At 33.4% G+C, this 53,821-nt stretch overlaps 1 protein-coding gene across 3 annotated transcripts; it reads right to left on the reverse strand.

Annotated features, from left to right (window-relative positions):
- Positions 1-31,175: 31,175 nt before the first annotated feature.
- Positions 31,176-52,536, reverse strand: LOC111989619 (uncharacterized). Of its 3 annotated transcripts, none has more exons than XR_010628121.1 (15): positions 49,732-52,536; positions 48,720-48,773; positions 48,483-48,567; positions 47,545-47,717; positions 46,000-46,153; positions 44,767-44,905; positions 43,179-43,252; positions 42,089-42,167; positions 41,705-41,785; positions 41,377-41,458; positions 38,414-38,472; positions 37,719-37,875; positions 36,774-36,836; positions 36,547-36,606; positions 31,176-32,328 (listed from the first exon to the last, which is right to left on the reverse strand). XR_010628121.1 is itself a non-coding variant. In XM_065771217.1 (15 exons), the coding sequence occupies exons 9-15, from the start codon at positions 42,130-42,132 to the stop codon at positions 35,721-35,723; spliced, it is 510 nt and encodes a 169-aa protein (XP_065627289.1). In that variant the 5' UTR covers positions 42,133-42,167; positions 42,292-42,399; positions 43,179-43,252; positions 44,767-44,905; positions 46,000-46,153; positions 47,545-47,717; positions 48,483-48,567; positions 48,720-48,773; positions 49,732-52,536; the 3' UTR covers positions 34,858-35,720. The 3 variants fall into 3 exon arrangements, 2 of the variants coding, with proteins under 2 accessions (XP_065627289.1, XP_065627290.1); XM_065771217.1 differs by lacking the exons at positions 31,176-32,328; positions 36,774-36,836 and adding exons at positions 34,858-35,747; positions 42,292-42,399; XM_065771218.1 differs by lacking the exons at positions 31,176-32,328; positions 36,547-36,606; positions 36,774-36,836 and having other exon boundaries at positions 37,609-37,875.
- Between the last annotated feature and the right edge of the window lie 1,285 nt (positions 52,537-53,821).

Here is a 53,821-nt window from a genome sequence, read left to right on the forward strand (position 1 = left end):
GATTTGATTGAATAAGATCTTAAACATCACTGGAAAGAATGGAATATAATCCTAGATAGCTATTCCTCCAAGCGTATATGGAAAACAGACTAAAAAAGTGTTCCTATTTGTTTTGGTTGGTAAAACTAATGTTGTGCCTGAATGAGGAATTTTGAAATCGAATTTTACTCAAAGCTCTAATTTGGGAATTTCTAATGTTCATTTACTCTTTGGGTTAACAAGAGAGTTTATTCAAAAATATCCATGGAATTTTCAAGCATCTATATCCAAAGCCTAAAATCCATGCAGAGAAGTACCCTTAAAAAATTTATAATTTAAATTGTGGTGGCCATGTGTGAAGTAGTTGGCTAATTGTGAGTTTTGTTGTGTCTAGCTTTATTGAATTTCTTAATGCTATACAAATAAATAAGACCATCCAATTTCTATGGAACAAAAAGAAGTTACTGAAGCTTGGACTATGATTAGACTTGAAAATTGAAAGCAAAATAAAGGGAAGATGAGACAATGAGCACTCTCAATGACTCAAACACAATTTCATTTCAAATTTCACGGTATCTCAACCATTTGCTCATTATTAAGTACATATATACTTTCTAATAACAATACAAGTACAAAACAATGATATTTGTATATACCATGAAGAGGCATTAAAAGACCATTGTAAAATTTAACTACTTTTATAGTGAACCTTGGAGTTCTACTTGTGCTTATTGAAACAACAAAGAAGTTACTCAACTCATATCACCATGATCCAAACCACAAAATACTCGTGTAGTTTAGTTTCTGGTATAAAGAGACAGTAAACTAATTGAAATGAGAAACAGCAAAGAAACCTATTCCATTCCTAAAAGGGGCACACAAAGGAAGAAGAAGAAGAAAAAAAACTGGTCATACCCAGTTCACATGCTTCCAAATATATTATACATAAAATAAATAAATATATATATATATATATTTTTGATAAATACAAAGCTTCCATATATTTATCAAAGATGTAAACCAATACCGGGTATATATGTTTATGTCAACAAAATATACATATTTCCAGAATCACACTTGTGCATGATTAGATAATAAAGCCACCATTTGTTGAACATACAAAGCAAACAAAGAAACATGCCAACCAAAAAATATATTATATTTGTCTGTGAGACTCACAAGAGAATCCTTAGCAACAAGAAATGATGAAGCACTTGTGAGTGTGCTGCTAGCATCCCACAAATAATATGTAAGGAGTCACGGTCATAAGATTAAAATTCTGCATCCAACTTCTGGTGGTTATGAAAATAAATAAATGCTCTAACTCTTTAGGATGTTGATACAAAGGTCTCTATACTGCATAGAAACCATTTACGAGCATCTCTCTTAGCCACAGACCACTTGGGTTTTTCCTGTGTTTTCAGCTCAAAATTTGCTTTCACAGCAGTTTAAGGAATGCAGTAAAAGCTAAAGAAAGTATTGAATAATGACTATCATCACTGTCTTAAATTTATTCGGAAAAAATAAATAAATGAAGTATTCAATCGCAAAAAAAGTTTTGCTAACAATAGCAAAAGTTACATGTCACATACAGTGAATCGATTAGCAGGATAAATTTATAATAATAACAGTTGGAAATACAAATTTGAAGCCAGAACCCTCCACCATATCATGTTTTCTATCAAGTCCAAAACATGCACACAGAATCAATTATTCACTGGGGGAACGGGGCGCAGAGAAGAATCAACTATTCATTGGAACACATAAAAGCAATAGAAAATTGAATTTTAAGGGTCAGTAAAAGACCCAAAATAAGATTATCCAATAAGCTAAAGCTAGAAGTTGATATCCCTAATACCGTGCAGATGCCCTTACATGATCACATTCTAGAAGCCTAGATCTACATATTAAAAGTAGACAAAAAAAAGTTCTCAACTTGATCAAACTTTAAGTGCGAAACATTACTGCCAGACTTACAAAATGTTGTTTTGTAATAATGAAGCATCTGACTGTCAAAGAAAGATGCAAGAAAATCATTATTGGTTCATTTCATTAGACGAGAATGTTACCTGAGGGTTCTGCAAGTTGAAAACTATCAGATTGTGATCTACAGTGCACAACCATCAGGGGATGCACGACTGTAAAAGAATAACAGCGTCAGGAGATTGTTGAGTATGCACAGGATTAACTGCCTTGTATCCCAGTACCTAATAGTAATTTGAAGAAACCAATAGAACAATTAGCAGTCAAGGGCACAAAAGCATCAAGTTGCAAACATAATAGATCGTGAGCATGCAAAACGAGATATAGTGCAAAAGAACCATATGTTGGATAATTATGTCATAACTAGTAAGTGCCAAAATATGTTCAAATGTATAGAATAAAAAAAAAAATCACAATTAGCAAAAATCAGTAAAAAACACACCTATGAAAGCACAAAAAAAAAAAAAACTCATTAGTCTAAACCATATGAAAGCACAAAAAAAACCCATCACTCTAAATCATCAGCCTCGGCTTCCATACCAGCGGCGGCATGGAAAACCCCCTTGCCGGGAAAAATCTTGTTGTTGTTCAAATCTGGCAGTCACTTTCACAAGAAAATCTTCAAACCCTTTTCTTGAATTCCATGAAAAGTGTTTTTTTCAGTTGTTGGAGAACCACTTTCTATGTAAGGATAAATTAGAGCATTCAAGAAGAGAGAGAGAGGATCAGATTTTAGAACAATCATATTAATCCATAAACTATAATTCAGTAAGGCATAACTTACTTATAAAAATAATAAAAGTACACAAACAAACAAACAAACAAAAAAGAAGAGTCAAGCTGGGTAAAAATTTAAGGTGCTCAAAGAAAAACAAGTTGAAGAAATATACAAGAACTCAAACCCAGAAAAGGATGCCTGGATACCCACCAGTTTCAATCTGTACAATAAGGCAAGAAAAAACATAAATGCAATGAGGAAAAAGTGTAATGTCGACCACTGCCTGTTCACATAATGCGCCAAAAACAGATTGTTAAAACAGATAGCAACAAACACAACATTACAAATTAACATCCGGAAAGAAAATTCAACTATAGAAGTTTCAAAAATTAACATCTGTACCACCACCATTGCTCGTTCCCTTTTCATCACCCATCACTTCAGCACTTAAAAAAACCCCAACTTTCCAAAAATTAGGGTTTTTAAAGTAACACCTACATTCCAAGATTCAAAATTTTCCGTGAATTATCCCATAAAAACTTCACAAACACCAACAATAATAACCACAAACTAACCCACAAAAGCAAAAACCCACTGTTTGTTAGCCAAGAAAACGAAGGAAAATAAACGCAAATGCGGTTGTCAAATCCCACGTTTTCTCTGACTCTTGGTTTCTCTGGAAATGAAAAAATTCAACAAAACCAAACCCAAAATTTGCTAATTTGCTATCTAAAGTCACCAAGAAAGAAAATAACACATTTTATTTCTCGCCTTATTTTCTCAGCAACCAAACAGAGCATTATAAAAATAAACAAAAGAACGAAAAATTAAAAGAGAGAGAAATGGTTACCTGAGTGAAAATTTTGAAGCCCTAAAAAGAATCGAAACCATTCTGAAGTTCACTCTGATGTAATTTCTCTGGGTTCTACCCAAGTTTAATGATATTGCAGACTTTCAATCAAAAAAAAAATTTCTTCTCTTTTCATGACTCGGTGAGAGAGAGAGAGAGAGAGAGAGAGAGAGCGTGAGTGCGTGTGTGTGTAAGAGGAGGAGGGAGGAATTAATTTATATTATAAGGGGTGTGGAGAGAGAGAGAGAGAGAGAGAGAGAGAGAGAAGTTTTTGGGAAAAGAGCCGTTGGAAATTGGGAGATTTTTGAAATTTGAGCGAAAAGAAAAAGAAAGAAATGAGGTTGTTGTCGTGTCTTGGGGAAACTCCTAAAGCCATGTATTGTAATTACTAGTAATTTATAAAAGAAAGAAACCAATTAACAAATAATCAAATAATAGCCATGTTTTAAACATTTGCTTTGCTGAAAAAGATAGTCATGTTATAGTGCAAAATTTGCCAAACAGTACATTTCTAAAAAAAAATTAGGCGCATGCTATACGTTTAAAATTATTTAGTAAGTTGGACCATTTTTGAAAGTCGAGTTTGCTAAAATCAACTACCAAAAACAGTTTAACTAACTAATTAAGTTTGAACGCATGTCATTCGTCTAATTTTTTTTGGAAAATGTACTGTTTGGCAAATTTTGCCCATGTTATAGTGATACAACATTACAAACATTAAATATAAATATAATAGATTTCTTTATTTTATTCTTAATTTTTGATTGAAAAGTTTGAAATTTTATTATATTTGGGCTAAACCTTTTAGTTTTAAGTTAAAAAATACAAAAAAACATAAGAGATTATAAACTCGAAATATGAATCCTAAAATGGGTTCTAACTAGTTTAACTGGTAAAGTCTCTGATGGTTGAATAAGAGATCTAGAGTTCAATCCCCACCTACACCAAAAACTTATTGGTGTCTTGGTCCGATGAAACTCTCTCTCTCTCTCTCTCTCTCTCTCTATATATATATATATATGAATCCTAAAAATGCAATAAAAATTATATATATTCAAAAGTCCTATTTGGTCCACTTCGGTCCTATTAGGTCCATTTTGTCTTCTTCGGTCCACTTTGGTTCTATTTGTTCTACACTAGTCCTATTGGGTCCATTCGGTCCAAATTGGTCCTACTCTATTCTCTTCGGTCCTATTTGGTTCACATTGGTTATATTCAGTCCACTTTGGTTCTATTCAATCCACGTTAGTTCTATTGGTCCATTCTATCCACTTCGGTTGACATTGGTCCTATTCGATCCACTATGATCCTATTTGGTCCATATGTCCACTTTGGTCCTAATCTATCCATTGGTTCTTATTCGGTCATATTCAATTCACCTTGTTCTCATTATGTCATATTATGTCCATTCGGTCCACTTCATTCTATTTGGTCCATTTGTGTTCACTTTGGTCCATTTTTATGCACTTACTACAAGGAAAAGTTATGTTTGGGTTGAGAGTACCTGTTTTAAATCCAAATTTATTACAAAAATTATAAATCTCAAACTCGTAATATCTAAAATCTTAAGCATAATATTTATTATTGCTATACTTTTGTTGAGCCACATTAACATAGCATTTTAATTCACTTGTTCAGCTAAATTTAAGTGAAAATATTTCTAAGCCTGAAAAGGCAACCTAAAAAAAGAATCAATTTAAGACATAATTAGTCCAAAATGGACTGAGATAGATCAAATTGACCGAGTGGACATGGTCTAAGTTCATGGCCAATTACTTCACAAAAACAAGATGCTTAGCATCTATCTTCAACATTTCTTAACTCCTTTTTTTAATGGTAAGTTACATACCAGGTGAGTCTTGAACCCACAATCTCACCCTTACTCTTACAAGAAGATGTGTCATTTGAGCTTAGAGCTCATTGGCAACATTTCTCAATTTTTTATTTACACCAATATAAAAATAATAATATATTAATATAGACTAGGAAGCTTGGATATTTCATTTGGAATGCCATACCTGTGTCAGACACGGGACATGTTTGGGACACTTCTGCACACGTGAACCTGCCACATCCTTTTTTGTTTTTGTTTGAAACATTGCGGGATACAACGGACATGGGAGGGACACTTATCTTTTATTTATTTTTAGTTTCAAAAAAAAAAAAAAAAAAAATTTTGAGAAACCAGACTATAAAGCCTGGGCTTTTATTCAAAAGAAAGGGAAACATCAATGAATATCAAAAGAAACTAATGGGGCAATGTCCTCTGGTAAGGATTCTAACCAGACCTGGGTACCCCGAATAATTCTAGCTTTTTTGGCTAAAGAATCAGCCACAACATTGCACTTTCTAGACACATGAGTGAATAGAGAAAATTGAAAAGATTCTGCAAGCATACGAATATCATCTATAATGTGACCAAACGCTGACGAGTCCGCATTTTCTTCCGAAATGGCTTGAATTATGTTGCTGAGTCTCCTTCAAAGATAACCTCCACAAGACCTATCTCCATGGCGAACTGCACTGCTCGTCGGCATGCAAGTGCTTCCAACTCGACCACCGTCTGTGCAAGTCGGACCGTCATGGATAATGCTCCAATAGCCTCACCACGCCAGTCCCTGATCACCACGCCTAAGCCTGCCACGTTGTCTGACTTGAAAACCGCTGCATCAAAGTTGGCTTTGAAAGTTTGTGCTTCTGGTGGACACCACTGCTGGGTCGAAACTGGTGCTTGGATGACTGGGGTCGGGTCTTGAGCAGCGAGGAACTCTTGGAGTAAGCTTCCAGCCATTGGTAAAATTCTATTCAGGGGTTGCGCGGGTAGGCCAAGCCTGGATGCATTGCGTCGATTCCACAAAAGCCAAGCTGTGATGATGAATATTTCCTTCCTATAGTCTTCGCTGAACTGCATGAATGTTTCCAAAAGATCTTGAAATTTGGCTGCTTAAACATTGACCGCTTGATGAGCCCAGGATAGGTTATTCCAAACTTCTTCAAGCTTTGGACAAGACCACAAAGCATGTAAAGTATCTTCTGGATTGATCTGACACGCTTCACATGTATCCGATGAAGTTATGCTCCGGTGTTGCAAGTTGATCATTGTTGGCAGTGACTCCAAACTGGCCCTCCATGCAAAGTGCCTTATTTTGTTAGGAACTCGCAACTGCCAGAGGTTTCTCCAGAACATTTTTGGCGCACCAAAGATGAAGAACCTGCATTATTAGTTGAATCACAAGATACTAACATCTTATATGCACTCTTAGTTGTGAACATACCAGAGGGGGTAAGTCCCCAGATTACACGATCAGGAGGGAGTCTAATGCTCAGTGGGATGCCGCAAATGATGGCTGCTTCGTGAGGTAGAAATATTTGCTGCACTTCAGGCAACTTCCACTCCCCCGTTTCGGTATTAATGAGAGAGTTCACTCTAACACCAGGTTCCAAGGTGGAGATAGGAGAAATAACAGTCCTACTAGCAGACACCGGCAGCCACCTATCCTCCTTGATTCTCACTGAAGAGCCATTACCTATCCTCCATACCATCCCTTTTCTAATGACATCTCTTGCCCCCAAAATGCTCCTCCACGCATACGAGCCACTAGTAGACTCTTTGGCTTCAAGAATCGAGCAATCGGGAAAAAATCTAGCTTTGAATACTCTATGACAAAGGGAATCCGGATTGTGAATCATGCGCCAAACTTGTTTAGCCAACAAAGAATCATTGAACTTCTCAATGTCTTTGAAACCCATGCCTCCTTTCTCCTTCCCCTCGCACATTTTCTCCCATTTCACCCAATGAACCTTCCTTGTGTCTCCCTTGTACCCCCACCAAAACTTCCTAATAAGGGATTCCAACTCCTTCACCAACCCCTTTGGAAGTTTGAAGCAACTCATAGTATAGGTAGGAATAGCCTGAATAACAAATTTTATTAAAACTTCCCTACCTGCCTGTGAGAGGAGTTTCTCTTTCCACCCTTGTAATTTCCTCCACACCCTTTCCTTTATATAGACGAAACTTTGTTTTTTGGCTCGACCCACTAAAGCTGGTAATCCCAAATACTTTTCATACTGGCGGATAGCTGGCACTCCTAGAATACGTCGAATTTGGGTTTGCAAGTGTTGTTGGGTATTGGTGCTGAAGAAAATGTTGGTCTTGTCCCTGTTTATTTTTTGGCCTAAACCTCTCTCATATACCGACAGTAAATCCATAATTTTCACACACTCCTCTTCCTTTGCCCGGCAGAAAAGTACACTATCATCAGCAAAGAATAAATGAGAAACTCTTGGGCCATTTCTACAAATGGGACTACAGGGTTTACTGAAAAAGGCAGAATCAAATGGTATTTATTTTTAGTTTCAATCTTCAACACTTATCTAGTTATCTTTTATTTACTCTTATGGATCTTATTCTTGACTTGTATTCTAATTTCTAAACATCATTTACTAGTCATGAATTTACTTTATTATCCAATATTTCTCTTAAATTAATATGTATTTAATATTATATGAAAAATAAATGCTTAACAATATCTAAAAATATATTTAATAAATAATTAATATGCATATTCCCACCGTGTCATATCCTAATATTTCAAAATTGGCCATGTCGTACCCATATTCATGTCTGTGCTTCCTAGTCTATAGTTAACATATACTTAAATCTCTTGATGCCAAAGTAGCTAACAAAGGTATGCCACCGCAACCAAAAACAAAGTCAACATAGAAAATAGACCATGCAACTTAGACCACTGTCCACAATCCCATTCAATGGCAAATAGGCCCAACAGGTGTCTATAGACCATACTACATAAGTTCGTTCCTGACGAATATTTGCTTTGCTGAAAAAGATAGTCATGCAAGTTACAGTGATACAACAAACATTACAAACATTAAATATAAATATAATAGATGCATAATTCTTTTAATATATAACATTACATCTTTGTATTTTTTTTTGAAAATATACACGGAGTTTTCTTGTTTTCGTGTGTTTTTTTTTTTTTTTTTTTTTATTNAAGTGGGGGTTTAATTTAAGACATTAAAATATATATATGTGTGTGTGTATATATATATATATATGTAATTGGCTTATATCAATACTATTGAGTTTTGCATATCAAAAACAAATATTATGAGTTTTCAATGCACGTATTTGTTCTTTATAAGATTGTGTTAGGATTCAAAAAAAATTTATTTTAATAAGTTTAATTTAGAGATGAGTTCTTTGGCATTCTTTTTTTATGGTGAAAATGACACCATTTTTGCCTCATATTTTGACATTGTAACACCCAATGACCTCATGAGGCTTAGCAAAGAAAATCAAAGACAAAATTATAAAGACTGTGACAATACTGAAAAGGTTTTTCCTCCAAAAATACATGCCACATAGTATTTGTTGTGAAAGTATTGTAAAAATATTGTGAACAGAGAGCATTTCTTTAAAACAAAAGGCTCCGAAGGACTAACTTGTAAGAAGGACCCTGTATATTAATATGTCTAAGGCTCCCATGCGTGACGGCGTGAATACTCCTACATGTTCTCAATGTTTTGATATGTTAGGAGAAAAATAAATATTTTTTTAAATATACTTTATAATTTTTGACACTATTAATTTTGAAAACTTTAAATAATTATGAAATGTGAAATAACTAAATAAAAACATTCCTAAAACTTTTAAAAAAAATTTTGAGGTAATAAAATTTATTTTAATTAATCGTGATATCCACACTTTGTGGTGGTCTAATTTTTTAGAAATATAGTATATAATTACATGTTTGTATCAATATCTGTGTCAATGCTTCTTAAACCAAAATTAATTACGTAGATACAATATAGGGTGGAACTAAAGAAGCTAAGGGATAAGATTAATGCATGAGTCATGTATTTATGCCATAAAAGGGAAAATTCCCTTTTAAAAAAAAGAAAAAAAAAGGGATCATTTTAATTTTGTGCAATTTTCATTGTTTTACTCCACATCTCTCTCTTGCTGGGAGCATACAAATTTGACATTGTAAAACTTTAAGGGTTATGCAAATTACATTAGATTTTCAATGAAACTATGGTAAAGGCTTTGCATTTGTTAAATGGGCAAGAGACCAAATCAATTATATCAGCCAAAGTTAACTTGATAAGTTAGACACCTAATACCCCTAGACAAGTCAAAATGGCTCTAGGGCTAAGACAAAAAAACAAGACAAGTGATAAACAATCCTAAGCAATATGAATATAGGCCTATGACCCCCAAAATAATATAAAAGTATGCTCAAAACCTAGATAGAATAAAGATAGACTTAAGACTTATATAGAGAGAACATGGACCTAAGGCCTCTAAACAAAATAAAGATGGGCCTAAGACCTAAACAAATGACATGACGTAGTTAAAGCCCAAGACAAACAAGGATGGGCGTAATGCCCAAATAGAGAACAAGGTGGGCCTAAAGGCTCCTAGACAAACAAGGATAGGCCTAAGGCAAAACAAGATGGACCTAAGTTCCAATCAGAGAACAATGATAGACATAATTCCCCCATACAAAATCAAAGATAGGCCTAATGCCCTATTACAAAACAAGATGGGTATAACACCCCCAGACAAATAAGGATGGGCCTAAGGTCCAAACAAAGAACTAGATGAGACTAAAACCCCTAGATGAAGGACAAAAAATAGACTTAATACTCCTAGACAAGGTAAATATGGATTTAAGTCCCAAACAAAACTATAAAACAAGATGGGTATTTAAGGGTATCTGTGTGTATTAGTTCAAAATTTAGCTCTTGTGATGTGTACATATGAATTATTTCTAAACTAGCTTTATCTTTTATTGATTCTTTTTGTTTCAACTCCAACAATCTACCCCCGCTCTTAAGGCTTGCTTGTATGGCAAATTATCTGTCTGTTTCTTCTTCTTTTTAATAAAATTGCAGATTATGAAAAAAAAGAAAAAAAAAAAAACTAACTGTATAAAGTACACACACACACACACACACACACACACCACACACACTTTGACTAAGTAATCTTAGGGATATAAAAATTTTGACACACTTTTTTCATATTTGTTACATGATTTCTAGTATTAGGGTAACTTATTTTCAATTAATTCCACCATTGACACCAATATTTACACACGCACACGCACACGCGACACACACACACACACACACCAATGACCAAGTAATCTTAGGGATATAAAATTTTGACAATTTTTTTCATATTTGTTAATGATTTCTAGTTTAGGGTACATTATTTTCAATTAATTCCACCATTGACACAATATTTCTATTTTTTTACAATAGAAAGGAATGATTTCAATTTTTATACGTCTCTATTGAAAATATTAAAGATATCAATTGAATTATAAGGCTTTTGGCCATTGACATTCAATATTATTTGCATTAATCAGGATACTTTATATATATATATATATATTGTTTTCAAAAAAATTAATATGTCAATAATTGCGCTGACAATTATGTAGGCAATTATGAAAAATATATAAATAAATTATGTTTTTCAATCTTCGTTGTTTTGGCCTAACACTTCATGTTAAAAGCAAGGCTTTAAAAATCGGATCGGTTAATAGAACCGGAAAAAGAAGTGGTTACTGGTTTTCTGGTCTGACCAAGGTCGGACTGATTATATCATTTATAGATTAATTAATAATTTTAAATTATAAAAAAAAGAATATACTAGTAATTATTAGTTTAAGATATATTTAAAAATTTTAATACTTTAATTCACACAATATAAGAAACAAGTTATTTGAAGTTCTTATTATTTTATTTATATATTAGCTTTGTTTGGTTAAATACAATTTATACGTAGTATTATATATATACAAATTAAGCATCTATTATATTTATGTCAAATGTTTGTCTTGTATCACTATATGGCAATGTAAAATATGGTTATAGGAATACAGAGAGGCGAGCCCAAAAAAAAAAAAAATACAAGAGAAAGACAGACCAAAAAATAAAAGAAAAAAAATGTTAACTTTTTTTTTGAGAAAAAAAAAAAAAAAGAAAAAAGTTAGCCAAACAAACACTAAATTTAACTTAAGCATACACACACATATAAGCTGAATAGTAAAATAAGCTAGTCAAACAGACACTAAATTTCGAATTTGCTTCTTCAGTTCTTCTTTATCCATCTCTCATTAGACACTCTTTCTCCCCTGAATATTTCAAGAATCACTAATGTTGAAAACAGTTAGGTAAAGCTAATCCGCCTTAAAAAATTATCAAGATCAACCTCTAATCTTTACGTCTACCTCTTTGTAAACCTATGTGGTTTTTTTGTTTGTTTATATTTGATTTTTTTTTTTTTTTTGGTTGAGAAAATATTGTATTTTTTACATTTAACTGAATAGTTTCAAAATTGGTCCAACCATACTGTTTCCGATATATCCAATTAAATGGTCGGTTTCTAATTATTTCTTCTTTTTATGTAATTTTTGGTTTGTAGGCATAACCAGACCGGATTGCTACCCAATTCCAAGTTCAACCGGCCGGTACGAATTTTAAAGCCATGGCTAAAATGACAATTGAGGTTTTAGATAAGTTTTAAGTTAAAAACGTTTGTGCGAAGTACACATTAAAATGTCTAGTTAACAGTTGCTTTTAAGATATTTGTTAAGCAACTATTTTAGACAATTTTGGATACCATTTTTGAGAAGCTTCATTTGGGTAGATTTTTGTTCTAAAATCTTAATTCTGGCTTAAAAAAAAAAACTAATTTAATGGAGAGAGACATAAATTCTAATTCATTGTTTGATTAGAAGTACAAGTACAAACATTAATCAAATTTACTTGTTTGGCTAGCATAGCACAATTGAGGCATGCCACCAAAAAGCATTCATATATCTCCGACAATGCAATAAACCTTTTTTAACAAGAAAATTCATAACAGCCAGGACAAAATTGTAAATACAAAACCCATTTAATGCCAAACTTAATGAAATTAGGTATGTCAAGTCAAGGAGAAAATACACCGTGTTTCAGAGTATGTTTCTCTCCCCTCACAGCTAGTGGAACCCATAGTTAATGGGTTCCACCAGCTTGTGAGAGAAAGGAATCATACATCCAAAACAATGTATACTTCCTCCAAGTTAAGACTCACTTGGAAGGATATATATGTGCAAGTTGGTGTGTTTAACAGGTTTTTAACATTAAAAAAAACAAATTTTAACATTTCAAACAGTTAATTCAACCAAACACTTCATAACACTTATTTTGGAAAAGGATAACCCATTTATAAGCAACATTTGTTGCCAAATTGGTTTGTCTCATGATCTCCTCCTCCTTCTCCTCCTCCTCCTCTTCCTCCTCTATATTCTTACTACAACTTTCCAGCTACATTGTCAACTTCTAATTATAAAGCCCAAAGTAGGAAGTGCTGGGCCATGCTCACATTGCTTATAGGAAAGTGTGAAGCACATTTGTAGTGCTCACTACTAAAGTAGGAAATCTTTATGTTCAACAAAACGCATTTGTAGTGCTCAAAACTTTAATCCGCAAATGCATTTGCAATGCTCACAAATCACAACTTTAAGTTCGATGAGAAAGAAAACTTTTCCTTTTGATACCATTATTGGCTTAATTAATGATATTTCCACCCTTATAAATCTAGGAGGTGTAGTCTGCTCAAAAGATAGTTCTTTCAACTATGAGAATAAGTGAATAACGAGGTTGCGTATTCTAAATCTCCTAGAAGAATGAACAAGCATTTTTAAAATTTAGCCTTTATTTTTATTTGCTAAGTACAGGGAAGGATGGAGACTAGTGGGTTTTGAATTGAGTACTTTGGTGTATATGTTGAAATTATATTCTATTTTATAAAAAATAAAGAGTGTATGAGTAATGAGTGTGTGCGATTGGAGACTGAAGCCCCATTGACTGTGAGAATTATGTTGGTCTATCTTTAATGGGCCAGATTATGAAAGATGCTAGAAATGTAGTACAGTTTTTATTAGGGTTGAGAAGGGATCCGACTTGTCCAACCCAACCTGACCCAACTTAACATGTTTTGGGTGGGTTTGATTATGTCTAGGTTGGGTGTCATGCAGCTTCTATTTCTTTGGTTTGGATAAGTACCACTAGATATTGTATTTTTTATTAGCATTGATTTAACACTAGTGAAATAAAATTTCAGTATTGATTTTAATAAAGGATTCTATTAGTAGAGAAAAATAAAAGCCTAGAATTTAGGATTTTCAAAAAATAATAATTGATTTTACTTAATTGACCCTATTATTTGAACCTCTTTAATACTAGTTGATAAAGTTAGTACAAGATAATTTAATGAATTACAAATTACTCTTTTTTATTTTGCCAAAAGTTTCAATTCAATCCTCTAACTTTATTTTTGCTCAATCAAATCTTTTAAGTTTTAAAGTTATTCAATTAAGTCCTCCATTAGTCTTCCTCATAAAAGCTCCATTAGAGACTTTTTTTAAAAAAAAATAAAAAATACAAGATAGAAATTCTACTCTAGTATAATTTAAGTGTATATGTGTGTAAGACTTCCTGCTAGAGACTTGAACCCCGGTCCTTACCCCCCATACCCCATAAGCACTTAATAATTATGAAGTGATCGTCACACCAATGGTGGGCGGTGGTCTGTTAGAGACCTTCTAAACAACGTAGTTTAGACATTTTAATCGAAAAATATGAAAATTAATAAAAATATTTTTTAAAGCAATTATAAAAAATAGTTTGATTATTTTTTAAGAATACATATAAGAATAACCTAAATTTTTTTTTTTTTTTTTTAGTTTACTACTGCTTCTTTTTGTATCAATATAAACTCAATTAAAACACTCAATTTGCTTGAGAAGGAATGAAGATCTAGGACTTTCCTTTACTGATTTCCACCCATTGACAATGAAGTCCACATCCATTTCACTTATTCGAAAATCTTAATCAATTTTTGTGCAATAAGTATTGTGGTTTTATTTTTTAATTAAATTGTTACGGGGTTGGTATTTCAAAATCTGAGTCTTGTTTGAGAACTAGTGTTAGTGGCACGTGCAAGGCACATGCATGGTTTATTTGATGATTTATTCTGATTAACATCACTAAACATTAATTACAATGAAATTCATCAGTTTTCCAAAAACATCTAAGATTCACCAAATTGCAAAACATTTATATAGTTCTTTAGTACGTACATATAACATTCCAAAACAAATTACATTGAATATATTAAAGAACAAAATGAAAAACTAATTTTACAAAACCATCCTCATCGCCTATGACCATGCCCTCTCTTGCAAAGGTCTTAGGCCTGCTAACAACCAAGAAAGCATGAAACAACCCACAATCAAAAAACAATAAAAAACATAAAACCTAATCAATTCCTTTCAAATCACAAAAACTTGCCCACCCTTATCAAAACCCGAGGGAATCATCCAAAACTCAACTCTAAATCTTTATCATCATAACTTCTCTTCTATAAGTGAGTGTCATGATATCTTAGTGCAAATTACTTTCAAGTTAGATTAAATAACAATAACACGAGCAAGAGAAACAACATGACTATATATAACAAATTAAAACAAAGCCAAAAGAAAGAAAGTAATAATCCACATGCAAGATGAACCCATGTGGTAAATGAGATAAATATAATTTGGTGTTCATGAATGAGCTAAACCAAAACAAAATCTCCATCTTTCTTTCTCTCCAACCTTCTTCTTTTCCTTCTTTCTTCTCTTTCTCGTTATTGTGATGGAAGCAATTGACTTATGGATGACTTTTTTTTTTCTTTCTTTGTTCTTATCTCTCTCTGTTTCTCTCCCTTACCATGTTGTGTCCTCGGTTTGTGTCTATTAGTAGAGTATATGACTGTCAAACACATTAGACAGAGAGATAAGATATGAAAGATAGAGCCAAATGATGAAACTATCACATGCTTTTTCACTTTTCAAATTAAAAGTATTTAAGGATAGAAGCGTAAATCTATCTGTACACAACAAACAAACTGGAAAGGGGACCTCCACTTCTGCCATTCTAACCCTTGCAATGTCGATTTGTCAAACACAAGCAGCTCAATTGTCCTTTTTTTATATAGAGTATAGATATAGATAATGTCATCTAGGTTATGGGCATTGTCAATTTTGTCCTTTTTAGCCTAAATATTTGTTAAGAAATGATATTGAATGGTTGTTCATTGTGTTCATTGCAATATGCACTTACATATAAGGAAAAGATATGTTTGGGTTGAGAGCACCTGTTTTAAATCCAAATTTATTACTAAAAATATAGATCTCAAACTCGTAATATTTAAAATCTTAAGCATAATATTTATTATTGCTATACTTTTGTAGAGCCATATTAACAAAGCATTTCAGTTCACTTTTCTGGCTAAATTTAAGTGAGTTTTTGTAAGCCTTAAGATTATAAATATACAAATCTAATATTTAGGGCAGTTACTTATTTGTTTTAACCTCGTTACTTTTAAATGAATTGCATAAGGTTGATTATACTTTCAAGCAATATATTTATGTGTGTGTGTGTGTATGTATAATTTTAATTAAATAAATTATTCAAATTCTTGATTTTCTTATAAGATATTATTATGATAATCAAAACTCATAACAAACTTATACAAAATATGTATAATTTATTTTCTAAATTTTATTATAGATAATTTTCTCTCCCTAAATGTTAAAAAATTTCAAAAAGTATTTTCCATCACTCTTTTTTTACAAATGTATAATTTTATTATTTTTTATGTTTTTGATTGAGATTGTGCTTTTATGAAATAGTCATATTCTTCTAATTATTTTTATTATGCATTATATTTTCTCAATTTCTTTGGTACAATTAAAATTTTTAAGTTTCAAAGTTATATTCAAATTCTCGTTCTCTTGTGGAGATTGTTGGAATTTGCAATGAATGCACCTAGTTGGCAACAATTTGAAGTGAAATGGTTATTGTTAGTGTAGGCAAAATGATTATTGCATTCAAACACAATTGGTCAGTTAGACACAATTGACTAATAATATGTGGCGGTGTAGAAGTATACAAGATGGCAGGAAAAATACACAATTTGAATATTGTACTCATTTAAGATTCACAATTAAACAAAGGCACACAATTTGAACAACAATATTGGCTAGCCATAGAACAATATTCATTAACCTTAACAACTATATTAATGCACCACGCACACACAAAATACCAACTTTAGTATACTATATGAACTGTCCAGTTGGGACAATATTGATTTGTAACTTACACATGTACCTAATAGATTTTAAATCCATAACCTTAGTCTTCATCCCATTAAGTATCAGTTGAGCTCAAGGTTGTCAAAACTCTGATTTGGATCTTACGATTCTACGATTTTACGATTCCACTTGTCCAAAACGATCCTGATCTTTCAAGAATCTTTGCGATTGTTTAGGATTGGTAAGATCGTATAATTCTGACGATCTCAAATGATTCTAGTATATTGTAGTCTTCTTTAACTTAACAAAAGACTTAGTTGGACCTAAATAAAAAATAATATTCCAATAAACTAAGTTTTGCTATTTTAATGTAAATAGATAAAAGTGTCAGTTGGACCCAAATGAAAAATAACATCCTAATAGGGTGTCATGTTTTAAGATTTTTGGTCTCTTTAAATGATGCTTACAAATTAATGTAATAATGTACAGTAATTATATCAAATGGATGCAATTTTTTTGGTTTTTTTATGAATGAATGTATAATTTATGTGATTATTTAACATACTAATGTGTTTTTTTCTCAAATAATGTAGAATTTTACGATTCATGATCCTACGATTTATGATCCCACTTACCTCCCATGATCCTACGTATGATTCTGATTTTGACAACCTTGGTTGAACTATTGGTTATTGGTAATCCATATAGTTTAGGGTGGTTTTTTTGCAATTAACCATTTGTTTAAATTATAAATTTATACAATAATTTTAAAAATAAAAAATAAATGTAACTTAAATTAGATGAAATAAACTTAATAGCATGCCATTGGAGATGTAAATGATTCTCATATTCTCTTAATTAGATTTGTAGGGTTACCTTGATTTGGTGTATTTCTTAACTCGTAAACTAAGAGACAAGAGTATTGTTTATAGCCTTGGTATTGTGTGGTGAAATTTTTAAATTTGGCTCTCAAGTATTGTGAAGATAAGACAGATGCTATACCTTTAATGACAGAGGTGGATCGAGAACTTGGAAGTATATGGCATATGATGCTTAATTCCGACACTAGATCAACAGGTACTATGGTCACTAATGCTTAAAAAGTCGCGACTCCACCATCATCATCCTCTATGGTTAAGGATCCTTATGTGTCATTTGAGATATCTAGCATTGAACTTGTTAATGGAGTCATTCCATCCATCATGCCTAGATAGAAGGCCAAAATGGCCATATACCATTGTTTGAGAAAATATGTATGAATCTACTATTGTTTGTGAAATATTTAGCAATATACCATTTTTTTAAAACTCGATTTTGTGGAAATCGAGTTTTCCATGGTACTCGAGTTCATGGAACTCGAACTCGAGTACCATAAGCTCGAGTTTCATCAAAAAATTTCAAAATTTTTTCATGGTACTCGAGTTCCACGAACTTGAGTGCCATGGGAAATTCAATTTCCATAAAATTGAGTTTCAAAAAAAATAGTAGATTGCTAAATATTTCGCAAATAGGTAGATTGCAAAATATTTTCAAAAAAAGTGGTATTTGGCCATTTTTTCCCTAGATAGAAAACATTTCTAAAATAGGTTGTATTAGAACCTGAGATGCTATGATCTTGAAATTTTGAACTGGGAAATGCCATTTACGATCATCTTGGTTGTTGATGTTGTGTAAAGTCTCACTCTTTGGCCTTCATTATATATATATGGACAAGATTTGCTGCAAACATGTTTGTAAGAGTTACTAACTTGCTACAAACAGTATTAGGTGTTAACTTATGAAGCCAACATGTGTCTTGGGTCAAATGCTTGTCACATGACTAGCCAAAGTCCCCAAATTTCCTTAACCATAGGTAGCTTTAACCATCAGACATCAGCTCCCCTCTCTCTCTCTCTCTCTCTTAACCAACCCAGGCAAAATATAACCCAACCATCTCTCTCTTTGCCGGTCCCTCTCTCTCACTCCACCACCTTTCACTACCATCTCTTGGCGGAGAGAGGTTCTGTTACTCATTTCCTCTACTATGTCTCTCATGATCCCAGTCTCCGACCAAAGCAAAATATCCCAACTCTCCAAGCAATGCAAAAGAGCTATTAAATTGATCTCATGATTTTAATTTGCCCAACTCTCTGAGCAAAGCAAAATATCCCTCTCACACATCCACTTGAACCAACTCTCCACCTACAGCTTCACACTCTCACCACCAAGAAAAGACCCAAAACATAACATTTTGAAGAATATATTCTTTATTGGTTGGCTTTGCTTTGATCTAAAGTTCTAAATCTTTTGTGGATTTGCAAATATAAAAAATTTGGCTATATTTTTTATGTGGTCCACTAAGTAATCAGATCTAAGGGTTTGTTTGGGATCCACTTATTTTACTAAAAATGAAAACTTTTTGCTGAAAATACTATAGATAAAGGTAAAAGTCAGCTAAACAAATAGTAATAAAAAGTGCAGTGGGACCCATGAATAGTAGCAAAAATTAGCTGAATAGTAAAATAAGTTGGCAAAATTAATCATACCAAACCAACACTAAGTCTTTTTTTTTTTGCTGAGCAATCGGATCTAAGCCTTGTGCATACATATTGTGTCACATTTGTAACAAATCTACTCATCTACCTCAGGTTCTCACCAGAGTGAAAATATTTTTTCATCTTTTTTTTTTTTTCCTTTTTTTGATTTTTTTTTTTTTTTTTTTTTTTTTTTCATTTTTGAAAGAGAGTAAGACTAAATGAGAGAGAAAGAAGTGTTTTGGCTCAGTTGAGTTGAGCTGATCGAGGTGTCTCCAAGTGGAGGCGGTGGTGGTGTCGAATAGTGGTGTTGTGAGAGACATGAGACTGGTGAAGAAATAGATGGATGGGCTTTGTTTTACCTGGGTTTAAGTTAAGTGCAATCTGCGGTTAAGAGAATTTTTTGGACTTTGGCTGGTTATGTGACAATCACATGACCTAGGACACATGTTGGCTTCATAAGTTGACACCTAGTACTATTTGTAGCAACTCCTATAAACTTGTTTGCAGCAAATCATTGTTATATATATATATATATATAGTGAACTAATTAGTTAAGAGCAGTAGATGGTGTAACTTTACATATCAAATGTTCATTTCCCCAAGTTAGGAGTGATTCGTGCCAGATATCTCGTTACTAAAATTATAGAAACATAAGGACTAGAAAAGCTTACAAAACAATGATTAACATTTGTATTAATTTGCAGTGAAGGCATTGCTGGGTGCTGGCCATCAAGAGCAGTTTGGACTAAAGTTGTATGCTAAAATACAACATTAGACAATGGATATTTACATGTTCAACAATTGTTTGATTTAAGCATTTCTTGATTTTATTTCTATCATTGACATGAATAATATTGCATATTTGTTTCGAATAGAAACATTTTTTATACTATAATTCTTTTGTCCACCTTGCATGTTGATATATATCTCTTCACGGTCCACATTAAACATATATAATTTTTCAAAAAATATATACTATTTTATACATTCAGCATACACAATTCTAAAAAGCATATATATATATATATATATAACAATTTTGTACAATAAACGTACACAAATTTTCAAAGTATATATACAATTCTGTAAATTCAATGTATAGAATTTTTTTAAAGTGTACACTATTCTGTTAATTCAATGCACAATATTTTTCCAAAAATCTACACAATTCTTTAAATTTAATGTACTAATTATTTAAAAAAAAAAATCACACAATTCTGAACATTTAACATACACTATTTTATAAAGATTGTATGAAATTCTGTTCATTCAACAAACATGATTTTTTTAAAAAATATACACAATTCTATACACAAATTTTCAAAGAATGTATATAATTATGCACATTCAATGTACTTAATTTTTTTCAAAAAAAAAAAAAAAAAACTGCACACTATTCTTCTCAATCAAGTACACAAAAAGGTATCTCTGTTGTTTAGAGAAGTGAGATTTTCCTCATTCTCTTCAACAGTAAAAGTTGTTTGTCCCTTCTACACGAAGGAGAGTTCTGTTTTGGGTTTGTCTTGTTTTGTTTTTGTCTCTCTATGGAGATCAAGCGTATTCGTGGAGCTTGCGGGGTTTACTTGTTGTGTTGCTGGGGAAACATTTTTCTTTTTGTGAGGAGTTTACTACATTTTCTACGTCGACTAATATGGAGGAATTCAGCCATGCAGTTGGATACGGCTTTTACGCCTGAAATTATTGTGCCAAGTTTTTATGAAAGGAATTTTCCACTCACACGAAAAGCCTTTCGTGATGCAAGGTGGAAATCGGCAACAAGGGAACCAGGTATGGAGGTCGGTTAGGTAGCAGAGTTTCATGCAGACATTTGCAAGCTATGGATACAGAGCAAAGGCACTCTGACTTCGAAACACCAGCAATTCAACTCCTCATTGAAGGCAACTCCAGCCTCAGCGCATGAAAAAGCAGTTATTAATGTGCTAGGATTCTATGAGAATAAGCAACATTGGACAAGGAAAGTGTTTCGCACGGCAAGAATGGCCTCAGAAGTGACGGGCGAAGAAGTAGTGGACGGCGGACCGGAGAAGGTTTAAGCGAGCAAGGAAACTGCAAGAAACCGTGCATGAAAAAGCAGTTATTAATGTGCTAGGATTCTATGAGAATAAGCAACATTGGACAAGGAAAGTGTTTCGCACGGCAAGAATGGCCTCAGAAGTGACGGGCGAAGAAGTAGTGGACGGCGGACCGGAGAAGGTTTAAGCGAGCAAGGAAACTGCAAGAAACCGTGCAATTAATGTAACCGTTGGGAACGTTACAACAATTAGTGAATTGAGAGAGGTGTTACACATGGTTCCAGTCATTTATTCGAATCAAAATTATTTATTGAACCAGCTGCCTCCAGTTGAGTCCTATACTCCTATAATTCATGGAAATTGTGTATTAATGAGGGTGTAATGGATTTGGTGGAGGATTTATTTCCTATTCAGATACCAACGGAAAATTTATTTGATATTCAAATAAATGAGATTGACGCTGACCTCAACCGATTTAATGGGCTTCCATCTATGAAAGGAAATACAACTAATGCTCTTAATGAGTATTTTGATTCAGCCCAAAAACAGAATGCTCATCATAATACCGGGAGCACGTGCAAGACAGCTGAGTCACCCATCATGGAATTTACTCACATAGCCCCGAAAATTTCAACTTTACAATACACACGCAACCCAACTCTCATGAGAATCAAAAGAAATAGGAAAAAACAAACACGAACCAGAGGCACGGGTAGTAAGACTGTGAGTAAACTCTTGGATGTGAAGAGAGGTTGTATTGATCATTTGGAATTACCGAAAAAGCGGAGAATGGTTTCAAAAGAAGATGAAAGCTCATCAAATTTAATGGTGGAGGCTGTGCATTAGCCCCGCTAATCGCCATAAGTTGCCTAGTGAGGAACTGTTGTGGGCTTGAGAACCCATGTACAGAGAATGAGCTTGCAGATTTGGTGCGGGCAAAATATCTCTCTATCGTGTTTTTAGCTGAAATATGAGTAGATAAACTAGGCTAAAAAATGTGTTGAGGGGTGAGAATTTATTCATTGACCCAAGATTGAATATGGGAGGTGGATTAGTGTTGTTTTGGAGATCGACTATTGATGCAAGTGTGGAAGGTTGGAGCACAAATTATATCGATACAATGTTTCAAGAAGAAGATAGGGCAGTGATTGAGGTGATCATCTGAGATTGCCAAGGAAAGGGCTTGGCACACATGGTCGGAATCATTTCTCTCCTCCTAACTGTCATGGAGTTTGAAATTTTGGCTACATCAAAGGCTTTATAGTTTGATGCTAACCTGAGTTTGAAAGATGTCATCCCAGAGGGAGTTCCAGAGATTGTTGTAAACACTTTGAATGCAAATCCACGCTCTTTAGAATCCTTTGGTCTACTTAGTTGAGATGTTAAATGTTTTGCAAGTTTATTTCATTATATTAGGTTTTCACATGTTCGTAGAGAAGAAAATAGTGTAGCTCACAACCTAAGTTGACATGCATGACATGTCACTGGTTTTCCAGTGTGGATGGAAGATATCCCATCGTACACCATTGTTACTTATCAGGCAGATTTGCCTACTATTTAATAAATTCAAAGTCTTGTTTCTCAAATAAATAAATAAATAAATAAATAGTACATAAAATATATCTTACTCAAAAAAACAAGTACACAATATATACAATTTTGAACAATTTGCATACACATTTTTTTTTTTTTTTTTTGAGAATGTATACAATTTTATAAATTTAATGTTCACAATTCTAAAGATTTAACGTACACAAAATTTACAAAACACATGATTTCTCAAAGAATGTACACAACTTTTTAACATTGAATTGAATGTTTATTATGTTTTTAAAACACATGTCAAATTCATGCCAATTAGATGTTAACTATTCGATCCATAAATGTATTTTTTATGTATAATTTTAAACTATAAAAGATGGTCCACAGTGTCCTTATCACAACAATATAAGCAACACCAATTAACAAGAGACATGTTTATCTATTGTAAGAATCCATCCCTAGCAGCTATCTATGAAAAGATAGACACTATTTTAGATATTTTAACTTTCACAACTCAACTGTATGAGTTGAATATAATTGGAGCAACCTAAAGAGTCTCATATACCACCATTTAAAGCAATTTGTAAAGCAAGGACATGCCTAAATGGGCAAAATGTTGGTGTCCAACACATGCTTACACAGACATTACTACATGTTGAAGGGAATGGATTCAAATTCCCAAAAACAATAAGAAGCAAAAATAGAGAAAAACACATAACAATCACATAACACAACAAATTATATGGTACACCACTATGGCTACATCCATGAGTTGCATCGATGATTTTTACCATTTCAGAAGCTAAAGAATGGACCTATTGGCCCGAGCCTCCGCTCCATGGACTATGTCTCACAAAAAACACTTCAAAAAAACCATGACGCTTCTAAGTCAAGTCTTGTCTAGTGTTTTGCACAATTGACTTTGTGAATGCATTTATATGTGTGTGTGTGTAAGACAAAGAAAATAAGGACTGGCTCAACATTCCTAACACCCCACTTGGCTGAACCAGACTACGTAATGACCTATAGAAACTTTGACAGCTTATGATTGACGAATAAAAATTTGTTTGTCTTATGACAATTAATTTACACAACCAAATAAGAAAAGTCTTGCCGCTTCAAAGGCAATGTAAACTAAGTAATGACCTATAGAAACTTTAACAGCATATGATTGACGGGAAAGAAATTTGTTTGTCTTATGACAATTAAATTTACACACAACCAAATAAAAAATGCCTCATCGCTTCAAAGGCAATGTAAAGACCAAAATCGGGAAACATTGTCCCAACTTTCTATAATTATTTTCCTTAAACCCATTTCTCAACAATCATAGCATCAACCCCAAAAAAAAAAAAAAATGCAACAATTGAAAAGACCTTTTTTGAATTTTCTTTCTCCTTCATATATTTCTGATAACCCAAAGAAAATTTAATAAATAAAGCTATACATATTTAGCACAAACAAATGCATCACATGGTCATGAACTAAGTGGGAATTAATGGATGTAGTCTTAGAGGACAATATTTAATTTTTTTACTGAATTTGTAATTTAACAATTTGAGAAAGTCTAAGAACTCAAAAGAGCATCAAATACAATTAACTCAAGTATAATTTAACATATTCAACTTAGAACTTTCCCTCTTTGATGGCTGAGTAGATCTTTCCATGACATGACTTTATTGGAGTTCATTAAGGGCATTCAAGAAAACTTGAATTGATTTGATCAACTTATTAGACTCTGAATATATGTTCCTGCCCCTGCAAGTGAAACCACATTAAAAAGCTACTTTGTGAGAGCAACAACACAAAAGATATAGCAAAATGGCACACATCAGACACTAACTACTTTAAGCTTTATTGTAAGGATGATGATACACATTCGTCAGTGAACAACTTAATCAAAACTACTTTAAGCCATTACCCTGCTTGTAATGATGCTGATTACTTTTAAGCTTTAAGCCAATACCCTACTACTTGCAAACATTTACAAGGGCCAGTGCAACCTAGTGCAATGTACCTTTGTTTCTCATGCATAAAGTGCTTAAACATTGTCCAAAATCATTCCATATCCAATATACTTGGATTGTGTTAAATTCTTAATCTTTTATCTCTTCTTGGTTATCACTTGTTTTTGTCAAAATCCTCCTTTCAGTATGTTTGCTGCTTCCCAGAATTATAGAGCATTGTCAAAATCCTCCTTTCAGTATGTCTGCTGCTTCCCAGAATTATAGAGCATGGCTGACCTTATACTCACCACATGATATCTTCCCATTGTATTTAAGAACAAGAAAAGGCATAGCCCACCAACAAGCAACAAGTGAGACAATTCTTTCCACAGACACTCCCTCTGAGGTATTGCCTCCCAAAGAGTGATCAGTTTTAAACAGAAAATGACCAAAAAAAAGAATGTCTAAACATTCTACTGATTTTAAAAGTAAAATAAACTTTGAAAAATTATAACCAACCAAAACAGCTCAAGAATACAACCCACAAGGAGACAGATTTTTGAAGACCAACTTCCTAATCTTTCCTACCGGCTAGATGGACAATAACACTTCGCAATAGAAGCTCAGCAACCTCATCACACTATTTCTAGACATAATCTGTAAACAAAAATTGAACCTAATTAACCAAAACACGAGAAAACATGATGAATACAATTAAACAAAACTTGATTTAGGAACTCTCAGGATATCTCTAGGAAGTAAAAATACAATAACTTAAAATCACATCATTGCAATATCCAAGTAGCGCGTACACAAGCGGACAAATCCACGTCTCGAAGTTTTTACCTTGTGTCACCCATAAAGAAGATTTCTCCAACGAAAATGCTTTAGTTGATAATATAAATGCAATCATAACAGTGCATATCCAATGCACTAATCATTAAATAAAAGAAAAACTAAAAAGAGAAGAATGGGAGATCTAAACTCCAGAGGATAAACTGAAATGTACCAAGGAAATAAAATCAAAAATGGGAATTATACCAAACTGAAGGCATAAATTAGCCTAGTTCCAGGTTTGATCCGGATGATAGATGTGAAATACTGAGGCAGTTACAATTCCAATAAAAAAACATGGCGGAATTATGAGAATTAAAGAAGGGCCAGCAAAGTTGGGCTCCTTTGGACCACCAATGTTATGAATACCGGTTCAGACCCCTTTTTTGTCCATTTGATCAGGATATTTCGGTACCGGTAAATACCGGTGTGCTGTTTCGAGGTTATAGTCATAATATATATACGTACCATTTTGATATATATTTTTGGTCAAACCTATATAAATTACCATGATTCAAAAAGTTAAAAAGGCCATATTTCATTTTAATAATTATTATTATAATAACCATAACAAGTTTTTAAAAATATAATAACAATAATATCTACTAGACTGAAAAAAATTTATAAAAATCACATGGAGAGGCTAGAAAAGACACAAAGCCTGCAACCAATTAACTCTCCTTTCGAATTGTATTATAATAAGAGAGTTGCTACGTCCACAACATTTTTACAACAAATCATAGGCAGTTAGCTGTTATCTGTTCAAATTTGAACCTAACACTAAGATTATTTTTTTGCCCCAACAATAACAACTAGTAACAACCTGCCACTTATGATTTGTTGTGAAAATGTTGTAAAAATGTTGTGAATATATCATTCCTTTTATTATAATGCCAGTCACATGGAGTTGCTCACAAAACTAAAAAATTGGAACAAAAATGTCAAAATACAAAGCTCAATGAAAAAAAGTGGAGGGTAATAGAGTAAACAAATGGGAGGACAACTAAGAAAATGTATAAAGTAAAGAAGAAAATGATTCAAGGCTGCTCCTAAATATGGACTCCACATATGAATAGTACAGATTAATGTGTGTATATTTTGATAGGAAAATACAGGAAATGCAAGTTTTAAAACAATGATTCAATGCCAAAATAAAGGATTAAGGAACAATCATTTTATGTTAGTCTCAATAAAGAGACCATAATGAGGAGTTAAAATAGCGTAGAAAGGAGATGTAGGCACTGCATAATCCCTAATAAGTGGAAAAAGAAAGTGAAAACAAGGTATGAACAATATCGAATTACTTGAACACCAATGTAAACCTTTTAAAAGCTTAATGCATTCTTGATGCAGGAGACGCAAGAAGATTTTTATTTAGTATTATTTATGTTTGCAAGTCAATTATATTTTTATGTTTTAGGTCCTATTAGTTTATTGGACTATTAGTATTTTAATTTAGAGGCAAAGTTATTTTTGTAATAAGGCGATTAGGGTTCTAGCCAATTAGAACTAAGGTTTAGAAATCATTTATAAGCAACCTATTATACTTCTTGAAGAGATAGTTAATATTTTGATGAATGAAAACAATGACCGTTTGGTCTTTCTTTGGTCTGCCGCTGACTTCAGGTCTACCCTAGGTGCTGACTCCTAATGGTCCCGCTTGGTGCTGACTCCAAGCAAAGCCTAGTTGTTGACTCTTAGGTCACATCTTTTATTTTTCCGTTATTTCAGTTTCGTTCTGGTTGCCCTGCGTTAGTTTTGGTATCAGAGCAAATATCAATCTGTCTGAAGCATCCCACAATCAATCTCGAACTAGAAAAAATTCACCACAAAAACCAAAAAAATAAAAACCCATGCAAGACCCATCACTCACCAATCGCCAAAACCCATAAAATCAACACCCACCGCTGCAGAACCCAACAACCACCAGCCACAAGACTAGAAACAGAGGAGTTTAAAGTTAGTGAGAGCCGCCGAGAACCACCTATGCCAACTCGCCGTCGATGCCGCTCCCACCATGCCGCTTCATGCTTCACAAGTTCCATCGAGCTCCGATTTGCACTATTGAGCACTGCCGACAGCAAACGGCGGTGAGCCCATACAGCCTCTCAGCCGTTGACTCCAACGCCGCTTGTGACTGCTCTGTCGTTTCTTTTCTCTTTTAGTTTCTTCAGCTCCGGTGCTTTTAATGTTTGGCCATAGAAAACTTTAGTTTTAAATTGTAGTTATTTCTTTATTGTATTTTAGAGAAAAAAAATAAAAAAGAAAAAGAAAAAGAAAAAGAAATAAAGTGTTGTTGCTGCTAACCCATTGCACGTATGGGCCCTTAAGTTGTTTTATTTCACAGGTCTATTAGACCCACTCAATTGAGGAGCCAAGCCCGTGACTATCAAGTGCAGTAAGTTGACCTCTGACAAGGTGAGCTATGGTAATATCTAAAGCACCTTATTTTGATGGCGATAATACTTATCCACAAGATTTTGTCAACTGGATGAATGGGATGGAGCAATTATTTGAGCAAACAAATTTTGCAGATAACAAAAAGATTAGGTATGCCAAGTTAAAGTTAAGAGGTAAGGCACAAAGGTTTTGGGAGAAGCTTGAATATTTCCGCTATATGGATTATGAACCTGCTATCAGTGTGTGGGAAGATATGAAAGAAAAGCTTTGTGATGAGTATTTGTCATCATATTATTGAGCTAAGTATCTACCCCAATTTCAGTGTAGTACTTTTCAAGTTGAAGCAAATACGATGAATCCTCATCCTCATCCCATTTCATATTCTCAGTGCATTTTTGAACAATCTACCAAGGAATTAAAGGAGCTCACAAAAAATGTTCAAGACAGGATTGCTCAGATGAAGCAAAAGAAGACTCAAACCGATTCAATTGGAAAACCAAGGATACTAGATCATAATAAACTTATTGCTGCCACAATAGAAGACAACATTGATGATGATATCTTAGTTGTGGAGAATCCTCCAGCAACACCAAAACCTAATGTTGACACAGACGTACATGCTTCAAAAATTGTTGCTTTCAAATACGTGCAAGGAAATGAATCTATTGAAGAGCAGCAAGGTGAAGAGATGGTGCCTAAAGAGAGTATTATGTTTGAGGGCGCACATGATATGAAATTTGAAATTGTTGAACGTGCTTCTGATCAACCCTCCCCAGTCCTTGAAGATCTACATCTTGGTGAAGTCGAAGAGGTTAAAATCATAGTACTTCCTATGGTTCATAAGGTTCAAGATAAGATTATGTTGATTCCACATATTGATTTTGTTATTCCAGAAGAGTTTGATGCGGTGGAATTCAAGGTTTTTCTTTTCCCTGTGCTCCCTAAGGTGATTTCAGACTTGAAGCAAGTGTTAATTGTCAGCATCCTAATCCTTTCAATGCTTTAAAACTCGAGGTCGAGTTTTCTCCAACTAGAGGAGAATGATACAGAAGACACAAAAAGATTTTTATTTAATATTATTTATGTTTGCAAGTTAATTGTATTTTTATATTTTAGATCCTTTTAGTTTATTGGGCTATTAGTATTTTAATTTAGAAGCAACGTTATTTTTGTAATAAGGCGATTAGGATTTCGTAGCCAATTAGAATTAGGGTTTAGTAATCCCTTATAAGCAACCTATTGTACTCCTTGAGCAGATAATTGATATTTTGATGAATGAAAACAATGGCCGTTCGGTCTTTTTTTGGTCTGGTGCTCACTCCAAGTCTACCCTAGGTACTGACTCCTAGTGGTTTCCTTGCTTGGTGCTGACTCCAAGCAAGGCCTAGGTGCTGACTCCTAGGTCATATCTTTTATTTTTTCCGTTATTTCAGTTTTGTTCTGATTGTCCTGCGTCAATTCTACCTTCAATAAGTGGTCTCTTAGAGATTAGGCATGGCATAATTGTAATCATAAAAAGCTGGATCAGAATCCTTAGTTAGCAGGAGTAACAAAGACAAAACTTGAGACAATCTAGTTCTAGAATTCTCCCCATTAGCTTCAGATGGAATACAATAAGCCATCAACTTTGACACCAAAAATTGCAGCAACTCACAATCAGAAGAGAGCAATAAATGTTGACCAAGAAAAAGGCAAAATGCTTGAGATTTTATGATCAATAAATGACATATACTTGAAGTTGTTCACCTAGCACACAAATCATTTCCTTGGATGGGTTACTTTTAAGAGTCCTCAGCAATGCGAAAATGAGAGGGATTTTGCAGACTAGCATAGTAAGGGAGGGTAATATAGTTAGTTAACACACATTTGAAATGTTTTAAGAAACTAGCATCTTGAGTTTCTAAAACTCGAGTCTCAAAGACTCGTTTTGTACTTGATGACTTGGACAGGAAATGCTGCATAGATCTCGAGTCTTAAGGACTCGAGTTCTACCAATGAAAATCGAGTCTCGATTTTCTTAGGCAAAAACATTTTTGACACAGCTTTCGGATGATGAGGTTCTAAAGCAAATTCCAGACAAGGAACCTAGAGAAAAAGCATCATCAAAGAAAGAACCCAGAGAATTCATCAAACAACGAATTCATCAACAAACCCAGAGAATAAAAACATCATCAAACAACGAAAATTCATCAAACCAAAGACCCAACGAAGAAAAACCTTCGCCTGGAGTTTCGTCGCCGCTACCTCCATCGCTCCTGGGTTAGGGAGATCTGGGTTCGTCGATTTTGGTACTTGAAGAAGAACAGGAAGAACGATTTGATGAAGAACAGAGACAAAGAACAGAGGAAGAATCGGAGGGATCATTCTGCGTCGCTTGCGGCAGCAACATTGGCGACGGAACTGAGGAGTGGCTCGGATCGTGGCTAATGCTCACATGCTTTCAGACGTCGGTGATTTCGTCGGTGATGTTCTTGACGGCCATGGCGGCAAATCTGACTTTGAACACAATCAAGAACGCTGGGTCAGAACTCAGAAGAATGCGAGGGAGAAGAAGTTAAATTGGTAAAACTCGAGTCTTAAAAGTGAAACTCGAGTTTTATAAACTTGAGTTTCACGTGGATTTTCATCCGCATAAGCTCCCACCACTTACAAATCGAGACTTAAAAACTCGAGTTTTATCTTGGAACTCGAATTTTAGATACTCGAGATGCTAGTTTACAACATTATTTTGAAACATGACAACTAACTAAATTTTTTTATATTTAATGTCATTTGGAAAAAAATTCCGAAAATGATACCACAGTATAGAGCTTGTAAAGCGTGAGAACCAATGAATTGTCCAATTAAGTTGAAAAGATAACTGCATAAATTTGAAAGTAGACAATCTCAATGAGAAGTCATATTGACTGCAATGTGACATAATTGAATAAAATTGGCCCTGTATAACTTGTAAACTAATTAATAGCCTAATTTTCAAACAACAGTATAGTAAAAATTCATAGCATTAAGTGAAAATATAATATCCACCAATGATTAAGAAAGAAAGAAAAAAGTGAAGCACCCCCAGAGCCAATCAGAAAGCAACCATCACAAATTACATTAAGAACATCCAACAAAGTGATCATATACCCTCACTAATCATTGAAACTTGGAGAACAACTTCAAAAATAAAAAAAGAAGAGATTTGGGGGGGGGGGGGGGAGGAGTTTCACAGATTGGTGTAAACGCTTTGAATGTAGATTCGCAGTCTTTGGAATCCTTTGGTCTACTTAGTCGAGATGTTAAATGTTTTGCAAGTTTATTTCATTATATTAGGTTTTCACATGTTTGTAGAGAAGAAAATAATGTAGCTCACAACCTAGCTCGACATACACGACATGTCACTGGTTTTTAAGTGTGGATAGAAGATGTCCCATCATACACCATTGCTACTTATTAGGCAGATTTGCCTATTATTTAATAAAATTCAAAGTCTTGTTTCTCCAAAAAAAAAAAAAAAAAGTACACAAAATACATTTTACTCAAAAAAACAAGTCCACAATATATACAATTTTGAACAATTTGTATACAATTTTTTTAAGAATGTATACAATTTTATAAATTTAATGTACACAATTCTAAAGATTTAACATCCGCAAAATTTACAAAACACATGATTTCTCAAAGAATGTACACAACTTTTTAACATTGAATTGAATGTTCTTTATGTTTTTAAAACACGTTTCAAATTCATGCCAATTAGATGTTTACTATTCGATCCATAAACGTATTTTTTATGTACAATTTTAAACCATAAAAGATGGTCTACAGTTTCCTTATCACAATGACATAAGCAACACCAATTAACAAGAGACAAGTTTATCTATTGTAAGAATCCATCCCTAGCAGCTATCTATGAAAAGATAGACACTATTTTAGATATTTTAACTTTCACAACTCAACTGTATAAGTTGAAAATAATTGGAGCAACCTAAAGAATCTAATATACCACCATTTAAAGCAATTTGTAGAGCAAGGACATGCCTAAATGGGCAAAATGTTGGTGTCCAACACATGCTTACACAAACATCACTACATGTTGAAGGGAATGGATTCAAATTCCCAAAAACTATAAGAAGCAAAAATAGAGAAAAACACAACAATCACATAACACAAAAAATTATATGGTTCACCACTATGGCTACATACATGAGTTGCGTCGACGATTTTTACTATTTCAGAATCCAAAGAATGGACCTATTTGCCCGAGCCTCCGCTCCATGGACTATGTCTCACAAAAAACACTTCACAAAAATCATGACGCTTCTAAGTTGAGTCTTGTCTAGTGTTTTGCACAATTGACTTTGTGAATGCATTTATATCTGTGTGTGTAAGACAAAGAAAATAAGGACTGGCTCAGCATTCCTAACACCCCACTTGGCTGAACCAGCACTACGTAATGACCTATAGAAACTTTGACAGCTTATGATTGACAAAAAAAATTTGTTTGTCTCATGACAATTAATTTACACAACCAAATAAGAAAAGTCTCGCCGCTTCAAAGGCAATGAAAACTAAGTAATGACCTATAGAAACTTTAACAGCATATGATTGACGGGAAAAAAATTTGTTTGTCTTATGACAATTAAATTTACACACAAACAAATAAAAAAAGCCTCATCGCTTCAAAGCCAATGTAAAGACCAAAATCGGGAAACATTGTCCCAACTTTCTATAATTATTTTCCTTAAAACCATTTCTCAACAATCATAGCATCAACCCCAAAAAAAAAAAAATGCAACACTTGAAAAGACCTTTTCTCCTTCATATATTTCTGACAACCCAAAGAAAATTTAATAAATAAAGCTATACATATTTAGCACAAACAAATGCATCACATAGTCATGAACTAAGTGGGAATAAATGGATGTAGTCTTAAAGGACAATATTTAATTTTTTTACTGAATTTGAAATTTAACAATCTGTGAAAATCTAAGAACTCAAAGAGCATCAAATACAATTAACTCAAGTATAATTTAACATATTCAACTTAGAACTTTCCCTCTTTGATGGTTGAGTAGATATTTCCATGACATGACTTTATCGGAGTTCATTAATGTAACACCCGCCTCACTTTAATTTAATTTTATTGCTTCTAAAGTGAAATTGAGGAATTATTCAACTTTGAAGGTGATATTATTTTATATCATGATATCTACAAAGAAAATAAATAAAAGAAGATGTAATGTGAGAGTTATTTTTGTGGATTATTCATATTCAGCTTTTAGTCTCCTTATTAGTTAAGGAAAAGGATAAGAGATTTCCTATTTGTATTAGGAGTTTAAGTGTTATTGAAATTCTTTAGAGTTTTAGCCTATCTAAACAACCTTAATATGAGTTTTAGTGGGAATTAAAGTCTTGAAAGCTTATTTAAGTCTAGTAGGTTTTAATTTCAGCCCTAGTGGAAACAGTTTTAACGTGTAAAGCTGAAAAATAAGCTAGAGTTTCCTGTGTGAAAGTTTAAGAAGAGAGTATTAGGGTTTCTCAAAATTGAAGGGATAGAAGACCATGGCAATACTAGGGGCAGCCAGAAAATTTGTTGTATTGAGGTAAGCATCTATTTTATGCAAGCCTTATTGATATCGTTGGACACATATTTGATGAAGGAACCTTCACCTCTAGGTTGCTTGAAATATTAGAATCATAATATCAGTTCCTTAGGAATAGAAGTTATTATGGAATTGTATTTTAGACTTTCATTTGTTTTACTTGATTGTGAAACAAATCGTCATATATGTACGTGGAGTAGCATTCATCATCCTATATAGGTGAATCACTTGAAGATGTCCTACGGTGGTGTTTAAAAGGTCTATGTGCACTTAGATATAGGTATCATAGATTTTAGCTTTTAAAGGGATTTGTTATTTGGGTTTTACACAGCTTAATTACTAGTGGTGTTGACATATTGAACCTGGTATAATTTATAACATGGTTTGGAGTTCCTAAATTGTTGTCAATATATGCTATAGAATATTAAGTCCTACGGTTAGAGATTTTATGGATGCTATATATTTATTTTGGGTTAATATGATCTACCAGCATGTGATTATTTGGAAGCCAACTTGTACTGGGAGAATTGAATAGCATAGAGATTTACATATTCGGCTCATTAGAATTGTTTACTAGGCATCGATTTTGGAGTACTTGATAAAGCAATTGAATACTAGATTAGCTATAGTTTCAGAATAAGTAGTGAGATACGAAATTTAAGAGTGAAATTTATATTTCGTTGCTGCCTTAGTGTATCCCTTCTTATTGAGTTGTCTTGTGTTTATTTATAGGTTCTAGTTAATACTATTTCAGACAGTTGAGGTGAAGCTTTGTTTAACAACTAGAGGTAAGTGGACTACAGAACATGACGTCTCTCAAGATGTGTATATTTATATATATATATATATATTTGGTAAACATATATTTATATATACATAATTGTAAAAGTGAAGTTTCAAAAACTTATACCATTGTAAATGCATAATATATACCAGAATTTTATTATTTATTGTATATTATTATGAAACTGTACATGTCAAGAATGTTTTCAAACAGTCAGTTAGACAGTCTGCAACCTTTGCCAACACAGGGTTAAGTGTTGGCCTTCGGCCGATGTAGGGTCCGTTTGGATTGAACTTATTGTTGCTGAAACTGAAAACTGAAAATACTGTAGCAAAAATTTTTAAATGTGTAAATAGTACCGTGGGACCCATTTTTAATATTTTTTAGTACGTGAACAGTGCCAAACAATTCATGAACAGTGTTTTTTGTCTCTTGCACAGTAAAATCATGTGATTTTACTGTTCACTTTCCGGGGGGGGGAAAAAAAAAAAAAAAAGGAAAAATGCAAAACGCAAAACGTGAACTCAGCTTTCAGCTGAGTCCAAACGCCCTCGTAGTGTTATTGTGATGTGGTGCAATGTTATTGCTTGCTCCTTGGAGCCAGTGTTGCCTCTTTGAGGTTAGTGTTATTGTTCCCCATGGGAATCACCTACCGAGTGTTTAGCAGCTTATGTCTTTGTCTGACTAATGTTTTCCATATCGAACTACTGATTTATTGTTACTGATCCTTATAAGTGGAAAAATTGTTTATCGTTATAATATATTGTTTTTACCCATTTAGCGTAATTTTTACTAACTAAAGTGATTATTATTTTATTGAATGATTTCAGCGTTATAGTTAAATGTTTTATTTTTGATAGTTTTACAAAGTGTATTATATTACTGTTAAAACTATTTGTGAATGTTTTGTAAAGCTTATATTTCATCATTGATACTAATGTTTTGTTTTGAAAGACATCCTCATGTTATGTAGTCTCTTATTGGGCTTCTACCTCACCCTCCTTTTTCCACCCTTTCAGATTAGAGCAGTGGTATGTCTTTTGGTGGTAGATCAGTGGAGCCTTAGATTGACAACTTCTTTTGGAGCTATGTTAGTTGGTGAACTATTTTTAATATTTTTTGGATAGTGAGTTTGGCATTTGTGAAACTATTTGAGATTGTATTCGGAGACTTTGTTGTTAAGGTTTTTGTTTTTATGGATCTTAAGGGAAAGATTTTTTTGATGGGTTGAAGTTTATTTGTGGATATTTAATTACGCTCTATTCCATTATATTATTGTTGATTATTTCTAAGATAGGTTGTGCATCTAAAACCTTGGTATGGGTTTGGGGCGTTACAATTAAGGGCATTCAGGAAAACTTGAATTGATTTGATCAACTTATTAGACTCTGAATATATGTTCCTGCCCCTGCAAGTGAGCCACATTAAAAAGCTACTTTGTGAGAGCAACAACACAAAAGATATAGCGAAATGGCACACATCAAACTCTAACTTGCTCCAATACCATGATAAACTACCACTTGTCCCAAAAGCTTAATCTAATGGGAAGGGTAAATTTAATCATTTATCCAATCACATTTAAGAATGAGGCAGATTATTGAGAACTGACAGCTTAGAGCTACATTTGACTTCCTAGCATCTCTCTTATCATTCTGTTTCTTTCTCATTCATCTTCCACTTGCCCTATAATGTACTCTTGTTATTTCTCTACTTTAAGTGATAGATCTAAAAATTAGATCAATCAAATCTGCAAAGTGCAAACACCCCTAGAAGCCTATTAAATCCTAAATCTTACTCCTGATAAATTTCACTATCAAACCCTAATTGGCCCTACCCGTTTCTACATCAACCCTAAGTGTCAATCCCAGATGTTCTTCCCTTTGTCTGGTTTAAGAAGATAAAGCGGGAAAGTCTTAAAAGTACAACCAACCCCCCCCCACCCCCCCCCCCCCCCACCCCCCCAAAAAAAAAATCACAAAGCTAAGTACAAAGTTATAACTGAATTTTCGCGATGTATTTCAAGACATAAAATTTCGTCTCCCTATCTCTACAAACCTTGTCCTCACATAAACTAAGGTGCAACCTATGCCATATATGATAGCAGTTTCCCTACCTATGTTAGAGAAAAACTATATTAACAATGAGGGTTGTTCACACACAGTAAAACAAATTAAAAGGGTTCTTTGTGGAAAAAATGAGCACATTACCTCCACAAGTGCAACTAAGCTTACCCCACAAGTAACCCATCCCCTTAGTTCCTCCAAACACTGCCAAAGAACACAAGACATTCAAGAATATCAGAGAAGTACTTCAAATTTCAGGAAATTGAAGTCAACTAAGATGAATGTTCCCACAGATCCTTTGAAACATAAATAGTTCAATCAGTTTCATGAAATTTTAGACACTACCAAGAGAAGAAAATTTTACTCATCACCTTCAGCATAGATGCGTACTTAACTGTCTGGATAGATTATGAATGACTGCATTGACAAATTCCCTGGAAAAAAAAAAAAAAAAAAAGGTTGCTAATAATAAGAAACTAACCATGACTAATTGATAATGCAAACCGCAAAGACGGGATGGATTTTATACCTCCGATAAGGATCAATAGCAATAAATGCATACATCATAAATACAGCTTGGATGAGCCATTGAGAATCATAAAATAAACACTATGAGTTTGAAACATATGCAGGAATTTGAAATTTCAATAACAAGATTGAATTGGGAAGTAATCTAATGTTCTATCAGCAATTTGAATACCCTTCTATAGCAATGATGAAACTTATTATCTAATTCGTGTTCTCAAAGGGGAACAAATCAATCAACTCTCGATGTTGTCTTCTTTGCCTCAACATCAAGATGAGAGATGCCAATAAATAAAGATTTTGTGTATAAACGCATTGAAGATTCAGGCTGTTAGATGCTTTTTGGAGGCTGACCACTTTACCAAAGGTGAATTGTTTAACAATAATGCATTGACCATGGTCAGAATTCATACTCATCTATCATCAAAAATTACCAGGAATCTATCCACTTTGATAGCACAGAATCTTAGGTGGAGATCTTGAAACCTTTGTTAATGACACTTTCAAGGAAGCTAGGCATTACAAGAATGGACATCTCCACCGCCATTTCATACTCATTTTTTTATTGGTAAAATCAGATATATTATGAATAAATATGAATATTTATTTTTCATTTCGCATAATTGGAAGAAAAAGGAAAAAAAAAATTGGGGGGAGGGGGGTGGGGGTGGGGTTGGTTCATATTCTAAATACTGTGTCTTTGATTTTTCTTTATATTGGACTTGCTGTCCTTTGCTTCACATAAAACAATGCTCCAAATAAATAAATAAATGAAAATGCACAACATATACCTCCAAATCTAGTTCCTCACTATAAATAGCCATGTGCATTAGAGTAAGAATAACAGTTACAAGTGTGGGTTGAGGCTGAGGACCAGCAGCTAGGACCTCCCTTGCTGTAACAAGTTTTTCTTTTGAGGAAACCACCAATGTAACACCAAAGTTTGAACTAGAAGGGAATATTAATAAATGTTAGCATTGAGAATAACTTTTTCAAAATCTAAATATCAATCTCTATTAACCAAAATAACACTCCTACTCATAGAAGAATCTAGTAACAGTAATATATACGGTAGCAACCACGACAATAAATATTGACCATAACAATAGTAGGGCTTTAACAGGGCAAAATTCTATTTGATTATGTTACTTCTCTTATGGATCAGCACTTCCAGTTACATCCCTAAGCAATGTCAAGGACCCTAGGTGTAAAAACCTGTAATGCCTCCCTCAAAGGCTCTCATGCCAGAATACGACCCAACTACCAATACTTACTTCAAAGTAAATGTACTGTAAGAACCTATCCCACCCTTCTCACACTTGTAAATACCTCATATGCTATGTCCTTGCAACTTAAAATAGATTCATAAATTCTATCCTACTCATGAAGTGAGATCACTTCTCTCCTTTGCTATTGCCTCTTAATTGTATTGAAATATTTAGGCGTGGCCAAAGTTGGATGGTAATCAGAACAGATCAACACAAACCTTAACCTGGTCCAGTGTAGCCACGGTATCATCCCCCACTCATTTAATATAGAAGGCTCCTACACAATAAAAATAAAAAAACAGTTACTAATACATAATACCACAACATTCAAAATCAAATCAAGCATAAGATCCGTAACAAGTACAAACATAATTTATCAATGATTTAAGTGTGCAGGCTTCAAAAGTGAAAAATACACATCAAATAGAAGAAAGGAAATATAAAGCATCTTATAAAACATCTTCAACTAATGGTGACATGAAACACCAAAGGTACGGTCCATATGCGAATTTAAATTGCAAGTCTATTGCAATAGTTTCAAAGGAAGAACATGTCAATCTTTGGCTCTTTGAAGTATAGATAATATTTATGGTTTCATAAAGCTAAGAGTTCAGTTAAATTAATTTTGGCATAACCATAGAATTTTCCTAGGGGTCTAACACATTTCTTACCATAGTAAAAGAAAATTCCTGCATCTTTTGTTTTCTAGGAGTTATAATGGACATGGTACTTTATCATGGTCACATTAAGATGGTAGCTGTGGTGGTGAAGTTGAGCACAGGCCAGCAATGCAAGCACATCTACTAGTCAACTTCTCAAATGCTTCTTATAGTTCAAGCCCTTCTAAGTTTTAGGGATGAGAAAACGCAATCAACTAAATGATGCTTTCCTTCATCACCCAAAACCAGACCAAGGAAAATTGAGTTGACTAAGATATTTTTAGTCATGGAAATCCAATACAGGGAGACTACAAAGCACAATGGATGAAAGTAATCTTACTACCTAAAAGTCAAGTTTACCAAAAATAATGCAAATTTCTTATTAGACGCAAGATCTTTTAGACCATTGAACTTCAGAATTCTAATCCATAAGGATTATTTCTGCATTGTAAACTAAAATATTTGAAGCTCCAGTCTTTAAGATCACATTCACGAGTACCACAACAGATCTCAGCATCAACATTGACATCTATGCTTCAATAAATTAGAAATAAAGTAAACCAAATGAGAACAACTAGAAAACTAAAGAGTATGTCATATTCATAATACTATAAGCAAACAGACCTTCCAGTTAGCATGTCCCAAAATTGCTCTCAGAAGACTCTTTCCTGAGAATTAAAATGTCACGAATGTCACCCTGCCCAAAAATGAAGAAAGTGAATATGTACAAGTACACGTGTTGGTACACATCCTATAACTGAAACTCATTACATAGAAAAACACCCCACGTAAGCATTAAAGTAAATTGCATGAAGAAAGATCTGATGTATGGCCAATCCAAGAATACATCTTGACTCGTACAAAAGCCAATAAAACCCAAACTCACATGAAAATTAAATGTTCTGCAACTCTACTCTAGTTTCATTAAGTTGACAAGTACCTTGTGTTTTGTTATTCTCAAGAAGTGAATTGTGTAAAAATTAAATTACCCTAACACAAGACACTTCGTTTATATGATGTTTCTAATCATTATAACTAATTTAATGATTAAAGGAATTTGACCATCAAAAACAATGGAAAGCATATGGTTGATATGATAACAAGTTGTCAATATTGCATCACTCTAATATTTTTTTCTAACATTCATATGGAATAAAAGCACATGGGTAACTTCCAACAAATGTCTCATTTATATTTTCGCATGCCATTTTGCTGTAGAGTATAAAAAGATGAAGACTGATAAATCATGGTCATCTAGAAAGTGGGACAAAGAAGTATAAAAATATTTATGAGCACTATTATATTGAAAAACACGAATTGAAGCGTTAAGTCTTTATTTTCATATATACGGATAAAAATTAAGTACAACTATGATCTAGCCTTCATAAAATATAACTCTAGAATAGCATCAATGAAGATTACAAAATACCTAAATTCCAAATATGATGATAATTTTATTGCCCTCCAAATATCTTAATGAACTAAGCAAAAAGTACTACTAACATGACTCTCACACCTAGAGACAAAGGGAACACGATGGTGCTTGCTTAACTGACACGCTTCACACTGTAAGGACTCAACAATATAAAGAAACCAACAACTTAAATCTGAATAGAAGGATGACCAAGGCAACAATGATGCTAAAGAGGATAAGTAGATGATTCAAGTGCTGTTGATTGGGAGGAATCACTAGCATCAAGATAGTAGAGTCCACCAAACTCACGTCCACCCCTAATTTTTCCCCCATTCAAGAGATCCAGGAAGACACAATACAAAGGACGTTGTCACAAGTGATGTGGAACGTCGGAGTTGGCAATGGTGGGTGCTGGGTGGTGTGTTGTGTTTCTAATACCATGCTATTACAGGGAAGTGTGTAGGGTAAAAATTAAATTACCCAGGCACAGTACATATTATTTATATGATGTTTCTAATACATTATGACTAATTTTCCCCTAGCTTATAGATTACTCATAACATGCGTAATTCAGCTCGGGATAGAAGATAAAGTAGAGGAAAGGATAAGGGCTTTCTTTGAAGCCTTGTTACACCCACCTTTCTTTCTTTTTGGTTTAGAAGTATTTTTGGATACACATAATTTCATTAAAAGACATTCCAACCTGTCCCAATTTGCTCGATTATGGGCAGAAAGGATAGGAAACCAAAATGGGTGGTTTCTCCTTCAAAATTCCTCCCTTTCCTTCCTCATAAATCTACTAAAAGGCAAACACTATCCTCTATATTCAACCCTATTCCTCTTCTTTCTGCCCAAAACCCCTCCACTAAAGAAAGTGCTTATAATATTCATCTAATGTATAAAGACAAAATCATCCATCTCAATAAACATAAGTCAAATATAAGTCACATAACGGACAAGAAAAATCCAAAAGACACCAGCTTAAGCCACTTACTTGAGAACCTTTCCTTGAAAAGTAACATGAAATGAAGTAAAAAAACCAAACTAGATGAATACCATAGGCCCTATAATATGCTTCAGACCAGCGAAAGGAGTAGAGCTTATATACCTGAAAGATTGTGTTGTATGGATGGTCAATGGCCATTTTCTTCACCAGTGAAACCAAAGCAAACTTGCATAGTCCAACAATCCTGGTTAAAAACAAACACCCAACTCTATAAAGCACAAAAATTTCACATCAATTCCAACATAAAAATTATGTGGCCCTGAAGTGTCCTTTGAGCTACCCATTCTTCATGCAATTTGGTATGCCTAAAGGTATGAATTTATAAGATTGAACCTATATATATAGGGAATAAAACACCCAGAAGATATATTATTAAAAAAAGGAGATTTTTGTTTTTAAGAAGTAAATAACTATGCTAATTTCAATGTACCTCATTAATTGTGCTAAGCATGCTATATACAACATTTTGTCTAGAAAAGAGAGTGAAGCACATGGAAACTGGTACAAACCCCTGAAAACACATATGTTAGGTCCCCCAAGGAAGCTAAATTCACTTTAATTAAAATTCATGCAAAGCAATTCAGATTCAGTATCATATATTCCCATGTAACATGATTCAAGCTTTTCAGCATTATCCATTCCACCCAAATAGTGCATATAAAATTTCAATTTGTTGAACAGAGGACTTGGATAAATAATTGTGTACGACTCTCACATCATGTTTTTGTCACTTACAACAAAACAATGTCAATATGCACTATTTGGGTGGAATGTAGTTGACAATATGAAGGAAGATTCCATAAATCAAACTTACAGAGGTAGCTTAAAATTGGTAACCCATGCAAGAGACAACTCCATATTACTTGCCAACTACAGTCAAACTGCAAAAGTTTCTAAAAAAAATAAGTCAGTTAAGTTTTAAGTATGAGGATAACAACATTAAAAAGAGCAATACATAAGACATATATATGATCACTAATAAGATTGTGTCCCTTATAGTTAATGTCTTATCTGTACCAATGGTAATAAGCTGTGGAGCACCTGCAACCACTTCAGAAAGCTCAACCGCCACAACCCCACCATCATGTATCATATTTGTATTAGAAAATATCTCCCTACATTTTACTGTTTCAATAAAACGGAATCTAAGCCTCACAACAAGTAAATGTGCATGTGTCAAGTTCCTACTGTTATGAACTCAAATAAAATATAAAAATCAACAAAAGAAAATAATCCCAACAAAAAGCCACCACATACAACCACCATTAAATCCCACGGGGGAAATGCAGGAATCAAGAAAAAAGTTTTATCATTATTACTTATTTCATTAATTTGATTTCAAGTAGAACAATAAATGAGCATGTCTTAGTCCTACAACACATGATGAACAGAGTCTAGAGAAGGATGTGATAAATAAAAATTATACGATAGGATAGAGCCAACCCCCATCAGTTAGGACTAATTAAACATTATACGATCTTAATTCCGAGTCATAAACATGACAACTTTCTAAATTAGAATAATAATTAACAAAAGCTTATATATATATATATAAACAACAGATCAAATAATTTTTCTATTCCAATGGACATGCTAAACAGCAGATCAAATAAGAGGTAGGGAGTCACTAAATTTTTTCGGCATAAAGCAGGGAAACTAGTCCTTGTAAGTCTACAAAACAGTCAATAACCACATCTGAGTCTTAAAAACATTAGGGATAGCAGATAATGTATATCTTGCATTTGCTAGGTAAAAAATTATTCATGAATAAGACTTCAAGCATGCGCATTATAATAGCCATTGCAATAGAAAGACAGTATGCAGCATCTTTTGCATATGATATATCTTGGTAGAAGACTAATTTAAAAAATTCAGTTTGAGAATAAGTTTTGCTAATTATGCACCTTAAACAATTTCTTGACAATCTCTGGAGAAGAATCCCAAAGTTGAGTACAGAATGGCTGCTTCATCTTAAGTTCTTAACAAAATTTGGAGGAAACTTAGTTAGAAAATCTGCAAATCAAATGAAGTTCAAATACACAATTCTATCCCCCACAAGCCTTAGAACGCAACGTCGCATAAAAACTTTCATCATTAGTTAGCCACCACCAACCCAAAATTGCCCTCCAATATCCTGCAGCTTGGACCTCTAAAAGAGGCTCAAAGAAAATTATGGAATCTACCTCCCAATCTAAACTGATCTACAAGGTTTAGGATCCTAAATTACTAATGCATGACCCCATAACCCAGTAACAGAGTTGATGCATTCCCCTACTCACTAGAACTGCAAACCCAAATTGTACATCCCAGTTAGTTGTGCATTTGCAACCCAATTCGCAAAATTTGATATCCTAACTCCAACCATCAATTCAAAAATTGCTGGAAGTTACCAACAATTGCATAAAGAAAAGAGATTTGGCTAAAACTCTCATGTGCGCCAACCCTAGGAATGATTTTTGCATATTCAACCATCCCATCTTTAAATGCAAGTGATCTATCAAATTATATTCTTTGTGTGTTCTATGGTATCAGGGTTAGTGCTTTTAGTGTAGATAATGCGAGTAGATAATGAAAATATAGTGCAGGAGATATGATTCAATCTGCCTAGCTGCTTGATGTCTCAAAAATGTGAGAATGCTTAGTTGCTTGGCCGAGCTCAAAGACATGTTTTATGGTAACTCTGCCTTCCTAATTCCAGTAGGAGAACAAAACTACAGTGAGTTCAACTTTACTAGCATAAAAAAAAAATATAGGAACTCCCTAACAACAGTTTCCGTATGCATTTCAACTTCAATTAGCATGCAGAACAAGAAAATTAAAACTGCCTAATTATGATTGCAATATGAATAAACAAGAGCTATCTATTACACAAATAATCATATTTGGAGATACTTATACCTGGATGACAGCAAAATGAACGAGGACTTTCGCACAAATTTTCAAATTTAAGGGGTTTCTGTAATTTTTGGAAACCTTGAGGATCAAATTATAATTTAAAAACGTTTGGGTAAAATCATAATTTGGATAATTTGTGTCCTCAAAAATGTAATTCGGAAAAGTTGTGGGGTCAAAAAGGGAATTTGAAAAAAGATGGGGTTTAATACGAAATTTTGAGTGGTTTTGGGGTCAACTGTAATTTTGTGAATATTGGAAAAGTTGTGTAGTTAAAAATGTAATTAGGAAAATTTGTGGGGACAAAATGGAATTTGAAAACAAATTGGGATTTAAAACATAATTTTGAGAGGTTTTGGGGTCAAGTGTAATTTTGTGAATTTATTTGCTCTCTCTCCCTCCCTCTCCCTCTCTCAGTGATACAAAAATTGTTGAACTTATTGCTTATTTTTATTACTATTTGTGGGTCCCACATTAGTCTCCTACTAATTTTATTAAACTTTTATTTTTATTTACGGTACTTTCAGCAAAAATCTAGATAAACTGTTTCAAATAGACACTTAAATTAGGTGCAAAACCAAGAATTAATAATTTGAATACCTTACTAAGGGCTTCCCTCCACATTGCGCCTAGCTTTGAACCAAAAGCAGCAGCGACCAATACTTGACGCAGTATTTCTGTCCATGTTAGAGGGTTTAGAGCTCTTCCAAAACTCCAGAACAACTTTTTGGTTTTCAGCCTGCCAAAATCATCAATAAAATTACACAAGTATGAAGATTTTCCATTTAATTTTATTTTAATAAAAGAATTAAGAAAGAATCCCTTGAGAATTAACCAAAACTCCAAATTTTACCCACCTTCCAGAATCTACTAAATCAAAATAAGAGAGAAATTCGTTAAAAAAATCACTTGTCCACGTAGAACTTTGGGAAAGAGTTATAAGCATCATTATAATCCATTTAGAAACCAATGTCATACAAAGAGCACATGGATTTGTCAAAAGTCTTGTAGCTCAACTGGCACCTCCTAGTGTTTCCAATAGAGACATCTAAAGTTCAAATCCACCCCCCCCCCCCCCCAAAATCGTAACTATCAAAAAACAAATAGCACCCGGTCTTTAAAAAGTGTTTGGAGGGGCTGCTAATAGTCAGGATACATATTTATAAAGAATATTCTTAGAAAGGCAGAAACATTAAGCAGTTTATCATGTTTTTAGAGTGTGAGGCTTTTTATGTAGTCTAAACAGGCGAACTCTTCTATTATGAGATGTTATTCTCCTTTTACCATTACTTCATTATATGAAATGTATTACCAGATTTGTCAACTTGCTGAGATCTATATAATTCAATTTTAGAAGAAGGCAGTTCAATTATCACACAGGTTGCTTATCACCCAATTTTTTTTTAGTGGTAAGTTACACATGCACCCTATAAGTTTACAACAATGGTCACACTTATCTACAATAATGATTTTGAAAACAACCTCAGCTGCAAGTTCATCTTTGAACCAAACAAGAAAAGCATCGTCAAGTAAGAATGTGTGAAAAATACAACAGAGTGGGTTTCTATCTCACAAGTTAAAAACTCCTTACAACAGCTACGTCTTATTATGCAGGACGTTTATAAAATCTAATCATTGAGAGTTAATAGATGCTCAATCATTTTCACATCCTAACAGTGGAAAGGTAGGCCCAAATCATTTACATCCATTGCATACATTCATGTCCATTTCACAATAATTATTTGTTTCTTGTCCCAAGATGATACAAGTGTACAAGATAATTACAAACATAAACAAAGTTATTGTTGATCAAGTAAATTGCTGACCACTAACCTGCATTATTTTATACTCACCAACTGAAGTAATGCAAGAAAATTGCAGGATAGATCAAATGTGGGAGAAAATATCCACTGCTAAGCTCTGCTTCGACATCAGATATAAGAAGCTTGAGAAGGGGCCACATGCGTTTTTCCAAGTAACAAGGGATCTTGAAAGGAATGCATAGCGAAAAGAAGAAACCAACAAAAGGTAATTTAAATGTTTTTCAAATAATGAGGTAAGACACAAAAATTCAATATGTAAAGGTGGATCAGAAATGAGATTTAACATTGTGTGGAAATGATTAAGCAAACTCATTAAGATTGAAGGAGCATATATCAACTGCAACAAAATAAGTATAAAGGAACTGGAAAACCAGCTCAAGAAAAGTCAGTCGTAAGTCTTAGCATGGTAATTCAACATGCAATAATCCCAATAGAAAATGAAGTAGTGCAAGAAAATTGCAGGATATGCTCAAATGTGGGGGAAAATATCCATTACTAAGCTCTGCTTCAACATCATATATAAGAAGCTTGAGAAGGGCCACAAGAGTTTTTCCAAGTAACAAGGAATCATGAAAGGAATGCATAAAGAAAAGAAGAAACCAACAAAAGGTAATTTAAATGTTATTCAAATAATGAAGTAAGACACAAAAATTCAATATGCAAAGGTGGATCAGAAATGAGATTTGACCTTGTGATGAAATAATTAAGCACACTCATCAAGAGTGAAGGAGCATGTATCAACTGCAACAGAATAAGTATAAAGGAAATGGTACATGATAATTCAACATGCAATAATCCCAACAGAAAGCGTCCACACACAACCACCATTAAACCTTAAAATGGGAAAAATGCACGAAGCAAGAAAAAAGCTTTAACATTATTACTTATTTCATTAATTTGTTTTCATGCAAAACAATAAATATGTGCCTTTTTTTTGCATGAAGTAGTATTTTTACAATAAAAATTTTATTACCTATCCAAAAAAAGAAAAAGGAAAAAAGAAAAAGATATGTAAGACGTTATTTAATTTGTTCTAAAAGATCAACAAGAAAATCTTGGTTTCAATATTTCAAGCCCATTAACCATTATGCTTGTAGAAAAAAAATGTGCACCACATATGTCTAAAATCAAATTTCTTATCACATCAAGAAAAAAGGAGATGGAATAAATAAAAATAGACATAAATTTCTTCTTCAGTTTTGGCATATATGAAACCTACCAACCAAGGATGTGCCTCAATAATTGTATAAAAAGATCTAACAACAAAACGTGACATGTGCCTCAATAATTGTAAAAAAATATCTAACAACAAAACTCTTCATCTAAGAAACACACAATGTTCCACTTTAAACCAACCAAGAACGGTATTGAAAATGTCTAACAATAAGGGAATCAAATCTAATATAACAGACAGATATATCTATTTTTTAGTAAAATAAATTATCCTAAAGGAACAATGACAAGGAACAAGTATCAAATAAACAAGCTCTAATCATGGCAATGTTTTATAGAGATCATTAATAAAAGGTAACTGGAATATTATATACATACTTACCTCGAATTTTCTAAGACTACCCATATTTTGCGATGCACCTTCAACACCAATTGAATTTGAAGAAACTATGTCATTACATCAATGTAAATGTTTTACAGGTTTTTGACACAAGTCTGCCTCTGCAGCTTTATTCTGTGCATCATCAGTAGCCAAAAATTGTTGAACATGAGCTTCTGTGTGCAAGAATACATACCAGAATCAATTCAACACCTTAAAGAAATAAATTAAGCTGGGGGGCCCGGGGGTGGGGAACAGAGAGAGAGCAGATATAGATTGGGCAAGGTTACAACGACGATGTTGACTTCTAAAAGTTCTTCAACATGAGGATTTTACAATAGTATCTAACCAAGCTTATTAGAGATGATTATACAAAATGCTAAGCACACTACCAAAGTAAAAAAATATATATAAAATATAAAGATAACAGATATACCTTGCAAAGAATATGATTGTTTCTTTAGATATTCTTCTTCTGATGTCATATTTGTAAGCTCAGTAGAATTTACAGTGTATGATCTAAATCAAGAACCAAATATTATAGCTTCTTATGGCATAATAAATTCTTCTTGTCTGCTTCTTTCAAATAGACAATTTCAGCATTGTGAAGCCTTAGTCCATGAAAATAATGTTCAAGCGTAAACGACTTACAATTTGAAACAATGAAAACAGATCATCACTATACTTATGCTACTATTATTCCTTGAATAGGAATGGAGTTATAAGTTCAAAGTCGGTTAACATCTCTCCAGTTGTAATTAAAAAAAATCATATTAGGGGATCATTACTTCATGAATGAGCAGTGACAGCTCATCAGAAGTGGATTATACCTTGACAAACTGAAAATTTTAAAAGTATCATAGATACTGTCTTCCATTATGCAGTGAAGGATAACCAGAATTCATAACTCCGCCAAATAGTCTAAACTCAAAGAAGGATACCTCATGAACGAAACCCAATGCCACACCAGTTTCATCCTGCAACCTTAGCCCACAAAGTGTACACATTGTTGTCATCTTGAAATTCCTGAATTTCACAAACTTCAAATTGGTTATCCAAATATCTTTTTTTATCACCAATAAAACTAATCATCAGAATTCCTCTTAACCAACCAAAAAAATAATTTAAAAAAAAAAAAAAATACAGTAGTTAAACTCTATTTGTTCCAACAAAATTACCCTCATTTGGTTCCATTGATGTAACAATTCCTCATGCGAAGAGCCATCCCAAAGCTAGGCATAAAACCATGCATAAAAATTATATTGATATCCGTAACCGGTAAGGCATAAACTACATCTTCTTATATAAATTAATAAGTAGCAGCAAGTAAAAACACATAGAGAAGAAAGCATACAGATTGAAAAATAAAATTAAAGTATATACTATATAGTTCATCCGGATTAATCCAACATCATTCAAAGCAGAAAACGTCAACCAAGAATCAAATTAGATGAAAACTTCAAATGGGTAGTCAAAATTCTATGGGGAGTGCAGTAGAAAATCTCAATCACAAATGAAAAGAAAAACAACCTCAACTTAAAAAACAAAATTCCTAATCAAAACCAATCCACACACAATACCCAGACCAAAATCACATTTAACGCTCAATAAAAACGAGACGAAAAAACATTATGACAGAGGTTCCAGCCGTCTCACAAGGGAAGAATGAAACTCTAAATCAAGTCACTTGAAATACCAAAGCATAGCATAACAAGTTTGGTCTGCACTCCTTCCCATCATTGCATTTTTCACATGCAAAAAGACACACAGAGACTACAGAGGGATACAATGATCAAGTGTTTATAAACTGTGAGAAGAATGTCATTTGAAAATTATATTGTCCTGGTAGGAAATCCGTTTTATGTGAACATGAAAAATCAACCTAAGCGCTGACATGTAGGATGTATAAAAATAGGGGTAAGTAAGGACAGATGATATATGAATGAATGGGCGTGTGAAATGCATGAACATGTGAGCATAGAATATAATTGATCCTTAGTGATGACAAATGAATGCATGGATATGTGAGCATGTGACCACATATAGTCTACCCTATGAGATGACATGTGCAATGCACAGGCATTTGAGTAATTTTTCCTACAAAATAACATTAAAGAGTATAGTTATGCATGTGATTGTGTGGCATTGGCTAGGAAAGTAAAGTGCATACTTGAATTAAATACAACTAACCTTATTCCAAAGCATACCATAACAAGTTCGTTTTGCACTTTTTCCCATCAATGCATTTTTCTCAAGCAAAAACACATAAAGAAACAACAAAGGGATATAAAGGTTTAATGCTTACAAATAGATAAATTAAGTATTTGACATTTGACAAAGGGATGACAAGTAGAATGCATAAACATATGGGCAAGTGAGAACATATGATAAATGAATGCATGGACATGTGAGCATGTGACCACATATAATCTACCTCATCAGATGACTTGAAATGCAACAGTATGTGAGCAATTTATGTTTGAAAATAACATTAAAGAGTATAGCTAAGCATGTGATTGCATGGCAATGGCTAGAAAAGTAAAATGCATTCTTGGTTAATTACAACTAATCTCATTCCAAAGAATAGAACAAGTTTGATTAGCGATTTTTCCATTTTACACTTTTTTCTCATACAAAAAGACAAAAGGAGACAACAATGGGATATAAAGGTTATATGCTTACAAAGTGATAACTCAAGGATTTGACATTTGACAATGTTTTTTTTTTTTTTTTTGACAAGTAATTATTTGATGAATTTTAGAAGCACGTTACCATGTACAATCAACCTAAGAGATGACAAGTAGAACGTATAAACATATGGGTAAGTGAGAACATATGATATATGAATGCACAGTCATGCGAACATAAAATATAGTCTATCCAAAATGATGACAAATGAATGCATTGGCGTATCGATCTAAAACCCTAAATGCTAAATCCTCAATCCTAAATCCTATACCCTATACACTAAAACCTGAACCATAAAATCCTAAACCCTAAAACCTTAAACCCATAAACCTTAAATCCTAAACCATGAACCCTATACCCTATACCTTGAACCCTAAAACTGAATACCCCAAACACTAAAGAATGGACATCTGAGCATGTGATCATGGAATATAATCGTTCCTAAGTGAGAACATAATCAACATATGATATATCAATGCATGAGCATGTGAGGTGCATGAACATGGTAACATAGAATATAATCTATCCAAAGTGATGACAAATGAATGCATGAATATGAGCACGTGAGCATGTATAGTCTACCCAGGGAAAAGACATGGGAAATGCATGGGCATGTTAGCAATTTATACTAGAAATTAAAATTAAAAAGTATAGTTATGCATGTGATTGCATGGCATTGGTTAGGAAAGAAAATTGCATTCTGGAATTAAATACAACCAACATTATTCCAAAGCATAGCATGACAAGTTCAGTTTGCACTTTTTCCCTTCAACGCATTTTTCTCATGCAAAAAGACACAAAGAGACAACAAAGGGATACAATGGTTAAATGCTTATAAAGTGTGAGAAAAATGTCATTTAACAATTTTATTGTCCTCATAGAAAATCACATTTGTGTGAACATTTACAATCAACCTAAGGGCTAACATGTAGAATGCATAAACATAAGGGCATGTGAGGTGCATGAACATGTGAGCATAGAATATAATCTAGCCTAAGTGATGACAAATGAATGCATGGATATGTGAGCATGTGACCACATAAAGTATGCCCTATGAGATGACATGTGCAATGCATTTATGCGAACATGTACAATCAACCTAAGGGCTGACATGTAGAATGCAAAAACATAAGGGCAAGTGAGAACATATGATATAAGAATGCAAGGGCATTTGAGGTGCAAGAACATGCGAGCATAGAATATAATCTATCATAAGTGATGACAAATGAATGAATGGATATACGGATCTAAAAATCTCAACACTAAACTCCACACCCTACATTCTAGACCCTATACCCTAAAAACCTAAATAGGGGTGGCAAAATCTGACACAACCTATGAACTCGACACAACAAACCCGTTTGTAAAAAGGTCATGGGTTGAGGCTAAATGGGTTCGGGTCATATTCGGATTAACACGGCTGACACATTTAATTAACAGGCCGTGTTCATGTTCAACATGTCATGGGCTGAGGCTAAGTAAGGATATATGAATACTTGGGCATGTGAGGTGCATGGGAGGTGCATGAACACGTGAACATGACGTATAATATTTCCTAAGTGATGACAAACGATTGCATGGATATGTGAGCATGTGAGCACATATAGTCTAATCTAGGAGATGACATGTGAAATGCATGGGCATGCTAGCAATTTATGGTAGAAAATAACATTAAAGAGTATAGCTATGCATGCGATTGCATGACATTGGCTTCGAAAGTAAATTGCATTCTGGAATTAAATACAACTAACCTCATTGCAAACCATAGCATAATCAGTCCAGTTAGCACTTTTTCATTTCAACTCATTTTTGTCATACGAAAAGACGCAATGAAACAACAAAGGGATATATAGGTTAAATACTTATAAAGAGTGAGAAGAATCACATTTGACAATTTTATTGTGCTTGAAGGAAATCCTTTTTATTTTGAAATTTAGAATTGAAAAGGTGATTCTTAAAACCTCGTGTACTTTTGTGCAAATTTTGAACTTTTGGGGGTTTTGGTTATTTTTGGAAACCTCAGGATCAAATTATAATTTTTGTTATTTGGAAAAGTTGTGGTCAAAAATGTAATTTGGAAAATTTGTGGGGTCAAAAATGGAATTTGGAAAAAAAATAAGGGTTTAAAACTTAATTTAGGGAGGTTTTGGGGTCAAGTGTAATTTTGTGATCTCTCTCTCTCTCTCTCTCTCTCTCTCTCTTTATATATATATATATATATATATGAGATAGCAATTCATGAAAAATTAGGACACGATATAATAAAGATATGAATGAGTGTTTGTGTGTGTATCCATATTTTTGTTTTTACAAACCAGAAGATATATTATTAAAAAAAGGGGATTTTTGTTTTTAAGAAGTAACTAACTATGCTAATTTCAATGTACCTCATTAATTGTGCCAAGCATGCTATATACAACATTTTGTCTAGAAAAGAGAGTGAACCACATGGAAACTAGTACAAACCCCTGAAATCACATATGTTAGGTCCCCCAAGGAAGCTAAATTCACTTTAATTAAAATTCATGCAAAGTAATTCAGATTCAGTATCATATATTCCCATGTAACATGATTCAAGCTTTTCAGCATTATCCATTCCACCCAAATAGTGCATATAAAATTTCAATTTGTTGAACAGAGGACTTGGATAAATAATTGTGTACCACTCTCACATCATGTTTTTGTCACTTATAACAAAACAACGTCAATATCCCTCCAACGCTAGACTGAGAAAATTGTTTCTATCATCCTCCAAGATTATATGAAATCAATCACATAATTTGAATTAGATTTAATTCAAACACAATTTTATAGGCTTAAAATTTGTCTCTATTAGGAGATTACCAAGCATCGTTGTAAAAATTAAACATAAAATCTTCCAAGTATGATTCACCGGCAACTCCATCAAATGGGTTTAAATATAGAAACAAGTTTGTACATTTTTATGCTCAACAGATTACTAACTGTTCAGTTCACCAAAGGTCTTGTGTTCAACAAAGCATATGACATAGACACATTCTCAATACCTGAAATTTTTTAGCCTCTTCCCTGTCCAATGCAAGTTGCTTTTGAAATTTTCATGTTTTTACAGAGTAGTATTAATGATATTTCCACCCTTATAAATCTAGGAGGTGTAGTCTGCTCAAAAGATAGTTCTTTCAAAGTGATAACTTCAATGGGAATAATGGTATCAAAAGGAAAAGTTTTCTTTCTCGTCGAGCTTAAAGTTGTGATTTGTGAGCATTGCAAATGCATTTGCGGATTAAAGTTTTGAGCACTATAAATGCGTTTTGTTGAACATAAAGATTTCCTACTTTAGTAGTGAGCACTACAAATGCACTTCACACTTTCCTATAAGCAATGGGTCCGTTTGGATTGAACTTATTGTTGCTGAAACTGAAAACTGAAAACTGAAAACTGAAAACACTGTAGCAAAATAATTTTTAAATGTGTAAATAGTACTGTGAGACCCATTTTAATATTTTTTATTGTGTGAACAGTAATGAACAGTAATTTTTGTCTCTAGCACAGTGATTTTACTGTTCAAAAAAAAAAAAAAAAAAAAAAAAAAAAAAAAAAAAAAAAAAAAAAA

Source organism: Quercus suber, unplaced genomic scaffold (genome assembly GCF_002906115.3).
Source record: "Quercus suber isolate HL8 unplaced genomic scaffold, Cork oak 2.0 scaffold_40, whole genome shotgun sequence".
Taxonomy (NCBI): domain Eukaryota; kingdom Viridiplantae; phylum Streptophyta; class Magnoliopsida; order Fagales; family Fagaceae; genus Quercus; species Quercus suber.

Bases quoted from the DNA above. Each gene is read 5' to 3' on its own strand.
- LOC111989619 (XM_065771217.1), bottom strand. From the start codon at position 42,132: ATGGAGTTGTCTCTTGCATGGGTTACCAATTTTAAGCTACCTCT. The intron at 37,876-38,413 runs GTTTGTGTTGAT...ATTCCCTTCTAG, and splicing joins CTACACTGGACCAGGTTAAG to TTCAAACTTTGGTGTTACAT. The intron at 36,607-37,718 runs GTATATGTTGTG...GTTCTTTGGCAG, and splicing joins GTGAGGAACTAGATTTGGAG to TGTTTGGAGGAACTAAGGGG.